Source organism: Argiope bruennichi, chromosome 8, assembly GCF_947563725.1.
Source record: "Argiope bruennichi chromosome 8, qqArgBrue1.1, whole genome shotgun sequence".
Classification (NCBI taxonomy): Eukaryota; Metazoa; Arthropoda; class Arachnida; order Araneae; family Araneidae; genus Argiope; species Argiope bruennichi.
This window is the reverse complement of record NC_079158.1, coordinates 31,515,242-31,587,330: the sequence shown is the minus strand read 5'-3', so window position 1 is coordinate 31,587,330 and position 72,089 is coordinate 31,515,242.

Here is a 72,089-nt window from a genome sequence, read left to right as displayed (position 1 = left end):
GTGTTAGCTCAGATGTTGTCTTCGTCGTCTGACCATGGCTCAAAATTACAAAGCCCATCACAAAATCGCACTAGTATTCTCTAAAACGGAACGTTAAACCAAACTTGTCTACCTAGCATATAATCATTTCAGATAATTTTGTTAACAGAATTGGATATATGATTTGTTTTTAATACATTTTTATCAATATGTGTTAATATATTTGCATCAATATATTATCAATAATTTTAAATGCATTTTGAGAGGGATAAATATTTCCCTCATTAGTTCACGAAAAAAAAAGGATATATATTTGAAATAAAATTTAATAAAATTTGATGACATGTGCCCTTTGAAGTTATAATAGATGACAAATTTTGAGATAGATTCAAATATTCATGTTTTACAATTACTTTCAGTTCCAAACATATAGTAATTTAAAAAAATTCACTAATGATAAATTTAAACTCTTATAAAGCTTTTACTTATTAAAATAATTTTATCTTGAAATCTATTACATTCAAGATCATTTGAGAAGTATGTATACGACACGAAAATTAAATGTGCCCATTATACTTGCTAAAAATCGCATGATAGTAAAAATGCTAAATTCACACCAAAAAGTAATATTTGGTAACCATTGTACGCCAATGCCATGTAAGGCGGTCTCTGGCATGACAAGTTTATTTGAGAATATGAGGGAAATTTTTGGATAGACTACTCCCGCTGGTCATTATAAATAAAGGTAAGACTTAATTTTAATATGCAACAGAATACAGTTTATTCTAAGAGAAATGTATCAAAGAAATTGTGTAGTAATCCATAGCAGGAACACATACGGTTGAAGATACACGAACTGCATTTGGACAACATTTTGAATGACTGTCAATTAAAACATAATCAGAAAGAGATGTATTTGCTATATTAATCTGATATGCTAGAGATATCCTTTTGAAAATAGATATGAAGTTACGATATCGAAGAAACAATTTGTGGTTCTACTTGAAAGCTTACAGAAGGAAGTACAAGAAATGGAACCGATGAATGAATTCAAAAAATTAGACCACCAAGAGTAAAGCAACAAACTGTCTTTCTCCATCTCTACATCTTTGCACCTCATCCACATCTTTGGTCTATGGATGCTCGCATTCACGGTAGATCATTTTGGATATGTATCAGAATCTTGTGATCCACGAAAGTCAATCGACTAACTAACGGATGAAACGAGAGTAAGGGAGGTTACTTATGAACGAAGTCAAAGGATGAATCTGGATCTGCCAAGCTTAAAAGATTAAATTGTACTTTTGCAGCTTAAAGCAACAAATTGACTTTCTGCTGCTCTAGATACATGTTTGGTCCACGGATGCTCGCATTCACGGTAGATCATTTTGGATATGGATCAGAAGTTAATGATCTACGAAAGTCAAAGGAATAATTCACGTCTTTAGTTGGAGACTAACAGATGGATGGTAGGGGAGATAACTTAGGAAATAATTCAAATAATGGGTTCGGATCTACCAAGCATTAAAGATTAAACTGTACTTTTGCAGCTGTAGATGAATCTTCTGTCTTTGGAAGATGACAAACGGTAATTTCATTGATACTATGTGTCTTAATAGACATGATTTGTGATCTGCCTATTGTGAATTCGATACAAATTAAGTATATGAATTTGAACACAAATTTGAATCATCTATAGCGAGAAATTCCATCAATGAAGTCTATTTTTTACGTCTTTTTAATCAATATAGTCTTTTGTTCTTATATGCAGGGTGATTATAACTAAAGTTCCATTTTAAAATGGTCATAAAAGGAAAACTATTGGACCAAATGTTATCAAACTTGGAAATAGTTTAAAGGAGGTCATGGGAATTTCTTTTCCACCAAAAAAGAAAAGTTAAAAACTCACCACCAGGGGAGAATGATGATGTATTCAATAATGTTAAACAAAATAGGACATGAAGATATCGGTTTAAAATGCGTTTAGTCGTTTCTGAAACGTGTTACTAAGCATGCTCAATGTGACGTCCCCCTTTTCTGAAAGCAAGTTAAATCGCATTACTGCATTCTTAATAGTAGCTCTTAGCATATCAGAAGGAATGTTGCTCACTTATCGTGTATCAAATCTTTGCGTATAGCACCATTTTACCCCTGGTGGTGAGTTTTTGAACTTTTTTTAGCAGAAAAGAAATTTCCATAACATCCGTTAAACTATTACCAAGTTTGATAACATTTGGTCCAGTAGTTTTCTTTTTAGGGCCGTTTCAAAGTGGAACTTTAATTATAATCACCTGTGTATCATCTTACCTTTAATTATACTTTATCTTAATTTGTCATGAGATTTCCTTTCTTTCTTTTCCTCTTCCAATATTATGGATGCATTCGAAAATTAAATTCATGTATGACGTTAAATAAGTTATTACGAAAAATTCCATTGTTACGAACACGTATTTTAAATTTCAAAATAATTTCTTTTAGTAGTTCACCATATATTAACTTTGAAAATTGAATGGCATAAATTATAAAGTCAAAATTCATGTCAGGTTTACAAATATTTTCTTAAAAAAGTAAGGGAGAATTTTATACTTAACACAAAGGATTTTCAATTAGTTCATTATTTTCAAATAAAAATTAAAAACACATTCAAAGAAGATTTCACACATTATTGAATAAAATTGTTAATGGAACATTTATTAATAACATTATGGTCAAAAACCACAATTTATTATGACACTTCATCGCACATCCTGCAACATAAATCATTATTTATTCCTTCTTTCCTCAACTATAATATTTATTTTATGCTCTGAAACCATTTCTAATTGCCGCTGAATCTAAGCAATGGGCGCGCTGATAAATGATTCTTAATAACTCTCTAATTAAAATGAAAAACAACGCAACGCCTTTGCGCCCCATTTCTATAACAATAACATTTAATTCTCCGTCGATTATTTTAAAGTGATTGCCTTGGGGAAACATGCATTTGCCCGTTGAGAAGTTGCACGCCAGACGGCAAAAATAATCATTAAGATCTCATTTAATTATCTTCCTGCAATCATGCGGAAGATGCAACAGAAGAATTAATAAATATTTAATGAATCAGGAGGATTGTTTGACTACAACTGATCTTAGATATTAATTATTTAATTTCGTAAAAATAATGAGTACTTTATTTGTTCAAAATGTATCAGTAGAAACGATTGCAACAAATTATGTTTATTGAAAAATGGAAACTTCGTTCATTCGGAAAGCCCCACTATAAAAGGAATTAGATTGTTGCAACACATTTTGAAAATACTTCAATGGTAAAATATTTATTATATTAATTGGAAGATTTCCTCAGAAATCTATTAAAGTAATTATACTTACTGAAAAAAACGAGCTAATTGTTCTTTGAAAAAGAACTATAGTAAAAATTATTAAGCTTTTTATATCACCTTTTACAAACACCTCGTTGTTAAAATACTTATTGCTTTGATAAGAGATTTCACAGAAATCTATTTAAAAGATCTGGATAAATTATGCTTTTTTGAAAAATGAGTCCTCTTTTATCAAAAAGCACCAATATAAAAAAAAATCTGTTGTTTCATCAACTTTTACAAACACCTCATTGGTAAAAATACTCATTGCATTGATGGTGGAATCCTTAGAAAAGTATTGAAAAGATCGGACTAAATTATATTTATTGAAAATCGAGGATTTCGTTAATTCAAAAAGTATCATCATAAGAAAACAAGTATTTTATAGTTATCTCAGACAAATACATATTTAAAAAATATCTTTAGTAAGTTCATTCCATTCATGAAATAAGAGAAGGGATTACTCATTATTGAAATGATTCAATGATATTCTTTTGCTGAACTACAGAATAAAATATATTTTATTTGCCTATAAAATGTAAATCTTTGATGATTTCATTGGAGATAAATATGCTCTGATTTGTGACAGATAATTACAATAGTCTATTGATGATGAAAGATAATAGCTTCAAACGATTACAGTAAATGTAGAAAATATAAAGGCAATTGATGTAAAAGCTGTTAATTTGAGTGCAATAATTTTTCACTTACATTTTAAATGTTTAAATTCTTAATAGAATTTTCATATTTAAGTAAACATTGATTATAAATTTTACTGTCTATTTTTACAAATTACTTCTTCTGTGAATGGAATAGGATATTTAGACAGTAAAATGACTTCAATTCATTTAACACAACAGTCACGTGACAAGCATAATTTTGTAATAAAATCTACATTAAATTGTGCACCAGTTTAAACATTTTAGGATGTAACATCCTATTTTCTCCAGAGAAATGTCCGATGAAACCCAAACTTATGGATGCACCATATTTGTTAAGAATATAAGCAGAGTTTATTTTTTAGTAATTCTCTATCAAGTTTTTTTCCTATTGGCAGAAATTTAAAATTATTGGACAAATGTTTCCTTTATTTTGCCTAATATTTAACAAAGAAATATATGTTCTGCACTACAATCTTTCTAATATTATTGATGAAAATGAATTTTCTATTCATACGGAATTTAAGTAAATCTGAATTCAATCGTTTTAAGCAGAAAATGTTAAATTAGTGCACATAACAGTTTTAGCTTTTGAGTAAATTATAGTCCAAAATTACCTTTTTAAATCAAAATTTGAAGAAGGAAGATAAAAGAGTTTTACCTGCTTTCAAACCACTAAGTGGTAAAATCTGTAGTGGCGTTCAATCTTCTCCGGGATTTATGATTCTTACGTTCTCTTGTTAAAAATAAAATCTAATACACAACGAGAGAAATAATATAGTGCACAAAATATCTCAGCAGAATAATTAGAGACATACCGATTAAACTTCATTCAAAACTGTCAACTTTAAAGAGAGCCAGTTCAACCCTTTGGTTGTAGGAGAAGGACAATCCAAAAAGAAAGAAGTCAGATAGCTTAAAATATATATTATAAGTAATAAAACAGGGATGATAAATTTTGAAATGCTTAAGGTGTAACAGATTTTAAATATAGAAAAATAAAATACGTACATCAAATATAATAATACAGCATGTAATAAATGTTTAGAAATAACAATAGAAGTTAAAAAATACTGGTTGAATTTAATAAGAATTTTGATAGTGTGGAAGTGGCCAAAATAAAGATGACTAAATATTGCAACAAGGGGAACAATTCCAATTAAAATATACCAAATATTCTGAAAAACAAAAACACGTTAAAAGACAAAATTAAACAAATCAAATAGTAAAAATTAGAACAAAAAAATTTATAGAATTTATAGAAAAATTTTTTATAGAATTTATAGAAAATTTTTTTATAGAATTTATAGAAATTTTTTTTATAGAAGTAACATGGTGGACAATGAAAGAAAAATAATCACATTTTCTACTATACAAATATTGCCTTGGGTATTAAAATCCAAACGTTTTATTGATACAGTATCTTTATGTGATACACGTATCTCTATGCGCATATCTGTTGTCATGAAAATACTGAGGCAAAGAAAAGTAGCGTATGAATATTATGTTCACTTTTTCTACTATTAAATGATATACCAACATATTTATTGTGAACTATTTAAACCCAACAATATTAATTATTTTTTTTTATCTTTCTTATTTATCAAATATAATGTTTCATCTACAGAATTTCGTTTTTGAAATAACTTTTACAGTTATACAAAGAAATAAAATTGTTCATCTAGATAATTTGGTCGGTGAAGACACAACATCACTTTACTTTCTTGTATGCGAAATATATAAAGAAAACAAAATTAGAGATTCTTCATTTCAAATTTCCCAAGGGAAGACCAAAAAACATAATATCAGAATTATATTCATCAATCTCTCCCGTTGCTCGTCTGGAGCAAGTGATAATTCAAAAACATTTGAAGCTAAATAAACGAAATTTGACATATACAATTTACAACAAATTTGCAGATTTCTATTAAATTTTGAACGGAATCCACTGAGAAGAAATTCTACTTTCTGAATACGATATCTGCGAAACGAATAAAATTAAATAAATAGAATTTAAAAGATTTAAAATCTCAATTGTGGATCCGTATCCAATTAGGGACCAAATCCGTCAGGGGCTGACCATTTATTGGTTTATTATTTCGCTTGTACGTAAGCGCGATAACTTTTTTTTTTTTGTTCTCTATGTATAAACTCCTTGTGTGCCAACAAGTATACCACAAGGCTTACAGATGTAAGTCAGTACGCAATTGACAGTAAAATAAATTTCAAATATAAGGTCGCAGGCACAAATGCAAAAAAAGAAGGAAGAAAAATAGGGGAAAACAAGTAGATACACAAACAAAAGCAAAAATGAAACAAAATTGCTCACATAGAAACATACAGTAAATGATATAAACAATTGAATAAGCATGATCAAATAAAATATACAAAATACAAAAGAAATTTGGTATGTGATCGTATGACAACAATTATAGCTGACTATCGAATTTTGATTTCAATTTATTTGAAATATATAGTCTCTGTTTTCTAGTTACTTGCGTATTCACCCCATTCCCAGTGATTATTGTCCAGGATTGTACGCTGATGAGTTGTTTCATAATTATTGATCGCCAATGGCATGCAGTTAATAATACAAAAGCTTCGGTTTTCTTTCAGTACTAGGAAGTACGTAACTCTCAGGTAGGAGACGATGAAAATAAATATCTAAGCACTCATGGCGTTCATAGCCTTGACAAAATACACAATTTTATATGGGAGTGAGAAAATCAATAACATATTTATCAGAGAGATGCGTATATTCTCGTTGATTGTTATTACTTAAATGTTTTTCACTTGACTTATTTGAAGTTTTAACTATAAAAAAAAATTTGTAATCAAACATTTTAAACAAACATTTATTTATCTCGTGATTTCTAATAAACTAGAGTTATATTAACGAGCCGTTCTGAAGCAACACTAGGATTATTCTGGGGCAGATATTTTAATTCTGATCCTCTGGCAGATGAAAAGGACGATTCCTGAGCTGACACCCCCTCTTCCCCCTTTCCCTAGCTTCTGCACTGACCAGCTGGAAGTCATTTGGTCCCGATGGATTTAACTGTTACCAGAACCGTTTACACGGCGGTTCTTTGGTCGAATCGGGTCTCAAATCTAAAACTCTCTGGTCTTGAAACCTTACCATTAAGCCACCGCAGCCTATAATATGCTAGAAATTTCAAATTTTGCTTATTGACATATTTTCTAAAACCACCAATGATTATTAAAATTTTTGGAACATAACTATTTGATGATTGATTAATTTAATTAAGTTTTGTTTCCACATAAATGTAGCAGACCTCTCAAACATTTGGCATTACCACTGATCTTTCTAGAAAGTGGACTATTTTCTTATGTGATTAAGTCGAAGCTTATGAGTGTTTTGTGTGCACACATAGGCTTATTTATACTAGAGCAATCATGAGTTGAAAAAAGACCCACTGGTCATATTTAATCGAACCAACGTCAGTATATATTTGTCCTGATCACCTGTTTTCTAGGTTCTACTAAATTCATACTGGATCCCTGATGAAATTTTGGGCCCATGAATTCGTCATACTTTAGCACTGCTATCATCTGTAACATTTTTGATAAATATGTCAATTGTATACTTAATAATAAATTTACATGGTCTTGCTTATTTCCAAGTTCCATATTTCATTTAATTATTCCATATTTCATTATTAATAATTCCATATTTCATTTAATTATTCCATATTTCATTATTAATAATTCCATATTTCATTAGAGTTGTATCGCTTCAGTTAATATTTAACTATTATTTCCTTCAATCATTTGAACATTATTTCTTTTCTTTCATATTTCTGAATATATGGATGAATTTTGTTCTAAACTATAATACTATATTTATTTGATAAATAATAATTTTTTTATTAAATATTAAATGTCATGAATTATCTGCAACAACTGATCAGAATCATTTGAATCGAGTTCTATGTTTGCCCATCACTTTTACATGTGCGTTCATCTAGTGGTAAATTTGAGGGGAAAATAATGTATTCCTGCAAATGTAGTATTCCTTAATAATTATTAATTTAAAATCAATAGTAGAAGATTATGTCAAAAATTCTATTTTTAAATGGTCCAAGAAAAGTTCTTAAAACTGTTTTTATTAAATTTATTTTTATTAAATTTCCCTCTTTCTAAAGTGTTTCTTATTTTTCTTGTTTTTGATAGTTGATGTGCATTTTGCTATAAAAAAATTAATAAGTTGTATAAAAAAGGAAAATTCTTACTGTAATAATTAATGTTTTATGCGAAGAAATGGAAATTTTAGAATAGTAAAGAAAAAAAAATGCTATTTTTTCTCACCTTTCCTCTGAAAGCTAATGCAATCTAAATTTTTTTCTGCATCGCTAAGATAAAAGAAAAACGCACTGATAAAAATAATTAAACATGAGAAAAACTCCTGTGAAGTTTCTTTTATAAAACAGGAGAAGTAAACCTTCTCTTTACACCCACTTCTTTGTGGAAAAAAAAGAAAAAAGAAAGAAAAAAACTTATGTTACAACCTGCAAACATACATCTTTTCTCCTCCAATTCTGTTAAAACTCTAGGGTATCCCTATCCCACGTGGGGAGGGTGGACAGAAATGATCACTTCTGGATGGAAAAGGGGGGGGGCTCAGAAAACTATCACACTTTGGTAGAAAACTCGAAATAACAGTTTGTATACCAATTTTTTTCCTTCTTTCCAGCAGAAAGAAAACATATAAGAAGAGTCTAGTCAATGTGGTGCAGGGGAGGGGAAGGGAGACGGAGAGGGGGTTAATGACTCGTAACAGGGTCTAATTGCAGCAGATCCGATCGGGATGCGCGAAGAAGCTCATCATACTTTGAGCTAACGAGATCAGAGTCACCCCTGAGAGTCATTAGGAAGGAACGGAAGGCACCTGCAACTTGCTCCAGCCTTTCCATTGTTTTGACGGAAAAGTCGCCTGCCTTCTATTCGTTTTAAGGTGTCGGTGTTTATAGTACTTCTGATTCAAAAATATATATATTTTTATCTTTAAAAAAAAGTTGAGATATTTTATAACCGAAAATAAATATGAATCGGGACAAATTCCAGATTTTTGTGTAAATTGCTGAGATAATGGTCCCCCCCCCTTTATTTCCCTTAGTTATTGCAGTCATGATTTTAGATTCCATGATTTATTTTAATCGTTTTTCACTTCAAATATGGATGAAAAGACAGCAGCTTAGTGTTAGATTTTATATAATTTTATTTAGACTTATACTGGTAATCTTTCAATTAAAGGCAAGACTATAATCTCGAATATCATCTAAATCATTTAGTGTTTCAAGAAAGAAAAAAAGAGAAAAGAAAGTAAAAAAAACCTCCCCCCCCCCACACCTACACTGATACAAAGATTGGATTTCCGTTTTTTTCCACTTACTCCTTGGGTTTTATATTAACCCTTTCTAAGGCCGTGGGAAGTATGCTTCCCACCAAATTTATTAATCTTTGTACGAAATTATGTAGGTTGGCATAAGCTCTGACAAATTTTTTTAGAAAGACAGAAACTTAGATGCTTCAGTTCTTTATCTCACACAAAATGATGTGTCTTGGTTAGTCACTTAATTATTAATTAACCAATTTAATTAATTAAACAAATGAAATTTATCTAATAAGCAAAATGAATCCCTTTTCTTATTCTAATTTTAAGCCTAAAATATTTTAACATAATATGACTAGAAAAAAAATGGCCCTTTAAAGAGTTAATATCTCGGGCCCAAGTAACCAGTAAAGCCGGTGACTACCTAAAGGCCCCAAAGTCTTTATATTTTTTCCGATATTTTCAGGGTTACTTATATTTGTGTTTTCATTTATTTACAATTGCAGATACTTGAATACTCTGAAATTAAAATCAGTTGCTTAAATTTCAGACTATTATCAGTAAAAAAAGTGCAGATTTTCAGAATTTCTTGCAATTTAATGTGTTATATTATTCTGCTATAGGTAGCCAGGAAAGCCTTGTATTTAAGGAATCAAAATATATTTAAAACTTTTTGTAATTTTTTGTATCATTTTTAAAAAATTTTTTTGCATGCAAGATACTGAAAACCAATCCTTAAGTCACCCACAATTGTATGTTTCTTTATTTAAATTTGTTGCAATAACTCTAATTTTAAAAAAAAAATCTATTATGGAAATAAAAATAGAATAAATAAAAAAGTATATAGTATTTGAAATTTGAACAAGAAAAAGGTCAATTCCCAAGACTTCCTTTGCGGAATTTAATTCTGTACTGTTTGTATTTTATATTATGTCTGATATACTTATTCATCCTTTATGCAGTATTATAATGAGATCGAGGGAATAATAGATATATGTAAGATTATTTGAAATTAAATAAATTTCAGTACAAAGCTAAAATTCGAATTACTTGTTGGTACAGGAGTTGTAACAACTCGTATACACATGATTCAAATCGCACCTTCCGTAACGGACAGTTTAGTGATTCTTCCTTCAGCGGTCAGACACAGATCATGTCTTTCTCTGGAACAGATTAGTGGTCCTTCCGTATACAGATGGTCAGAAGCATGTGGTGAGGTGTACGTTTTTCCCTTTCTCGTTTCCGAAATGTTTTCGCCAAAAAAGTGAGCTTGATATTTTGATTAAATCCCATATATTGGACTTCCTTGAGTCCGAAAACTGTATTTTTGGAACTACACCTGTAAACACGATTATTCAAAATTAAAACAAGACACAAACATGAAACATAATATATGATTTTTCACATCAAAATTGTGAATTTCTACAAAATTTTAAGCGAAATTCGTATGAACTATTAATAATAATATGAATACAATTGCTCAAAAATGCAAATATTTAAACAAATGAAAATTGGAATATATATTTATAATCAGAAGCCTAGATATGCATCAAAATTTGCTCCCAATCCTCCCTTGCGTTGAGTATTATTTTTTATTCATGTATATGTTAACAATGATGCTCAAAAATACAATTAGTTTGATCTATGTATTTCATAAGTTATTGAGGTCAACGTATACTTAAAAGACAAGACATTACCATTATAAAAATATTTGATTTGAAAGTTGGATAGTGCTTCTTAACATTATATATAATTTTATCTGTGATATGTGTGAATGTGCCCCCCTGTAAAAAGGGGTTGTGCAAGCGAATGTAATGCGTGAGTAGCTAAGACGTACTCTTGGCCCTTGTTGGCGCTACTAAAAACAAGAGACGCTCCCTTGGCTTAAAATCCTTGACTTCGTCAGCAAGCTTGTCCATGACAAGTGCCATTATAAACAACAACAACAATATATAATTTTTATTCATTGTGACGATTTTTACGACATAAATGTCTCCCACAAGAATAATACAATACATGCTATTATAACTTTATATATTATGTATAATACATTATGTTATACAAAAGTATATATTCTATATAATAAATTATTATATTTATAACATCATTGGACGATTGTTACTGCATAATTCTCTCTCACAAGAATGTTATAATAACATTTGTTAAAATTCTTGAAGACTCTATCCCTAGTAGTACACTATATTGTATAATATTGAAAAATTTAAAAAAAAGCACACAATATTGTACAATATTGGAGCAATGTAAAATTTAAGAATTTCTTTATACAATATAGTTTTACCAATATTGTACAATATAGTTTTCCTATATTGCATATATATGCAATTCGGCAGCTAATAACTATCTATGTAGTATGAGCCCCTATGCTGCTCTCTTTGTCCCTCGTCTGCAGATGGCAGTAATGTTGCGACTAGACGAGGAAGCATACAAGTGAGGCAAACAGGAGGAAGCAGGCGCTTGGAGCGGAAAGTGTGAGACGCCAAAGTTGAAGGAGCATGTGTTAATCAGGAACTTTATTCTCGACACCTTGTGATAATAGCCATTCCATGTCCGCATAAAGAGCAACCAGCTCTATACTTTTATTCTTTTCTTCATGTTCGTGTAGACCTGTGTCCGTCCATTAAAATGTAAGAAAGACAAACGTGTAGTCTTCTTTTGATTGAGAACACACCACGGAACATGAACCCACGTCTTTAGTTATCATTATGAAGTTATATGCTCTGATATAGATTTACTTTAAATTTTGACAAAAAAAAAATGGTAATGTCGTTTGTTCGAATTTTACTATGTAAAACATGCAAGGCTGTTTGCTCCAATTATAATAAATGTGGTCTAAAAAGCAGGTATTTTAACAATTTCTTAAAATGTCATAATGCCAAATGATGATATAAAAAAATTTATGACATCATCGGGAAGAGTTTAGCTGTAAAATTTACTCCCATAATAATTAACCCTCTGCTAAAATTCCTCAAAGGCTCGATATGCAATTCAGCAGGCCAGACAGCTTGTTCTAATTTATAGTTATCACAATAAAGGGAACCTATTCCCAAAAGGAGAATTCCCTTGGCACAACTCCACGGCGGATTTCCACGTGAGAAGCGTATTTGCGCACGCCAACCTCATTTCAGAATTAGGAATTAGGAATTTCCAGCTACAGCTCTGCAGCTGGATTATTAATATCTTCCTCAGCTTGTCAGGAGAGAAGCGAGGATTCGCTTTAAATGTTTTAAAACGCGCCGCTTTAATTTAAAGCGTCTTCACGTGGAGTCCAAGCTGCAAACAAAAGGCTGCGGCACAGCGTCCGCTAATTACAAGCGGGAGGTCAAAAGCATTTAATTCGGATTGAGGGGAGGGGTGCTGCATTGATTCATATATAATTGAGGGGGGTCCTTTGTCTATAGAATGGCTTTTAAGTAATCTTTCACTCCCATATTTGAGTCTTAATTCAGAGTTTGGAGATAAATATTTAAATGATGTCAAACTGAGAGAGAAAGATTGTTCCAGACATGCTTCCGACGCAGTAAGGCTAGAAATCTATAGAAATTAAAATAATAAAAAATATCAGGAATTAAATTTTATTTCTAAAGGCTATTATATCACCAATTTCATAGTTTTTTATTTACTCTAAAATTTAAATAAAAACTTTTTTTTTATTTTTGCATAAAAGAAACCATGATTAAATAATTTTATGATAATGTCAATGTATGCTAAAGAGTTTAACTTTGCGTGTGTTGAAATAAGATTCAAAGATTTCGAATGAAAAATAATGAAATTTAAAATCTAAAAACCAACTTTTCTTAAATTTCAAAATATTAAATTTTAAATAAAAAATATTTTATTATTATGTGGTTTCCTTTTTGATATCCAGCAATATTCTATTAAAAAATATTGAACGCAAAATGATATGATTTTATCATTTTTTAATTGACAAAATAATGATATTCTGATTTATTCTATTTTTTACTAAATGTTTAGCGAATTCTTGTCATGACGTCATCAATTATTGATGGAAAACAGATATTATTTTATAACTCGGACATAAAATTTTAATATATAACGAAAATAATTAAATTAAATTTAAGCTATCAATTAAAGCGACATACCGGGTGTCCCATAAATTTGTAAATGCTTAAAAATTCATAAAAATTGAAGGACTGGGTATATTTGAATGCGGTTTGCAAAACTATTATTCTCATGAAGGGGGATTTTTTTTTTTTGATACAGAAAAAAAATAATTCAAAAATTTGTCAATAGAGGGCGCTGCACACAAGCAAATCAGTGGAAATATGCAAATTAAAGTCTTATGAAAGGCAGAGTGAGCGATTGACACATCATTTCTAAAGGTTTGCATAAGGTTTGTATTAAGATGTTGACACTGGTGGATAAAGCACTATTGGTAAAGTTGTTTTATGTCAGCAACGAATCGGCGGCTGAAGCCATTATTGTAGGCCCTTTTTTCTTTGAAAAGCCCTGTAAAAAGGAGGATGGAAGACATGTTCAGTTAATGGAACAAGTTACTTGGAAATGTTACAGAAGGAAGTGATACCATCCTTATTGGAACAGTAACATTCATGCAAGACGGGGCACCTCATCACATCGACACCGAAGTGAAGGCATTTTTGAGAAGAACTTTTACTGAAGAACGGATAATCAGCCTTAACTTTACACATTTTTTTACTTTTTCTTATTTATCGAAATAGTGAATGGTATACTGTAATGCTCTAATGAATAACAATCACAGAATAAAATTCCTCTAAAATAAATAAAACATTTTAACCTAAACTTTTTTATTTTTTTTAATTTTTTTTATAAAAGATAAATTTTGAGGTAAACTAAATTTGAAAAAAAAATTAATAAAAGTTTGTTGATTGGTCTTCATCAAATAGAATGACAAGAATGATTACTACAATCTAGTGTTAGCCGGTGTCGTTTGCATATCATCTGCAAAATTATTCATGTTATTGAATATTTTCTTTAAAATAAAATTATTTTGATGATTTAAAAAAAATTCCAGTTAACGTATGTAATAAAGATTCTAGCACTTTTGGATGATTGTACTTATTATGCTTTCAAATTCACCTTATTGCTGAATCTAAGATCATATCAAATATTCACCTTATTGCTGACTCTAAATTTCCTCTTCCCATTATCTCTCTTTCCTATGTTTTGATGAAATAAACACCTCTTTGCCCATTCGCAAAAGCGCAGAGAGTTTCTGAATCCGAGAGTGAACAGTAGCAATTTTTTTTTCTTAAACCGGTGAAATCACAATGATGAATTGATCAGATTTGTTATTAAAGGATATACATTTTCGATGTATCGCAAATATTTTCATGTACTTGTAAATCATTTTAGTGAAATGATACAAAAATCATCTAAATGAGATACGTTATTGCACAGAATCAAGTTTTGTTAAAATATATGGCGGTCTTTTAAGGAGATAATGTACATAGTGGTTATAATTAAAGTTGCATTTTGAAATGGTCATAAAAGGAAAACTACGAGGCTAAATGTTACCAAATTTGGTAATAGTTTAAAGAAAACAATGAAAATTTCTTATCGGTCCAAAAAAAAATTTCAAAAACTCACCACCAGGGGATAATGATAATGTATTCAATAATGTTAAACAAAATAGAACATGAAGACACTAGTTTAAAATATATTTAATCGATTTTGAAACGTGATACAAAGCATGTTCAATGTGACATCCACCATTTTCTGAAAGCAAATTAAATCGCTTCTCAACAGTAGTTCTTCGCAGATCAGGAGGAATGATATTCACATGTCGGTATATCGCATCTTTCAGTTTCACCAAATTGTTTATATTCTCACCATTAACAGTATTTTTGAGATAACACATATTGAATATTCTTTGCAACGTGCTTCAGAAATGATTAAACACATTTTAAACCGGTGTCTTCATATCCTATTTGGCTTAACAATAGTGATACAGCGCCATTTTACCCCTCCTGGAAAGTTTTTGAACATTTTTTTGGAAGAAAAGAAATTTCCATGACCTCCTTTAAACTATTACCAAGTTTGATAACACTTGGTTCAGTAGTTCTTCTTTTATGACCATTTCAAAATGGAACTTTCATTATAAACACCCTGTATATTAAATCGTGGGAAACAAATGGAAATTTACAAAGATCTAACCTACCCTAAAAAATGCAAGGCCAAAATAATACCGGTGGGATGGATAATTACCCCATTAGCACGCCACATTCGTCCCAGGTACGTCAGTCAATCTGAACAAAAAGAGAATGAACTGAAACCAGTAACTAACCGTACGAGTAGATCCATCATTCCAAAAAAACCAACATTCGTCATTGTTTGAATTTATATTTATCACGTATTATAGTATTAAATAATAGTGAAAAGATTGGCAATTTTCATGACCAATCTGGAAATTTGACTGAAATCTTCACCAACAATCGAAAAAAAATTCCTAAAATTCTCGAATTTCGAATGTGTGACAAATTACTCTGGAATTCGGCGTTGCAATATTTCTAGAGCTTATATCAAACTTGATTGAAAACCTCAAAAACAAAATATGAAAGCTCGAGTTATAAAGTTGTTATATTCTTTTATTTACTAAAGTATTTAAATGCATGTTAAACTAATTATGATAGTTAAACTAATTTATATTATATTACGATATTAATGCACTGGAGATAGAGCCTAAATTGGAGTGTCTTTCATTTGACCGACGGAAAGTGCTATGCTGATGTTTTATTCAATTTAAGAGAAGCTTCGAAATATACTATTTTTAATTTCATTTCGTAATGGCTTTAGACTCTGGATATATATATATATAATATTAGTTGGTTGTTTCAGACATGATATTATTATTAATTATTTAGTTATGTCAACCACTTCATGAATTACAATTGTAATATTTAATTCTTAATTAGCTAAAATCCATAATCCTTGCAAAAAGGGCCAATTAACATAATGAAAAATTCATTTAAAAAGCAGTGATAGAAAAGCTATTAGTGTTTGAATTAAATTATGTTATAAAACGGAACGCAAATGTACTAACTATTACGAAGAAAACTATATTTTGAAAATTAGTTTTAATTTTTTAATTTTGTTTGGGTTGATTGTTAAAATTTTATGGTACAAAACCCAAGTTTGGTCATTCCAAATGTTAATTTTCAATCATATTATTGAATATAAATTATAAAGGAATGAACAAAAATTGGAAATTTAACATTTACTTAATTTCAGAATTCTATATAAATTATACGTTCGTCAATTAGTTCCCATTTTCTTAGAGTTATAGCTTATTGCATCTGTTAGCCGTATTGAAAACTCTTCTAATTTCAAAAATAATGGCATTTAATGAAGAATTCTTTGATTCAATAGGTAATTAGCCATATATTACGCCTTTTAAAAGTCGCAGTTTATAAATAGAATTTACAGAAGTTTCTGTTAAGTAAACATTATAAATAAAATATACAACTGTGCCAAAAATTTAATCACCGTAAAAAATTTCATTTCTATCTACGGTGTTCATTACTGATTACACAGAAAACGATATGCTAGTCCGAGCATCTAAGAAAATTCAATTTTATTTTTTGCTGATTGGAAATGTTTCGATAGAATTAAAATAACTTTAAAGTTAAATTAATCTTAATGAAAATATGGGTTAAATCTGTTAGGCGTTAATAGGTTAGGTTAACATTAAATTATAAAATAAACAGTTTTTTTTTATTTAAAAAAATCATTGAATATTTTTCATTTTTATGTTGTGCAAATGATCAGTATATGTTTCAATCTTATTTTCTATCAATTTCATTTAAATAAACTTTTTAATTGTAACTTTTTTCTGTGCAGTTAATAATGACTAACTCCTGAATTCCAAATTGATGTTTCCATTTTCGTTTTGACGAAAGTGGCTGATAATTCCATTCAATCGCATTCTCTTAATCATTTAGGGTTTAAGGTAAATCCTTCTCTAACCAATTGCCTTTCATCCTTAATTTGCTTCTAGACTCAATCAGCTTAAGAATGTCCTATGGCAAAAGAATTTCTTTGCGAAGTAATGCATTCCTAACATTTCCAGAAAGATTTTTTTTATTTGTTCTTTTCTCGTTTTTTGCGGAAACGGAAAGAAAAAAAAACAATTTAAGCATCCTTAAGCAATTTTTTTCTCGGTTCGTATTTCCTGTAAGATTTTCTCAACCAAGTTTTCACAAATATTGATATGAAGAATGGGAATTTGTTGTTGTTGGTTATAGCACTTGTTATAGAGAAGTCCACTGAAAAAGTCAGCGATTTTAAGCCGAGTTTTAGCGTCTCTTGTTTCAATAGCGCCATCAAGAGCCAAGAGTGCATCTTAGCTATTCATGAATCACAACCTTTTTCACGGGGTGGGCTTCATTCATACATATCATTTAAGGTCGTAATTTATACCTGAATCAGAAAACGATCATCTCTGATCCAGTACATCAATTATTATAGTAAAATTAAAGGAATATTGTGTAATATTGTTTCACAATGAAACAGTATAAAATATTTGACTTTTGATGAATGTACAGTATAATTCCCAAGACTATACAATGTAGTTTACCGGTATTATGAGACAAAGTTTTCAAAACTGCGCCTAATTAGATCATGGATAAAAAAAATATTTTTTTCCCCATATTTCGTACATTGTCTTTTGAATTGTTAATCTATAATAATCCTTTCGTTTACATTACTGTATCATTGACAACTTACATTGAAGGTGGAATCCGGTGCTTTTTGATTAGCAACTCAATATTTTATAGATTGGACTAATGAGCCTTTGAACGATGAGCAAGTAGAATGCTTTCAAAGTGTATAACTATGATGCACCTCCATACGTAATTTTAATAGTTCATTTAATTAATTCATCTTCTAGTTAGGAATAGAATTTAAAATCAAATACATTTTTTGTGAAGATTTCCGGTTTGTACTTAAATTTAAGATCTGTAGTTATCTTTTGCATTTCTTAGTCCAATCTGAATGGCTGTTCCGCAGGCCCTTTGTTTTCACATTGTTGTAGGATAATGATCATTATAAAAGCTGTACAACAGCAAAAACTTTCATTAATTTTTGGAATTGCAAGAAACTTATAAATATTTTGAGATTTCTATGAACAAAAAGGAAGCCTTATACTCGTATATATTTAATAATCAAGCTCATCATTTTTAAAGGAGCGCAAAGTGTTAAAATAAACTATAAATTCCTTAAAAATATATTAATTATACTTATATAAGGAAATAGGCATTTGAAGAATTAATTAATTAATTAGGAATTATACTGAGGTAAGGAAGAATTAATTAATTATATGCATTTATAAGCATAGATTTATTTTATTAAGCTTTAAAATATCAATTCGTTGATTTGTCAGATTGATCTATTCTAAAGCTACTAGAAAATAGCTGTGGTTTAATGTCATGATACCTTTTAACTCAGTGATTTCTACGAATACACACGAATCATTCTATTTTTGAATATGTCAATGTCAGCTTCGGTGATAATTAATTAGGAATATTTGGTATTAACTTTGATTTTCAATAATTTCAAACACGACGTGAATGAAAAAAAAATAGAATCAAATTAGGGCTCTCCTCAACAACAAAAACGAGATGTAGTGTCAATTTTACAAGATCTCTTGTGTGTTTCTTTCTCCGTCAAACGATATTTCCCTGATGTCTCCACTCAAATACTCCAAAGAGGCTTCCACCTGGAAAAAGATGAGACGAAAATGGATCATCAGATCCCGAAATAGAAGGTTTCATCAAGCTTCTCCTATTAACTCATTATAAAGCGATGCAAATATACACAAGGGAAGCACATTACCACGGTACAAAACGACGCTGTAAAAATGAGATAGCAGAAGATGGTGTGCTTTCTGGCTCTTCAACGAAGCATCAAATTATGCCCCACAGCAGCGTAGTTAATTGCGTTATATGATGAGTCTTAACCCCCACCATAGAAGAAACATTTTTCTCTTCACCCCCGCCTAATGCGTTGCCAAAACCAAGGGCAGTTTTCAATTTCCGCCAGACGATATTCTCAACTGCGTCAGCTCGGTTCGAGTGTATGCGCGTGGGCATATACGTACTCTCTCTCTCTCTCTAAGAAGGAATGGAAGGGATCACTTTCCGCAGCCGGCATTCACCATTAAGGGGGTGATCGAAAAGACCAGTAATAAGAGAGCGTCCCGTTCGATTTTAGCACAAAATGAGTCCTCCTCTTAATCCCCCACAAAAGGAAAAATCACGCGTGCCGGTAATGGCCGCCATTGTGAAGAAGATGGAAGATAATTATGAATCCACAAAAGGAAAATATCCAGAGGGAGGCGAGGAAGGAAAAGGAAGGAGTTGATATTTTTCAAGAGAAGGGACTTCAACTTCTTCTTTGTGGGAGATGTTTTCGTCTGCGAAAAACCAATTTTCGCGGTCCCCAAAGGCGGAAAAATGAAAACCGCAATTAAGGCCCCTCTCAGCCCGTGGGAAAGCGTCTCCATAACAGCAGCCCACGTTATTAAGGCACAAATGCACTAACCTAAGAAAAGCATAGCCTCCCCCTAACAACATAATCTTCATTCATCCTTTAATGATTCGAGCGGTTGAGGGTGTTAAAGTAGAGTTCTCGCGCGTCAGATTGCACAGTTTATGAGAAGTGGAATAAATGCAATGATCGTTACGCAGCCCGTCGCATGTCCCTTTCCACCTCCACCCCAGTTAAATTTTCGTCGATTAAAAAGCTGGAAAGTGCTCCCAGCTTAAGATGAATTTCAAAACACCCATTAGTTCGGGTTTCTTGTTAAGTCGAAGCGGTGGGTTCGCAGTGCACAGATCTTAAATAACTCAGCCTATTAGGCTTAAATGTATTTCGAGTTTAAAAGTCACGATTTTAATGGCTTTCTGCCTAAGTGAAAGGGCTATAATCTTGCTGTAATGTCCTGTTGTGCGTCTAAATAATGGCACCACGTGTAGACGGTATAGACGAAGCAATTACAAAGAGGAAATTTTATACTTTTTTTGGTATTCATCAATTTTATTTAATCCTTATATTAAGCAACATGTTAAACTTTAAGATTCTGACTAGATATTCTAAAGAACACTTACTCGAAATTTGTTTTATGCTACTCCTGGCTGTGACAACTTCTTTAAATTTAATACTGAGTTAATCCTTTGGCCGTCCTCTCCTGTCCGTAAAAATTCCTCCCCAGCGTTTCGCTGCAGGTAGTGTTGTTTTCTCGTACAGAATAGGATATTTCTCTGTGTACTAATTGTATTATATAAGTATATATACTCTGCATAATAATATATTAGTACAAATATCTCTGTGCATATTAGAAGCAACAAAAATAAAAACTCAAACAAGTAAACATTTACAAAGCTTTTTAAACGTTTAAAAGTTTTAAAATGTAGAAACACACTTGAAACGCGTTACGGCCGCCCTGCAGAAGTTTCACTTGAATGCGGTAGACGCGTTACGGACAACGAAGAGGTTAAACATTTTGGCCATTTCGCATCAATTTGCTAGCAAGAAAGGGTAAATTGGATGAAGCTAATTAATAAAAATGAAATAATTTTCTACTGACTTAAATTATAGAAAAATTATTCCCTACTGACTAATTAAAAAGAATTATTTTTATTATTCCCATTCTAGGCTTGAATTTTAACATCTTTAACAAAAAGAAATAATTATATAAAGCTAATTGCCAATTCAAACCACAAACGACGAATGGAAATTTCTCATATCTTTCCATAGAGTAAATATAAATTGTCTATATTTTTTGCATGATTATTGCTGATATCATTCGCTGAACCCTTATTTGATAAGCTTTATTCTGAATCATATTAAAGAATAAACATAATCACAATTCAGTGAGGAAACTAAATTTTAAAAGGATCAAATAAAACGAACAGACTTTTGCAAAAACAAAATAGTACTTATATTGAAAATAATTATTTTTTTAACTCACAAAATAGTTTTTTTCTTTTCTTAGTAATAATGGTTAGATGAAGGCAGAAATTGAAACTACAACCTTCAGAGCTCCTGTTGTTGTTGTTGTTTCTTATGGCACTTCCCATGGACAAGCCCGCTGTTACGAGGACAACGATTTTAAACCGGTGGGGGGGGGGGAGGCTTCTCTTGCTTTTGTAGTAGCACCAACTAGGGCCAAGAGGACAATTTTGCTACTCACGCATCACTCGTTCGCTTGCACAACCCCTTTTTACAGGAGGGCACATTCACACATAGAACAAACATGCCCAAACCGGGCTCTAACCCAGGATGCCCAGATTACGGGGAATCTGGGCATCCATCCCATTACGCGCTACCACTATGCCAGGACGACTGCTCGATTTCTATTTAATATTAATTGCATGCCATGAATTAATCTTCAAAACAACTCGCCAAGTATGACACGATAAATTCAGTAAAAATACTAAATTCAAGCCAAAGATCATTGTTTCTTAATAATCGTACGCCAAAATCATGCAAAGCATTCTCTGCAGTATCGAAAGTCCAAAGGTTTTGGAGGCCACTTCCATTGGTTTGAATTATTTACGTTTATCTGTTAAATTGAAGACTAAATCGTGATGAATTCGAGGAATGAATTTGATATTTCACATAAGCCGTGAATTGTTTACGAAAACTTAACATTGCAACAAGATGGATCAATGAAAGCTCCTACTGGACTCCTCCAAAGTTTCTACGAATCTTTTGTTACATTGCTCCGAATTTATTTTATTGGCTATAATACTGATATTTCACACTAGCTGTCTTAACACATACCATGTAGTGCGCATGTGCTTGGATTATTGATAACATTAATTTAATATGAAATAAAGATTTGCAAAATTAGTTCAATGTTTGTGACTGAGAAGATAGTTCTTTGTTTTGCCAATTATTTTAAAGATATATATTATGGTCACCGGCTAAGGCGGCTAGGTAAGAATAAACTGAAAAATCTAATATTTACTTTTGTTCAATACATTGCTACCACGTTGCGCATATGTGCGTGACTTCAACATTTCCGAGACAGCCTCGTCGGATACGTGTGTAATGGATATTTTCATCATAACTTGTCGCATGGGACTGAGAAACACTAAAAAATATTTTATAAGGATATCTGATATTGTGGCATGTAGGAAAACACTTTATAATCACGGTTTTTGCTGATGGAAAATAAAATAAGTGAGTGCAAGTTGCTCATATGTGAGCAAAATCAATTATAAGCTATAAACTTACAAAAGTAAAACAAGTTAACCAAATTATGCATCACATAAATGCATTTGATGCCAAATGAATATGAATTACAAATTGTAAATCATAGCACCTTGGAAAATCTTACTCACTAGATTGTAGCACGCAATGTGTTAAAACAATAATCAGTGACGCTTGCGCTCCAAGTATCTGATATCCAATCTGATACCTCGATAACAATGCAAATGTGCAGTTCAACTCATTTTATAATCATAATAAAGCTCTAAAAACTCTCTATTCACTAAATTAAGCTGAACAGTCACGAGATTGGCAGTAAAATTGCGGCTTACTTATATTTTTTTACAAATTTATCTAAAACAACATAATTTTTAAGAATCCAAAAAATTAGCATTTAAATTATACCAATTTTATCACCTTACCATTTCTTCTTTAATTGCAATAAACATTTTCCAAAATTAATTTAAAATGTATTTTGTAATAATGTTTTTTTGTAATGAAATTTATACTATTTTTATTGTTTGACCCAATGTTTCATTTACTTTCTTTTGCATCATTATTTTAAAAATACTTGCTTTGAAGATTAACTTAGATTTTTCAATATTCGCTACAATGAATTTATACAATGATGCTTGTAGGCCAGCATTTCCTCTATAAATTGTAGGACAGAAAAATCGCTAATAAAGAATGCAATGACTGATGCAAGACAGTTAAACGATAACAAATTAATCATGATACTTTATCATTATACTTGGCCTCGGTGGCTTGGTGGTAAGATTTTGACTTTCGATTTGGAGAGTTTTAGGTTCGTGACTTGATTCCACCGAAGAACCGTGATGTAAGCGGGTGCCTGTTCACGTTAAATGCACGTCAGGGCCTAATAGTTTTCTCTGATTAGTGTGGTGTGGAGAGGGGGATGCCAACTCCGGTGTCATCCTCGTCATTTGACAGCTGTTCAAAATTACGAGGTCCCAAAAAAACTCTAGTGTTGCTTTAAAAACGGGATGTTAATATAACTAAACTAAACTTACTTTTCTACATTGTTTCAGAATACAAGTTCGAATTCTTTTATTTTTTATATTAATTACTCCCCCCCCCTTTTTTTTTCTTTTCTTTTTTTCCTTAATATTTCTTAACATGTTTTAGATAACTGTCACTGAACTTTATGCCTTATCTGGCACTGGTGATTGGTTTAGTATTTTTCCTTCAGACCACATCATAACACTATGGATTGATAATGTAATTTTTGTTCGGGTTAAATTACTGGTGGCATACATCTAAAAATTATATTATAATTCAAATTTGGAGATAACAAAACAATGAAAAGGAATTCATACAATCTTTTCATAGATCACTACTTGTGAGCAAATCAAGGAAATTGGATCTTGGGGGCTGGATGGAAAGTACGAAGAAAATTTCGACGCTTAATATGTTAAATAATACTTAAGATAATGCTGAAAAAAAGATTGACCTTCATCAAAATTGTTATCAAGATTTTTCACATGCTCCAATGTAAAAAATAAATAAATAAATAAATTTCTAAGTTGTATGTTACTAGAAAAAAAAACTTTATTTAAAATGTCCCATAATTTGGATCAATACTTTAATATATCAATGCTTGATTTGCAAGTTATGAAATCGATTATCTGTTTTTAAGAGATATCTCTGTTTTTCAGAAATATATTAAACATTATTAATATACAACATTTTCCAAATGAATTTAAAGAATATATTTAAAGAGGAAAAGATTGAAAATAGAGGCTCAAAAACTGAATTCAGCTTTAAATATTGTGACATTGTTATGATATAAAGAGTCACTAATGATATATTACACAATTTAAATGGAAACTGTTTTCAGTAGATATATTTTTTTGTGTTTTTTACTACAAGTTTATAAAGTGTAAAACGATGGAAAGTTTGAATTTATTCCTTAATAGTAAATAAAATTTTTATCCAGAAAAGTTTCATCGTTTTTTGAATATTTTCATAAATAATTTATTGATTATGCAAGATAATATAAAGACGCAACAACAGCAAACAAACTGTTAGAATTTGTATTGATACGAGCATCTTCTGATTTATTTATTACTAGCCGCCTTTGGCTACCAGCCGGTTCGCCAATCTTAATGTTCGTTTAAATTTTAATAATTAAATAGATTGAACCGGAGTTTAACCCCCTTCTTCGCCAAGTTGCGATAAAGCTGGCAATCTTTATTATGCACTATAATTGAACATCTGCTCCTTTGCTTTTGAACATTTCGCAAGGCGATTTTTAAAAAAATCGCCAAGCAGGGGATTAAACTCCGGTCGTACCATTAAATATTTTACGCAATTCCAACTTTAATAGATTCTTCAGCAAAATATATTAAAACTTCAAATTTTGATAGTCATATTATTCAGTCATAATATTATAAAGGCCTTCAGTCATAACGTGATATGTATCTCTCTAATTTTCTGTTACCCCTCGTAGAATTTATGCTTTAAATTAAAGTGTAAATGATTAATCTGCGATTAATATAATAATATTTTTTACTGAAACAAAGCATTTTTTTAATAATATGATTACTGATAATAGAGTCAGTGAGCGTTTAAACTTTATGGGCACTAAAGAATATCTTTCTTAATTTATGTAAAATCTCAAGAATTTGTCAACAAAATTTTCTCAGATTCATCATGAACAGATCAATTCATTAACAATGTTTCATTTTAAATGCATCAAACACTAAGAAAATAAAATGTATCGTTTAAAATAATCGGTCGAAAACAGGTTTAAAAAAACTACTTAAAAAACGATGTACTTAAAACTATAAGCATATACAAAAAAATATATAACTAACATAAATACAATTTAATTACAAAAGCATACAACTAACCTAAAAATATTTTAAATCATCCGTTGATATGGTTGTCATGCCAACAATCAGAACACAATGCGCATGCGTGAATTTTCTTCGCCAGTTACGGTAACGCAAATGCGTGAATTTTTCTACGGAAGTTGGGGTAACGCTACTTAGATTATACATTTTTAATTTCCTTTATTCTGTGTTATTTTAATTCAAAAGCACCTCAGAATGAATCTGAAACATGGATTCATTAACAATGTTTAATTTTAAATGCATCAAACATTAAGAAAATAAACAGAATCGGTTGAAATTATCCGCTTAAAAATATTAATCCTAGCCTCATTACTGTTGGGAGAAAAAAAACTGAAGCCTTACTCATTTGGCGGTGGGGAAAATGGAAGATTTTTTTGGCGGAAAGTTAGTTTTTAATTAATAATTAAAATTCTAATTAAAATTTCAAAAAAGGGACCCCAGGTGCACATTCCCGACCTCTAAGGTATACATGTACCAAATTTGATATCTGTATGTCAAATGACCTGGCCTGTAGAGCGCCAACACACACACACACACATACACATTGAGCTTTATTATAAGTATATAGACTATCAAATCAATATATTGCCTAGTACAGTAAATATTGACACTTCTAATTAGTAGAAACAACTGTAATGTCAAGTGTTAATTCGTCTATGTATCAGCTTTTAATGGAAAACTTGTTTATGTTCCTTGCATAAAATATATTCAGATTAAAAGAATGCATTTAATATCTTTCAAAGATTCGTTATTATTTTACTTTAAGATCAACCTTATAATTACTTCTTTATTCCATCCCTGTTTCTTCTAAAAAACCTTTAAATGCTGTTTAAATAAAAGCTTTGCAAAATTCTAAGAAAATAAATCGCATTTAAAAGAAAAATTTCAAAAAATTAAATTAGGTTCTAAATTTAGACAACTAAGCGCAGGCGTTTGCATTTAGCAATTTAGTTCATATTTCAACAGTTATAGAAAAGAGCAAACAAGTGAAATAGAAGATATCTTTATCGGCTTTCATACGTTATTTGTGCGAATAAATACTAAATAAAAATTAAATAGTTCCATTTCTTTTCTTTTTAAGATCCTAGCCGCCTACATTAAAAAGATAAAAACAATAATTATTTTTGAAAATGTGAATGAAAACGAAGCAAGTTTAATTATTCTAAAAGCTGCAACTTTATATTTTAAATCTTATTTTATATCAGGATTATGTTGCATTTTATAATTAAGTTTCGAATGCAAAATCCAAACATTTTTATAATAGTTCGTTTTATACAATCCCTTTTCCTTCATTTTTTTTATTAAATCAAATAAAAATAGCATTCATAGTTTTTTTTTTGCAAAAATGATACATTAGTTAATTTTTTTTCTTCTTTTGAAAACTTAGGAATATTCTCATAAGCTATAAAAACATAAAACACATGAAATGAAATCTCCATCTGCAAACTTCAACGCCACACAAATTTTAAGATATTTGATCAAAGACAGAATTTTTAATATGTTTGAGTATTCCTGAATCTCCTGGTATTGACATCTGCTATCATCTGCTATCTAATTAGATGACCATTTATGAGCTACAATGAGGAAACAGCAAAGAATGGCTCATTTAATTCGATAGGCGATCTAAATCATAGACGTGAATCATGATCGCAAATTTGTTAAAGTAGACTAAGTTCATATTACGATAGGCACTCTGTCTACTTTTAGTTCAACAAGAGGCAGTGGCTTTTCCAAAGCTGTCTTACATACTCTCCAGTTTTTCTTTTTTTTTTTTTTTTTTTTTTTTTTAGTTATATTAACGTCCCGTTGTAAACCAACACTATGGCTATTTTGGGACGAATCTCGTAATTTTGAACCGCGGTCAGATGACGAGGACGACACCTGAGCTGGCACCCCCTCTCCACACCGCACCACACCAGCGGGAGGACGTTTGGTCCTGATAGACTTAACGTGCACGATGGTTTTTCGGTGGAATCGGGTCTCGAACCTGAAACCCTATGGCTCATGAGCCGAAACCTTTCCATCAAGCCACCGCGGCTCATTTTAAATCTGTGGGAAAAGATTTTAACAAATTCTATTTCTTTAACTTCATGATTGCAGTCTAATGAGATTATAAAAATTTTCTAATTTTCTTTCCCCCCCTCTCCACACCACACCAGCGGTAGGACGTTTGGCATGACGGATTTAACGTGCAACAGACCCCATTAAACGACGATTCTTCGGTGGAATCGGGTCTCGAACCTGAAACCCTACGGCTCACAAGCTGAGACCTTACCACCAGGCCACAGCGGCCTTAACGTTTTTGGAATTATCATGTTTATATGCTTTTGAAAATGTATACCGATAGATGGTCATTCATTTACGAATTTGATTTCAAATTTGATAAACACTTACACTTTAGATGTTTAATTTGTGTACCAAATTTTATCTTTTCTAGTTCTTTTCATTTCACGGTAATTGTATTAACTTTTTTTCAGACAGTTGGATCGACAGACTTACTCTGAATGAAATTCTTTCAAAATATTCGAAAAGAACTTTACAAATTTGAAGTAGAGATCAAATAACAAATTTCGTCCTTCTTACTCAAGCATGTTTTTATCATCTTCGCAGTCAGAGTTTCGAACTGATAGATTCTGAAAAACTCATTCCAAAAAAATGTTATTGGGAATCAGAGAAATCTGAAAGTGGAGATTCTCTGATTCCTCATAGAGTCCAGATTTTTTGAACGATTATATATTTTCTTTTTGCATACATCGTGCATAAAAAAATAATGGAATACTTTGACTGATTTAAATTGAAAATCTATCTGCTCTAGCTAAAATGTTTGTTATTGTTGTTGCTTATAATGTCACTTGCCATGCACAATCTCGCTGACTAAGTCAGCGATTTTAAGCCGAGGGAGCGTCTCTTGTTTTAGTAGCACCAACTAGGGCCAAGAGTACGTCTTAGCTACTCACACATCTCATTCGCTTTCACAACCCCTTTTTACAGGGGGGCACATTCACACATCTCACAGATAGAACGGAGGAAGAGCAACCATGCCCGTACAGGGACTCGAACCCAGGACGCCCAGAACACGGGGAAGACGCGCTACCTCTATGCCAGGACGCCGGCGTTAAAATGTTTAAGTCATATAACTATAGAAGAAATTAAATTTAATAATTAATAAGAAAAATAACACTTTAATATTTGCAATTTAATCAAAGAAACACACTTTATTTCTTTCCTTTACTTGGGAAGACAAGATTGTAAAACACTCTTCGAGAAACTTTGGGACAGTTCGGAATCAGACAGATTCCAGACAAATTCTTTTTTTTTCAGATGATTTCATCTAGATATACGTCAGTCGAATGACATAATATAATGGCATACCATTTATCCCTAGATGCCCATTTTTATAGAGTCTTATCAAAATCGTCAAATAATTAAATATTTGTTCTTAATTAACTGATTCTTTAACCATATTCTAACATTAATTAATTATCTCATTTTTTTAATTCCATAGATAGATTCTAATTCCAAGATTTTGATGATAAATAAAAATTCTTCTAGATCAGTAAAAAATCGAAGCAATGCGTCAAATAGGTTTGAAAGGTTTTTTTCAGCATAAAAAGATCCAGAAAATTAGCTTCTCAAAAAATCACTATCCAGGACTTTAAAAATCAAAATCTTTAAAAAAAAAAAAAAAGTCATCTGAAAAGAAACAAGCCAACATTTGTTTCAGTTTCCATTCCACAGTTTCTACAATTGCAAAATCTCCTATCACAGCCAACTAATGATACGATACGGAAGACTTTACTAAAAAGAAGTATATATAAATGTCAATTTCGGAACTCGGCATTTGGAGAAGAGAGTAGCTTTGCAGCTTTTCCCACATCCAATGAAAGTATTACATTGGAAATCCCATCCACCTTCTCGACAGAATGGATGGTTTCGAAAGAGTTCTCGATCGGAAAAGAGAACGAAGAAGCAAACAAAGTTTTTTGTCTTCCAGCATCTGCTACCTCTATTAAAGGACGCTCATTCATCGAGGACATGATCCCCCTTCACTCTCCCTCTCTTCTTCTTCCTTTCACCCTTTGATTAGAGGTCAACTAGCCGAAGTGAGTAACCGATCATGGTTAGGATGTATCATTTTCCCTTCAAACGTAAGATTTTGTGGCCATGTGAAGAATAATAATATTAACGTTCAAAGTACTAATTTTACTTTGAAATTACTTTTGAAGGAAATAAATAATAAAAACAATTTTATAGTTATATTTTTTTTAATATCGGTTTTTAGAAATTGTATCAGATATTTTATACTTTTTTTATTTGAAATTTTGAAATTCTGAATGTATTTATTTTAAAATCATTTAAAATTTTGTTTCGTAGTGCATTGTTTGGGAAGGTATGCTGATATGTGTGTTATTAATGCTATTTTACATCCCTAAGACTCTATTTAATACATATTTTTTTTTGGAAATATGTCATTTTTGTGGATGGAAGCAAATATGACATTTTCATATAGGATGGCTAACAAAAAGTTTAGCTGCAAAATACATCTTTACATATCAGAAATTTCTAGGTTAATACAAAATATGGAGGTGGTAACCAATTAGTCGGGGATTATATGGCAAATATTGATATGGGAACTTTATAGATGGCTCAATTACTAAATACGTATGACCTTGACGTTCTCAAGCGAAATTTACAACAAAATGCGAACAATAAGGGACATAATTCAAGACATTTTAAACTGTACCAGCATAACGATCAATGCATACTGCTAATATTATGAGTTATGGGTCTTTTACCGTTGCCCTAGTGTGTTTAAAGCCCCTGCCTAGAATCCAGACATGAGCATGTGTTAAATTACTTCCAGTAAAAGAATCAATGACTGCAATATTTCTAACAAGCAAGAGTTAAAACAGCCAATATAAATTACTCATTTTGAGCAAAATTGATTAAAATTGATTGAGATAAGTCATAAAAGGCAAGGGTGGTTCAACAAGATTATTAACTATCAAGTTCTTATTTTTTCTTAATTTATATGTTTTAATATATATTCTTTTTTCTTTATTGTACAGGGTCTCAATACTTCTTTGAGCAGATATTATGAGTAAATATCTTTTATTTTAAATTGTAATCATAATTTCATTGATATATAAATATTGCTTGAATTACTATGATTTTAATTTATTAAAATGTAATATAACTCTTATTTTTTGCTCCAATTTTATAATTAAATTTTGATAAATGCTTGTGAACTTGCACTTCCTTCCAATACTTTTTTGAATGTCTGTATACATTCTTTTTGGTAGCAAGCCTATGTTTCTACAAAAAATAAAACTTTTTGTTTTCTGATATTCGCATTCTATTAGACTTTGTTTTATATCGCCCAAAATAGTATTTGAGTTTAACACTACTGATATAAAATTACCAACAAATAAAGTTAGATAATTGAAATTCCACTCTCATTGTCGTAATTTGAAATCAAAATAAGCAATACTTACGAGAATTTTTAAAAACTAGCTGGGATTTAGAATTATTATCAGTGCATTTACTTTCCTATCCAAGAATATTAATCCAAATATCTCAGGTTTACAATCGGAAGACTTTTGATTTAGTGTATGAGTGATGTTTGCCAAAGGTTGCATTGCTTACAAGAAATCATTCTTGCTAAATACTTAGCGGCTAATATTTTCCCACTGGTATGGAATAGATATTTTGAGATATGACGATGTTGGAGTCATTAGTCTGTATATCGAACAAAAGTTCAGAAACATGAAATATTTTCATAGTAGCTGTTAGAAATGATCAATTTAGTAAATCCAGTTGATATTGGGGTTGAAAATTTAAATGCACTGCACATCAAGATATTATAAAAACCACAAGTAGCAATTTAACGATCAACTAAAGCCTGAAACATAAATTTTGGCACCAGATCTCATGTACCATCAAAAGAGATGGCAATGTGAAAGCAAACCAAACTGACTCATCTAAATTATAATCACTATAAAACTATCTTCATGTTTACTAGACATACCAGACCATTATGAGTATTTCTTTACTAAAAATGGTTAATGTAAAATCAATAAAAATAACATTCAGTGTTGCAATCTCCAAAATTTGAAATTAATTCAGTCTAAAGCTTCAATTTGTATCCACTTTTTCAAATGGGAACGTGATATTTCTTTTCTAAGTGCGTGACATTACTTTCTGGACTAACTAACAACGGGTTTAATCTCCCGACGCCCCTGCAAACAGGGCGGCTGTAAATCTCCTCCGAGATATCGGAGATACAGAAAAACTGCAACTCTCACGTCTCTTATTTATTCTCTGTTTCTTTCGCAGGGGCGCCACCAAGCTCCGCCCCACAATTTACGATCCGAGGCTCGCGTGCGGATCGTAAAAGCGTTACGTGTTCATGTCTCCTAATTTATATTTCTTCCAACCTCGTACTGGGGAGCAGGTGAGCGTGCTCCCAAAAATGCAAGGGCGGCAGAGGAGAGCGGAAAAAACTTATCGGTGTCTCAATTTAAAACTTTCAGACGATTTTTTTCTCTTCTTCTCTAAGGAGGAAAAAATTTCGGTAGAACCCTTCCTAGTGGTAAGTGGGGCTGCGATTTATTAGCAGGAACGTCCCTTTCGTGCAGTTCCAGGGTGCCTGTTGCAGCAAGGTCATTAAGCCGCGAGACAGAGGCGTCTTGAGGGATGGTGGAACACCACTCTCTTTTCAAGGGTTGGTTGTTAGGGATTTATAATGGTCGCTTGAAAAGATTCCAAGCTTTTTTTTTTTCCTTAAACAGGAAATTCTGTTCAAACTGATGAATATCACAAGGGCTAGGATTCTTACTTTTGCCAGAAGCTGCAAGTTACTTGTTTAGTTTAATTCCCAGGAAGAAAAATAACCTACTCTGGAAGATTTTGGCTAGTTTATATCAAGCGAATATAAATCCTGCTGAAATCTCACACCGAAGATTTTCAACATGAGATTTGATTTATTATGTTATGTGATTACTTAGTTTTTAAGTTGAAGAGATATTCAAACCATAAACAATGTTTCAAAAAGATAATTTTTTCAAACACATTATAAATGATATTTAAACTAATTTTTGGTTAAAAATTATTTTATGGATTTGCGTGCTAACACATATTTAATACTTTCTTGGTTAAATCATTAAAATAGTTTTATGAAAAAAATATGTTAAAAATCAATAAAAAATTGTTTTTATATTGATTTTTAACATAACTCAACATTAAAACTTTTATTGTATAAAGTTTACTTTACTAATGTCGTATAAATTGAGAAAATAAATTTTTAACCCCTTACCTGCCGAGGATAACTTGCGAGATTTGGTCCCCAGTGCCACGAATATATATACGTAGTATATAGATGCGAGGCGAATATATACGCCAGGAGCAGTTAACACATTGACTTAGGGAGACATATATATATGCCCGCGGCAGGCAAGAGGTTAAAACCAAATTTAGCTGCAGCAATTCCCGGTTATCATGTGCTATAATGAATTCTAATAGACTCATTTTTGGATGATAATGTTTGTTGCCATTTTAAGCACACTCGTTTGAAATATCCAAGAATACTTCGTTTAAAATATTAATCTTTATTTCGACATTTCAGATTAAGTGAGTATCAAGCCTATAAGAGCAATTTAAATGGAAGTTTTCTTAAATCAATTCTGAACTTAAAATAAAGCGAGATGTAAAAGCTCGGTTATAAAATAATCTGAAACAAAATCTGTGTGCATACAATTCCATCCATGGTATCGGTGCAGCTTAGTAGTCTATATTTGCTCTTGTGCCATAAAATCCCATAACAACAATAAAAACAGGTGTCTATGGGATTTCTGTTTATGTAAAAAAAAATTTGTTTTAACTTTCGTCGCCAAGCTTATTCTATATGCAGTTGTTCTAATCATTTAGTAAAAATGATAGCAGAAATCACAATTTTTTTTGATATTGTTGCCATTTTGTTTGACTTGTAATTCAATGAGTTAATTTCTCAAATAATGAAATAAATTATTATTTGGATCACAATTCTACCACAGAACACAACAGCAAAATACCAATTTGTTTGATTTGCAGCTTTCTGTTTCCTCTCTAGATGGCTAGATTATTAACATCCCTTACTGAAATCAACATTCCAAATAGCACTTCAACCAAAAATAAAATGGAATGAGATCCGGGGAACTTTAGTTTCTGCAAGAACTTTCGGGAATAGGGTGTACGTGCAACACCATCTACCATTGTGATAAATATTTCCGATTAGGATTCAAAATTTTAGTAATAAAATATAAATCCAAAATTTCATTGATGTATCTTGCTGCAGTGTTAAGTTTTCGTTAACAATTTATGGCTTATTTGAAATATCAAATTCGTTCTTTTAATTCATCGAGATTTAGTTTTCGATTTAACAGACAAACTTAAATAATTTAAACCAATGGAAATGGCCTCAAAAACGTTTGGACTTTGAGTACAGCAGAGAATGCTTTGCATGATTTTGGCGTATGATAATTAAGAAATAATGATCTTTAGCTTGAATTTAGCATTTTTACTGAATTTATCGTGTAATGGTGAGTTGTTTTGAAGATTAACTCATGGCATGCAATTAATATTACATATAATTCGAGCCGGCGTCCTGGCATAGGGGTAGCGCGTCTACCTCGTGATCTGGGCGTCTTGGGTTCGAGTCCCGGTTTGGGAATGGTTGTTCTAAATGTGAATGGGCACTCTTGTAAATAAGGGTTGTGCAAGCAAATGAGTGATGCGTGAGTAGCAACGTCGTACACTTGGTCCTAGTTGGCGCTGCTACAAAAACACGAGACACTTCCCCACTGACTTAAAATCGCTGTTTTCGTAACAGCGGGCTTGTCCATGGCAAGTGCTATAAGAAAAGACAGCAACAAACATAGATATCGAATATAATTTGATGCGTTTTATCCAATCAAAAAAATTACACAGAACTGTAACTTTAGTTTATCACAAATCTTGTACCAAATTTAATACGTTTAAATCTTTTTTATTATTATTATTTATTTATTTATCGACTTATGCATGCTTGTGAAAATACCGACTAACAATTATCAGACCTTTTTGCATATTTAGTCCAAAATATGATTCTAATCGACATGTTTATGCTAAATCTGCATACCAAATATTATACTCCTACCTCTTTTCGTTGTGTATTAATCACATTAATTTATAATAGAACTGATTATAAATTAACTGGGCGGACAGACTTCTTTTGAATTTATTTCGCTTAAAATTTTCATAGAAATCTACAAATATGGTATAAAGACTTTATACAAAATTCCATCCGCCCATTTCAAAGCAGTTTTTTTAACTATCCTATTCACGGACAGAAAGATTGATAGAAGACGGACAGGCATATAGATATAATATCAATATACTTCTTGATGATAACTAAACCTTTTCTATACTTTGTATATAAAAAAGCAAAAACGTATTTTTCAAATTCCGAATTCAGAAAAGAATTCCGAATTTTCAGAAAAGTCCGAAACAAGGAGATTCACTAGAGTCACAATATTTTCATGATACTTTGTGTAAGAAAAAGTAGAAAAAGAAATTGCTCTGACTTAGGGAGATATATGAATTGCAAAATATGCAAACCTTGATGGCAGTTATAATACACTTTCTGTGTACACTTTATTTTAGAAATGTTAAAAACCAACTGAAACGCAAGTTTAAAAACATTAAATATTCTAGAAAAAACATATTTCACGATGAGTTAAAAACAATCTCTTTTACAAAATGAGCTTTAATGATAGAAAAAAATGTACGGTGAAAGAAATTATCCAAATTATCTTGCAATAAGAAAAAGAACCCAATGTACGAACATAATTATTTTTAAAATATCGTGATAATAAACTGCTTGTTAAAGAAGAATATTTTTATTGCTCGCTAGTTCATATTTTCAAATACTTTTTAGTAAATTACAATGTTTGATTACTTTTAAAGTATTTCACTTAAAAATTTTGCGTGACGAAGTTTTATAATCTTAAAGTAGCGTGTTTTGACATGAAATTCGAAAATAATTTATTAATGTGAGATGCGATTCTTTTTCCAGGGCATATTTTTGTTTATTAATAAAATAAAGTAGATTAAATAAATAAGCCCACGAAATTCGAATATGTATTTGCAAAATTCTGTAACACATGCAGTTTCCCTTAAGCTGAGAAGTATAAGTTTTTCCGAGATATTTTTTTTTTAATTTACACGAAATAATATATTGCCTTTTAAATTTACTAAGCGAATAATATTTCCAGAATATTGGAACTCGAATATTTAAGTTTTTAGGGGAGGTTGGCTAAACGATATTTCAAGACAAACATTTAATTTATTTTGAGTTACTGGGCGAATATTTTGCTTCCAACTAAATGCATTTGAGATTGAAATTTTTTTAAGTAGTTACTCAATGTGAATGAAATTTATTTTTAAACTATCTTTTATGAAATGCAGGGAGAAAGTGTGTAATATGTAAAACAATTGATTACAGGATTTTGATGAAGGTCCATTTTTCAAATCTCTTTGAATCTGAAAAATACCTTTTTGGTACATCATTTGTTTTAACACAAAAACGCTTTGAGTTCGACGAATGATATTTGTAATTTAGAAAATACAGACCAATATTTCCATCAAATGTTGAACGAAATTCATTCACAAGAAGCTTGTCTGTCTGCATATTCAAATAAAAATAAACATAACTACAAAACGCAACAAGCTAGAAGGATTACATTCGGATTCTCGATGTGGCTTCTCAAGCGTATATCAATATCAAAATTCCAATATAATCTGTCAACAGATTGATCATTTACATTCTCAGACATTGGAAAGTTATAATTCAAAAGCGCAATGTTTTAAATAAAGGAACTTTGGAATCAAAGTTCCAACAGAATCCGTCTACAGATTGATCATATTTACATTCTCAGGCATTGAAAAGCTATAATTCAAAAGCGCAATGTTTTAGATAAAGGAACTTTTGCAATCAAAGTTCCAACAGAATCCGTCTACAGATTGATCATATTTACATTCTCAGGCATTGACAAGCTATAATTCAAAAGCGCAATGTTTTAGATAAAGGAACTTTGGTATATGATCTTGTCAATAAAGTTACATTTCCCCCCTTTAATTCGAAATCATCCAAAAATTCAATAAATATTATTTTTATTCGATAAATTAATTAATTCGATAAATATTATTTTCAATTTTCGATTAATTTTTTAAACTTATTTCAAAGTTATTTTATAATATTACATTTTATTGTTGAAATGAAATTCAAATCCTTTTCAGTGTCATTTCCGATATTTCTCTCTTAGTATTTATTCATGGTTAGTGATCAAAATAACAAAATTCGATTGTTGTTGTTTTCATTCAGGTTAAAGATAATATTTGTTAATTTTATAATATTATATTTATATATATATATATATATATATATATATATATTAACCTCTATTATATATTATAGGTATATAATATTTAACACCCATTTGAAATTTTGTTGTTTTTACAATTAAGTTTTAACTTCAGAATCAAAAAGAACGAATACGTTTTTAAGTACTGCTGATTTTTCCTATAATATAATTTAATGTATAAACATATAAACACAAAATGTGTTAAAAGGGTTCTAAAATGGTACAACCATACCGCCATCAAAATCTGAAGTTTAAAAATATTTTGCCGAGGTAACCTGTATGACAAAGTCACACGAAATATTTAAAATAAATTTTTAGCAACCATAATGCCAGCTAATCAAATGGTCGTCAAAGACGGATAGAACGGAATACAAACAATTTTGAATCATAACCGTAATGAGCAAGAAGATAGGAAAGTGTTTAACATTTATGTTAGATGAAACGGAGGATATATATATATAAACGTCGTAACAAAACAAAAAGTGGAAGTGTACTTTTCTCAAATTTCTCATATACTACACAAAGAAACCCGTTCTTCCCATTCCTTCTTATGGAAGTCTGTAATTCCAGGATGTATTACAAAAAGAATCCTGAAACCAGAAAGTGAATCGCATACCAATATGACGCAACAGGCACAAAATACTTGTTGTCACAATATGGTGTGGTTTGACATTCATATTTCTAATGACAAGGATCGACAGACTAATTCATATATTTCATTCCCGAGTATGCTTACATGTTTCATCACAAAATCGAATAGATATTTTATTGGGCTAATTTGTTGCATTTTCAAGAAATGGCAATCACAGAAATGTGAATAGACAAATCTATAGATAACCAAACATTGTTGTCCGAAATGTGTCGCACATTTGCAATGCGATGATAAAATCATCTGATAAATTGCATCCATTTCATTCTTTTTATTTAAAAGTTATCATTCCCACAACAAAACAGATGCCAATGAATTATTTTTGAGTACACCTCTTGAGTACAGACATTATTTTTCCGCTCGAATCGAAATTGTAAGTCTTGAGTTAAGTCTATTATGGTGAATAGCTTATAAGCCAGTTAACAGCCACGCTACGCGAGCAATTGCTTTTGTATTGTGGTCATGTTACTGGGCTTCGAACCATAAGGTACCAGATTCTATCCTCCCTCATAACAGTTCGCCACACTATCTTCAAATGTTCAGAATTCCATCCATGAGGGTTTTGTACTTCCTAACATTATGAAAAAAACCCCCCACAGGAACTGCATTTTGAACGTCATTATTTCCGACCGTTGGAAAATATCAAATGTAGACACAAATCTATAATTTTGTTAACAAAATGGCAAACCAAATTTCAGTGATCAAAATCGTTGAGTTTCTGAGTTATCATTAAAAGTGTATGTAAATATACAGACCCACAAAGAGTCAACCTGTTGATGTATATGATCCAAAATATGTTACGTATCTTAACTTAACATACCAAAACTGTATACCAAATTTTATCCTCCTATCTTTTTACTAATAGTTGGAATGCCAGGCTGACAGAATTTCTATAAATGGGAGTTCGTCAAAATTTGATAGAAATTAATTAATTTTGAGTTATTTTACATGCCAAATCTCAAAGTCTTTTTGAGTTGTCTTCTTCATAAATAGATGTGCAGGCATAATACAAAATAAATTATTTTTCATAAACGTCTGAAACACTTACCTTCATCAAATTCCCGAGATCACTTTCTTATCATTATAATATCTTCTTTTTGTATTTTTCTTCATAACAGAAGTTAAAAAAAATGTGCACTAAGGAATGTATAAAAACGTGAACATTGATTAAAATCACGGGTACAGAAGTTAAAAAAAATGTGCACTAAGGAATGTATAAAAACGTGAACATTGATTAAAATCACGGTTACAGAAGTTAAAAAAAATGTGCACTAAGGAATGTATAAAAATGTGAACATTGATTAAAATCTCGTCAGAGTTTTCTTTATTTGCTATATCTCCTTTTTTTATTCTTCGTATACAAGAATAAAAAAAGTAAAATAAAAATAAGTAAAATAAAAATTTTGATGTTCTCATTTTGTATGAAATGAAACTTGCTTGATAAGTAATACTTTTATAAAAGTAATGAATTTTTGTAAAATTCCAAAGCATAATGGAGAAACTACTTCCTTTTGGCAGATTAATTAGAGAATTTGACTATGATATCAGTTTAGCTCTGGGAATGTGTTAAAAAATATTCGTCTAGATTCGTTTACCAGTCATCATGTTCACATACTAAGGGTTACAGACACAGATATGATTTTTTTTTACTCATAAGATAATAAAATGCAGAAATTAAAAATAAATTATATTAATTAACATAATTTTTAAGCATGATAATCTTTAATGTTTTTTTCTCCATAAATAGGAGCAGGAGTGCATAATTTATAACAAAAAAAATGAAAATTAAACCAGGTTTCAAACTTTTAAAATGTACTCAAAAGATAATTTAGAACTGCTAAAACAACAGCTTTTCAACAACAAACTGTTTCTATTAACTGAAAAGAAATTTGGGAGATCTCAAAGGAAAAAAAAATAGCTAAAAATCAGTTTATTCAAAAATGATCCTTTATGTTATAAGCATAGAATTCAGCATGAAAGCAAAAATTCAAATGCTACAATATCGATCTCATTTAAGTAATAGCAAAATATATTTAATTAACATAAATCCATCCAATTTCTCTTTTAAAAGTTGAAAAGCAAGAACATATATTTTAATTTAATTTAATTGAAAAACAGTTCTAAAGACTTATTTGTTTAAATAAATGATTTCATTGAACATTTTTGAGGTTGCATAATTTCATCATTTTAATTAAAATAATATATTTATAGATTAGGTAAGACAAATAAAAAGTATATCTTGGAATGATTTTATCTTTTTTTTTATTTCTATTTAAATATTCAAAATTGAAATTTGAAGTTTCTTGTTTATTTAATAAAAACTAAATGTCGTTTTTCATTGATTCATTTTTTTAAACTATAACCTTAAAAATAATTTGTTGATTTATATAATTTTAGTGAACTGTAGATGAGTTTAAATTGCTGTCCTGAAATACATTTTACCTAAAAATATTGTGTCATAATTAGCAGGTGGAGCTGCTCCAAAACTTCTCCGTTATTATATATATATATATATATATATATATATATATATATATATATATATATATATATAAACTTCGTAACAGAAAGTGGAAGTGTACTTTTCTCAAATTTCTCATATACTACACAAAGCAACCCGTTCTCCCCATTCCTTCTTATGGAAGTCTTTAATTCCAGGATGTATTACAAAAAGAATCCTGAAACCAGAAAGTGAATCGCGTACCAATATGACGCAACAGGCACAAAATACTTGTTGTCACAATATGGTGTGGTTTGACATTCATATTTCTAATGACGAGTATCGAGTTTAGATGTTTTCAAACAGATTAAGATATTTCATATATTTTATTCCCGTTTATGTTTGCATGTTTTATCACAAAATCAAATCGATGTTTTATTGGGCTAATTTGTTGCATTTTCAAGTAATGGCAATCACATAAATGTGATTAGACAAATCGATAGATACCAAACAGTGTGGTCCCAAATGTGTCGCACATTTACAATGCGATGATAAAGTCATGTGATAAATTACATCCATTTCATTCTTTTCATTTATGAGTTATCATTTTCACAACCAAACGGATACAAATGAATTATTTTTGAGTATTCCTCTTAAGTGCAGACATTATCTTTCCGCTCGAATCGAAATTGTAAGTCTTGAGTTAAGTCTATTATGGTGAATAGCTTATAAGCCAGTTAACAGCCACGCTACGCGAGCAATTGCTTTTGTATTGTGGTCATGTTACTGGGTTGCGAACCATAAGGTACCAGATTCTATCCTCCCTCATAACAGTTCGCCACACTATCTTCAAATGTTCAGAATTCCATCCATGAGGGTTTTGTACTTCCTAACATATTGAAAAAAAAACCCCACAGGAACTGCATTTTGAACGTCATTATTTCCGACCATTGGAAAATATCAAATGTAGACACAAATCTATAATTTTGTTAACAAAATGGCAAACCAAATTTCAGTGATCAAAATCGTTGAGTTTCTGAGTTATCATTAAAAGTGTATGTAAATATACAGACCCACAAAGAGTCAACCTGTTGATGTATATGATCCAAAATATGTTAAGTATCTTAACTTAACATACCAAAACTGTATACCAAATTTTATCCTCCTATCTTTTTACTAATAGTTGGAATGCCAGGCTGACAGAATTTCTATAAATGGGAGTCCGTCAAAATTTGATAGAAATTAATTAATTTTGAGTTATTTTACATGCCAAATCTCAAAGACTTTTTGAGTTGTCTTCTTCATAAATAGATGTGCAGGCATAATACAAAATAAATTATTTTTCATAAACGTCTGAAACACTTACCTTCATCAAATTCCCGAGATCACTTTCTTATCATTATAATATCTTCTTTTTGTATTTTTCTTCATAACAGAAGTTAAAAAAAATGTGCACTAAGGAATGTATAAAACGTGAACATTGATTAAAATCACGGTTACAGAAGTTAAAAAAAATGTGCACTAAGGAATGTATAAAACGTGAACATTGATTAAAATCACGGTTACAGAAGTTAAAAAAAATGTGCACTAAGGAATGTATAAAAACGTGAACATTGATTAAAATCACGGTTACAGAAGTTAAAAAAAATGTGCACTAAGGAATGTATAAAAACGTGAACATTGATTAAAATCACGGTTACAGAAGTTAAAAAAAATGTGCACTAAGGAATGTATAAAAACGTGAACATTGATTAAAATCACGGTTACAGAAGTTTAAAAAAATGTGCACTAAGGAATGTATAAAAACGTGAACATTGATTAAAATCACGGTTACAGAAGTTAAAAAAAATGTGCACTAAGGAATGTATAAAAACGTGAATATTGATTAAAATCACGGTTACAGAAGTTAAAAAAAATGTGCACTAAGGAGTGTATAAAAACGTGAACATTGATTAAAATCACGGTTACAGAAGTTAAAAAAAATGTGCACTAAGGAATGTATAAAAACGTGAACATTGATTAAAATCACGGTTACAGAAGTTAAAAAAAATGTGCACTAAGGAATGTATAAAAATGTGAACATTGATTAAAATCTCGTCAGAGTTTTCTTTATTTGCTATATCTTCTTTTTTTATTCTTCGTATACAAGAATAAAAAAAGTAAAATAAAAATAAGTAAAATAAAAATTTTGATGTTCTCATTTTGTATGAAATGAAACTTGCTTGATAAGTAATACTTTTATAAAAAAGATGAATTTTTGTAAAATTCCAAAGCATAATGGAGAAACTACTTCCTTTTGGCAGATTAATTAGAGAATTTGACTATGATATCAGTTTAGCTCTGGGAATCTGTTAAAAAATATTCGTCTAGATTCGTTTACCAGTCATCATGTTCACATACTAAGGGTTACAGACACAGATATGATATTTTTTTACTCATAAGATAATAAAATGCAGAAATTAAAAATAAATTATATTAATTAACATAATTTTTAAACATGATAATCTTTAATGTTTTTTTCTCCATAAATAGAAGCAGGAGTGCATAATTTATAACAAAAAAAATGAAAATTAAACCAGGTTTCAAACTTTTAAAATGTACTCAAAAGATAATTTAGAACTAGTAAAACAACAGCTTTTCAAGAACAAACTATTTCTATTAACTGAAAAGAAATTTGAGAGATCTCAAAGGAAAAAAAATATCTAAAAATCAGTTTATTCAAAAATGATCATTTATGTTATAAGCATAGAATTCAGCATGAAAGCAAAAATTCAAATGCTACAATATCGATCTCATTTAAGTAATAGCAAATTATATTTAATTAACATAAATCCATCCAATTTCTCTTTTAAAAGTTGAAAAGCAAGAACATATATTTTAATTTAATTTAATTGAAAAACAGTTCTTAAGACTTATTTGTTTAAATAAATGATTTCATTGAACATTTTTGAGGTTGCATAATTTCATCATTTTAATTAAAATAATATATTTATAGATTAGGTAAGACAAATAAAAAGTATATCTTGGAATGATTTTATCTTTTTTTTATTTCTATTTAAATATGCAAAATTGAAATTTGAAGTTTCTTGTTTATTTAATAAAAACTAAATGTCGTTTTTCATTTATTCATTTTTTAAAACTATAACCTTAAAAATAATCTATTGATTTATATAATTTTAGTGAACTGTAGATGAGTTTAAATTGCTGTCCTGAAATACATTTTACCAAAAAATATTGTGTCATAATTAGCAGGTGGGGCTGCTCCAAAACTTCTCCGTTATTAAATTTGAGTACTTTGAGCAATAAAATGAATTCCAGAGTGCTCAGATTTTTATTTTCAGTATTCCTCAAATGTGCGTTTCGTAAAATCGTGAAGAAAATCAAGTGTGCATTTTGGATATTTTTTTCAATCAGCTGAAACAAAAATTTAACACAAATATTTTAGTCACAAGAATACAAAGTAAATTTCATTTGTCTAAATCGTTAACGTTTATGAATTGTCAAATTTGCATGTAGAGAAATATATAAATCCTAAACCATATTTCTTTTAATTTAAAATTTGACACGAATCGATTTTTTGCAATTACAGGTTCACTGTTTGATTGGTTTAATTTTGTAGTTATTGTGTTTCCCTGTGCAGACAGATTTCTATTGAATAGATTCTATTCAAAATTTGATAGAAATCTACGAATTTTGTGTAAAGACTACGTACTAAATTTCACTGGTGTAGCTCAAATAGTATTTGAAGTGTTGAATTCATAAACAGGCTGACATAATTCCAGAAGAGATTCTATTCAAAATTTGATAGTAATCTACGAATTTTGTGTAAAGACTACATACTAAATTTCACTGGTGTATCTCAAATAGTATTTGAAGTGTTGAATTCATAAACAGGCTGACATAATTCCAGAAGAGATTCTATTCAAAATTTGATAGAAATCTACGAATTTTGTGTAAAGACTACATACTAAATTTCACTGGTGTAGCTCAAATAGTATTTGAAGTGTTGATTTCATAAACAGGCTGACATAATTCCAGAAGTGAGTTCTCCAGATTCAGCGAGATTAGAAACATAGATTCGTAAATATCTAAAGTTCGAATTCTTTGAAGATTACAAGGCTTTCTCTTGGTATATTTCGTATACTGAATTACTTGGTATATTTAGTATTAAACAGAAAATAAATTTTATCTTATTTTATGCATAGTGATAAATAAGAAATTCTATTCAGCAATACGTGGAGTTATGATTGTTTTATATTATCATTTGCTATGTAAATGAAGCGATAATAATTTTGTTTTAGCTCATTTACAAAAACATGGATTACTACCCTCCATTCATTTCTAATACATACTTTATATTGCATGAAATTAAGCATCTTCAGGTGCTCCTTATTTAGTCGGTTTTCTTTTCAGAGACAGCTTATAATTCATATATTATGACGACCGGAGCAAGAGACTAAACAATGAATATTTGACTTCCCATCGTCATATTCGAAATGACATCTGAATGTTTTTAGTAAAACTGAAAACAAACATTTAATACATTATACATTTGATACATAAATGTCTATTTTAAAGAATTTCGTTTAACAAATTAATAAGTAATATATAAAAAAAATTGAAAAGATATAAAAAATGCTTACTAAAGTTAGCAGTTAAAAAGAGGCGTATAAGTATCGGAAAATTATAGTTGCAAATTTATAAAATAAATATACAGGACAAATGATCTCTATTTCTTCATTGTTACCTTTTCCAATTAAGCTAACCCAGAATCACTCTGCCATTAGAGCTTTCTTTCTTTTTCTTTTATCCACAGTATTCCTCCTAACTGATATGTTTCAGGTCGATATAGAATAAAAATCAAATCAACACGTTAAATTTTAGCAAGAAACAAAAAAATTATCTGTTAGTGCTGAAATGACTCTTAAGCATTTAAAATAATTCCATGAAGATATCGCATGATTCGATTTAATCAATAATATTTTTTCTTCTTTCTGTTTGCAGAAATAATCAGGTAGCTTCTTTCTTTCTTTTCTTTTTTATCATTCATCCGAAGTCCAATTAGATCACGTCCAAGCAACCAAATCTTCACAGTAAGAAAACGAAGCATTCGTTCAATCCCTCTCAATTGATCTAAACCAACATAGAAGATAGTTCGTTTCGAAACGTGATGGCATTCAGGATTGTTTGAAATAGAAGAGGTTAAGAACCTATCCAAATTCTGACGATCTTCTTTTCTGATAGAGAATTCTATTTATCTCGATGGGGGGTCAAGCTGATAAGACCTGCTTTTCAATGATTTGTAAAACACATAAATTCCAATATTATGGTTTTAAAACATGCTACTTTTTAGCACAAATTTACTCTCTGTGGAAATTTGTCAGCATAATCAATCAAGTCAAGCAAAATGTAGTTTTTATTTAAATGTATCTTGTTTCATTGCTAAATCTCACACTCTGGTTTGAAAAAGTATTGAATAGGAAATAAAATCCTAGTTTATTTAAGTCATATTTAATAAAATATTCTTAAAATACCAAAATTTTTAATAATAATGTTCCACTCTATTATGAATAATATTGATACACAGTATCAAAAATTTGAATATCGACAATAATATCAATTTGAAAATCAAATTTTAGTATTTGAATATAATTGTAACAACTCGCAATTTTCGATTGTTCTGTCGACTGTCTCGAAGATAGGCCAGTTTCCTCCAGGAGTTTCTACTAAACTGATTGGTCTATAATAATGGAATTGTTGATTATTCTAAAATTATGATATTCTGCATAACTTGACTAGATTTGGTAGCAGAATATATATATATATATATATATATATATATATATATATATATATATATATATATATATATATATATATATATATATATATATATATATATATATATATATATATATATGTGTGTGTGTGTGTGTGTGTGTGTGTAGTGATATTTTAAACTCTTAATTTAATTCAAATTAATTTCCAAGATTTTATCTTAATTTAGCCAATTATAACTTCATTCTAAAATATTCTCTTATTTTGTGATCCAATTCCACTTTCGGTATAATTAATTCCTCTGTAAATATAATGCGCCATCAGTACTACGTATCAAGAGAAAGTGATATCTGCTGTTGCCCTTGAAAAGGTGTCGAAGTTCACCACGTGTATTGAATTGGAGCCTGTTATATAAAACTAGTGATCATTTGTTTGTCCCTTTTTGCCTTCTGCTTTAGTGCTGCGCTGAGCCTTCTTGTAAATAATCATGCTTGTCACTCGGAAGAGAATAAAACGAAATTAAAAATACAACGTCTCGTCTACGTCTTCAAACCTGCACTCTATTTATATCAAAAATATGTTACATAGTAATTATCCGACAGGATTCGAAAAATATTACATATTATTTATTTAACCATCACAAATATTTAGAAGATATTTATTCATTCCGATTCATGGACGTAAAAACTGTATAAAATTTAGACTTTATAATTTTTTTCAGAAGTGCAATTTGAAATTAAAATAAAACAAAATAGTATTACTGATGTCATTCAGAGCATTTACTCATCTGAAAAGTATTAATGTATCTCGAATGGCTTAGAACGTAGCAAATTAAAGCCATGATTAAGGTCATTCAGCAAAATGATAATTTGGAAAATTTAAAAAAAAAAAAAACTTTCATAAAATGGGAACCTAATTTTAAAGGGATATGAGAAATAAATTTACAAAATGAGAATGGAAAGCATAGGCTGAATGCTTCTTAGAAAAAACTATTTAATACCAATAAAAAAATTAAAATCAAGATGCAGCAACAGCATATTAATGTAAATCTAATGTGTGTTTTAAAATATTTTCCAAAGATCAATGAAGTCCCAATTAAAAAGAGTCAAGAATTTTGTTCAATCGGCATTTAAATTTGGTTTCATGAGATGAAAGGATGATTCATTTGTTCATATCTCTGCATGTATCATCAGAAAATTCCTTCTTCGAAATAATATTGATATTGCAATTTTAATGTTTTATTAACTGTTAAATTAATCATGAAATTTACGCTACAAGCTATAATTCTTGATTTATGAATCATCAATTAAATCTCTAAAAATATTAACGGCATGCCTTTGATGACAAATTGGTTCACTCAAATAAATAAATAATCACTAAACATATCTGCTAAATATTTTGTGTAACTTGATTCTGAAGGCTTTGTTTATCATTTGGTAGAAATAATTAAAATGTTGTTTTTTGCTCAAGACTAACAAAATAAACCAAATATGAGCATACATTAGTTGCATATAAATAAAACTGCGATGTTGCATGTCTTGAGTAGATTCATCAACCCAGATTATAAACAATAGCTGGAAAATAACAACGAACATTTTGAAATCTACAAAGTAACCAACATATACATATATAATTTGATTTGAATATAAATATTCCATGTAAGTTATTAATTTTTTGTGCATTTCATTTTAATTTTTAACATTCTATTGCTATTATTCACACTTAGGATTCAGATCACCTATCTGATTGACTATGAATATCTATAACTCTAATCACCTATCTAATTGACTATGAGTACTTCTAATTACCTATCTAATTGACTATGCACGCCTATGACTCTAATCACCTTTCTAATTGACTATGAGCACCTATGACTCTAATCACCTGTCTAATTGACAATGATCACCTATGACTCTAATCACCTGTCTAACTGACTATGATCACTTATGACTCTAATTGACTATGAATACCTCTAATTACCTATCTAATTGACTATGAACATATATGACTCTAATCACCTATCTAATTGACTATGGACACCTATGACTCTAATCATCTGTCTGATTGACTATGACTCTAATCACCTGTCTAATTGACTATGACTCTAATCACCTGTCTAATTGACTATGACTCTAATCACCTGTCTAATTGAAAATGATTACCCATGACTCTAATACCTATCTCATTGACTATGATCACTTATGACTCTAATCACCTATCTAATATACTATGAACATCTATGACTCTAATCAACTATCTAATTCATTACTGATCACCCAACTGACCATTGTTACCTATCTAAATGACTGGTACTCTTAACAGTAATAGAGGATATATCATATAATTAGATAGTGGCTGTAAATTAAATAGAGTGTAGTCATGCATCACAAACAAATCACCTGATAGCCAATGTATTAAGCGGTATCACCCTTTTAAAAGCATTCATTCTATAAGCAATTTGTGGCTATGCCATTTTAAGGTAACTCGGGAGAGATTCAGAGAGTGGAATTACATCATATTATAGGACAGAACCCATAAAATTTAAGAAACTTAAATTAAGAATCTTACAAAATTTCTTCTTTTATCGCTGTCAAAGGAATCCTCATCTTCGTATGTTATTATGATACAAAACGGAGTATTTACCAAATTGTACCCATTACACTCTTTCGCATAGGAGAGATGAAATATTCAATTCCTGGAGATTTTTCAATTGAAATTTTCATTTCGAAAGCAAATATATGAACGACTAAACACATCGAGAAACAAAAATCATTCACTTTGCCTAAGGAGGAAGGAGAGTGATCGATGGTCGCAGGAAGCAACATTACTCGGAGTCATTAAATTGAAATTTGATATCGGATACAAATCGGGGCCATCAAAGAAAGCTTCAGCAATAAGGTTTCATTTATACAAGACCGCGTCGCAAAGCTATAGAAAATAAATGACGGTTTTGCCCATCGCTAGCAAAAAACGAACAAACACGGGCATTGTCGTGGCTTTATCTCTCCGTTATTACTTACAACCCAAGCTGCTCTACCTTCCCTAACCCCTACGGATGGAAAAAAATCAAATAAAAACCATTCATTTTTTTTTCTTTCTTTACTACAGAAAACTGCACGTTTTTAACTTGTCAGCATCATCTGAATAGATATATTTAAGGGAAAGCATTATGCAAAACTAGGGATGACTTTTATGTGGACGAGGCTTAACACATCACGCATGCCCTACATGAAAAAGGGAACAAACTTTTCCGATAGTGGGAAGGGTAAAAGAAAAGAAAAAAAGAAAAAACATGGACAATTTTTCTTTTGCGATGAAAAAAAGAATAAGAAAAATGATGCCCAACCCATCAATAATCTTTACAACGACGTCAATAAAATCTTTTCTCTTTGCTTTATACGCTGCTAGTATATCGTCCATGATTAATGAGGCATGGACCATTTTTTTATATATTCTTTTCTTTGCGGTCGTTGCCAAATCGCATAAACAAAATAAGATCTAAATCTCGTGCAGGCGAGTCGTGGTACGGATAGAAACCTCCCTTCCATGTTCTTTTACATATATAAAACTTGATTCATGTGGTCTCACTGAATTTTTGTTCGTAAGGATGGCGAAACAAGATTGTTTGCCGTGTTTTTCTGACTTTATGCGGTTTTCTGGGGAAGAAGTCAGAGTTCTATCTGTTTGCTTTTTTATACTTCCCTTCCTTTTTTTCCCCCTTTCTCGTGTCTTTGTATATGGAAGTAAATATTTATTTCCGGTCCTTTCCTAATTGGTTACAGCGTTTCTGTCGAGGTAGCAAATAACATTCTGTTCAAACAGATGTTTTCCGTTTGGGAAATGGATAGAAGTACAAATCCGAGAAAGTAAGAAACAGAATAGCTTGTAATATATCTCTACACAGTGTATGGCATGTATTCCCTGAGGAATTGTAATTACCATTTTTTGGATAAAAGAATGAAATTTATTATTTTCAAAAGGTATTTCTTGGTAACTACTTATTCTGTAATATACATAAAGTATATTACTATTTATTAGAGTAAAAGATGAAAAACATTTTGGATGTGCAATTAACTATTTTTTTACCTTTCATATTTATACCGATGTATTATGTCATATTGATGATGTCGTGTCCGCGTTACCACGGAAAGGGGGTGCAGTAGCTTCTGAGTGTAAAAACCCCTGAACAACCGAGGGCAGAAGTCTGACTTCTAGCTCATATGAAGATGAAACTCACACATTCGCTTGCACAACCCCTTTTTACAGGGGGCACATTCTCCCACCTCACAGATAGAACACAGATGAAGAACAACTATGTTCGAACTGAGATTCAAACCCAGGACGCCCAGATCATGGGGAAGATGCGCTACCCCTACGCAAGAACGAAGGCGTTATGTCATATTATTGAGTTTTATAGAATCTCAACATTAACATGATTTAATCAATTGTATTAAAATACAAATATTATAAACATTTCGGCAATATGATACATAAAGGAATAATAGTATTCATCAAAATTCTATTGTTAATATCAATTATAACCAAGTGTAGGATCTTGTTAACTTTAAGAAATACTGTAATTGCTGTTATAACATCTATGCTTTGCTGTTTACTTAAAGCGAAGGAAATAGTAATGTTCAGGAAATGTTAATGTTAAGTAGTAATGTAAACTGTTTAAATCTATCAGTTTACATTTGTAGTGAATAGCTTATAAACCAGTTAACAGCTACGCTACCCGAGCAGTTGCTTTTGTATCGTGGTCATGTTACTGGGCTGCGAGCCACAAGGTTCCAGGTTCTATCCTCACTCATCGCAAATCCGCCACATTGGTGATCTCGGACGATGAGCTTTTAACCTTTGTACAGCTGTTGTGGCGCCATCTACCCGCAACCAAAGTCATCAGACTCACCTGACGCAACAACCCAGAGTCGTCAGACTCACTTGACGCAGCAACAGCATTAGCAACCACTCGCCCACACACGCTCGCCATAACGCTTGGCGCTACTCAAATGACTACAGGCATATTAGACTCAACAACTAATAATACATCACCATTCAATAGCCATATCGTTCGACTCACTGGAGGGAGAGTCTGTAGTGAATAGCTTATAAACCAGTTAACAGCTACGCTACCAGAGCAATTCATTTTGTATCGTGATCATGTTACTGGTCTGCAAACCACAATGTCCCAGGTTCTATCCTCGCACATCTCAATTCGCCACACATTTTCGCGAATTCAGCGTCTACTCTTAACTCGTTGTCTGTAATCATCTATAAGCATCTGCTTCAGGTAACATATCTGGAATTCAGAAGAAAGTTCGGCGCTCTGACATTTCTTTTTTAAGAGGAGGTATAATCCGACATCTCTAATAAAAACATCAACACTGCTGAACTCTCCAATATGGCGAGATATCATTCTTTTAAATGGAGATTTCTCCTCCCCACATTTTAAGTCCCTCGTCCCCTCACCCTTAATGGAATGTCTCTAAATTAAGAAATATATCTAAGTGAGATCTGATAAATGTCGGTTATACGCAGTGTAACCATTTGCATAGAATGCACCAATTTGAATTCCTTCCAAGCCAGCTTTATAGATTAAAAACATAAATTATTTATTCCATTAGCTAGGATGGTATTCTATGCATCAATTGGCTACACGAAATTTTATTTCTGCTGATAATAATCGGGCCTCGAACCTGAAACCCTCCGGTTCCGAAGCCCAGACCTTACCACTAGGCCACCGAGCCCCTTAAGACTATTCAAATTATGATTGTTGATCGATATATTAATCTCACACATTGATGAGATTTAAATTTTGTTAATCATGTAGGGAATTCTCTCAGAAAATCTTCTAGCTGATCGTTTGCTTGAACGTCGATAAAATTCCACAAATTAAAAGAGGGAGGGGGATAAAAAATAATAATCTAAAATCAGACATATCCCTCCACAGCAAAAGTAAATGAAAATCATATGTTTGAGTGGAGGGATATTGTAGTCCTTTTAGAAAATCCATTATTTCTTTACTGTAGTCACATATATATATATATCGTACTTTTAATTTCCTGTAGTTTCTAATTTAACAGTTTTCTTTAGACATAACAACCTTTTCGATTCTAGTTTCAGAGAATATTACTCATTTAAATAATGTTCATACACATAAAGGATGTAATATAAATACATAAAGAGTTCATATGCATAATTCATATACATAAAGGGTTGTAATTTCGCAAAGTTATATAGTTAAATGGTTCTGAAAATGGCATCACTTGAAATAACAACTTCCTCACACTTTATTTATACTTAGATTAAACAAATGAATATAGAGTAAAACTCCAGTTATGCAAATTATATAGGAATCGAGACGGCTCAAATATGTTGAAATTAGGGTGATTAGATTAAATTCGAAAATTAAGTAAACAAGGCGTCAGATAGAGATAAGACTTAATTTCAATTCAAGAAAGGATATTTAACACACATAAACACAGGTAATTGTAAATATTGTAAAATTTACATGAAAAAGAAATCATGAAAATTAGCTATGAAGAAGCATTATAAACATATAAGATAAATATACTAAATTCTTGTTACTAATATGGCCTTTTAATGAATAACCACTCGAGGGAATGAATTAACATTTTGAATGCTGGTACTGTACGGTATAAGCACAAAGATGATATGAAGTACAATAATTCCTTTCTCACAGATATGTTTACAGCTAAGAAGTCTCTAAACTTTTAAACGGCATTACTTGGCGCCCCCCCCCCTTGCAAATGCGACTTCACAATAAATAGCTCAAAATGGGACCGGAATTATATTTTTAGCGCGAAAAGCAGATACTCTAAATAGAAAAAACAGCAAAAATCATGGAGTTTACAAGAGTAAAAATTTCTTCTCCATTGATGTCATATTGAATACAGTTCTTTGGCTTAGAAAACGGATTACAGAATAAAATATACAAAATCTCTATAGAAAATGGAAGAAGATACAAAGGTTTGCAGGTCAAGTGTTCTGGTTAATGCCATCATCTTACGCGAAGCACTGTAATTAGAGATTACATCTTTTTTGTTTAACTAAAATAGCATGTCTCCTACAATGAAACAGTTTGATGAAAATGTAAATTTTTATTATCAAATAACGCAGTAGCATTGTGTTTCAACCGTACAGACTTTCGATTACAATGAGTCTTGTCTCACGTATTAGTCTTTCAATATTTAGTACATAAATTTGAAGAAATGTGATGCAGATGCGATCGATTTCGTCCTGGATGAACTTTCGTTCCCATTGAGCTTGTTATAGAAAGTCGTATGGTGACAGACGAAGAATGCAATTGTAGATACATGTAGAGTTTCATTCTGATGAGTGTCCAAATTCTACTCTCAACAAAATTTTTCTTTTCACTCTTCACCAAGTTGAGAATGATCAAATACTACAAGTGGATTATCAGCATCTATTGTTGGATTTTGCACTATATATATATACATTGTTACGAAAGCAAAATGAATGAAGATTCTAGAATCTTCCATTTTGTCGCAAAGTCATCAAATAGGCGCGAAGTTAGTCGCCAAGCTTGGGGCTCCGACATCTGATCAGCATCCATCATAGCTGTCCGTAAAACTGTCTTTCTTACGATGAAACTAACTGCCCTGGGGGACAACATTATAGATTTGTAATAGAATGTTAAAAAAATACATGTATCTTTACATCGATCAATTTTAAATTTCTTATATTCTATCTCTGAAAATATTTTAGGATAATCAACCCTAATTAATAATAATTAATTACCACTATAACGCTTTAATAACAATAACATTCTTAATCTGATGGTTAGGCGCATACATGTGAGTTTGCTTCGAATTTTCACCCTGTAATTTGAAAGCATACCTTTAGAAGTGAGAGAAATAGGTAGATATTTGCAACTTTAAGAGAATAGATTTTTACTTAAGAAATTAAGCCACTCTATAATTTGGCAGTATACTTTTAGAAGTGGGAGAAATAGATAGGTCATAATCTCTAGGTAGATACTGTCAACTTTAAGAGAATAGATTTTAACTTAAGAAATTAAGCCACTCTATAATTTGACAGTATACCTTGTGAAGTGGGAGAAATAGGTAGGTCATAATCTCTAGGTAGATACTGGCAACTTTAAGAAAATAGATTTTTACTTAAGAAATTAAGCCACTCTATAATTTGACAGTATAACTTGTGAAGTGGGAGAAATAAGTAGGTCATAATCTCTAGGTAGATACTGGCAACTTTAAGAGAATATATTTTAACTTAAGAAATTAAGCTTTCTAAGAAAAGGCAATCCAAAAGGTTCTTTGGTCTCATATACTTAACACTTCCTTGATTTAATAGTTGATATAAAACTACATACATACATCTTAATATCAACTATAATTAAAAACAGAATTCTAATAATTTTAAAACTTAGATAATGTTGAAATATATAATTTTCGTAGACCAATATACTCTAAAGAAATCTCAATGCTCATGGAAATATCCATATATTTTTATGGAAATATATTTGGTTTCGTATAGTTATCATAAACCAGATTCACAATCATATTTTAGGAGCCGTTCTCTTCAACTTTTTTTTAAGAGTTTAGTCAAATATTCAAATATTGTTCATTTGGATGTAAAACATACAAATAAAGGAAAACTGGAAAAGTTGTCAAAATGAAATATTATTCAATAAGCACAAGCCGAAACGCCATCATTAAAAAGATATAGGATATGACAAATGAGGAGATTAAAAATTTGAAAGCGCTTATAAATGAGACAGAATTAAGCCGATCAGCAATAATAATAATATAAATTTGAAAAGATAATATTTAAGGTTAAATTATGGAGCTCACATGCTGAAAGATACTCATGCTGTAGGATACAAACAAAAGCGAAAATGACCGAAGTAAATTTTTTTAACATTAATGAAAACAAATGAGGAATGGCTGTGATTATACAATAAAATTAAATACTGAAACAAATAAAAAGGAATTGTTACAGATTGTGCTACCAAAAGATATTAATTTGAACAAATGTGAAAAGATATTGGTTTGAAAATGGCATTATGCAAAAATATAGTCGGTTCTTCTTATAACGTGTTGTTCTTACATTTCGTTTCTAGCATTGGTTCAATTGTTAATAATTATATAAAACAAATTTATCACATAACTGATGAAATAAATGTGCTTCTACAATGGGAGCTTTACATTTAACATTTACATTGACATTTTTGTTGAACGATTTTTTTAATTACATTATATCCATTTTAAACAGCAATCATATATCTAAGATAAAACATTTGGACATTTCCTTCTCTAGCTTCTTTATATACCGACGAAATGATATTTGATCTACATCGAATACTAATTTGATCATAGAAGATAGATTCGATTTTCAGATCTGGAATCTCCCAAGCATAAAACATAATTCTTATTGATAGACCGACAAATTAACTGAACATCCAGAATAATTTTTTCTATAAATTCTTGATAATAACGAGGAAGAAATTTCAGTGTTAAAAAAAGATACATTTATTTTTTTTTATGATTGAAGCCTTTTATTATATAATAATCTATCTTTGATAACCAAACGATGCAAATAAAATAAATTATCGAATACAACATGAAAAAAATTAATCTTTTGCTGATTTTAAGCAATGCTTTTTCGCTCACATTTTTTCCCATAGTTCTTTTTCAATTGCTTCCAAATCGTATTTCCAGAAGGAAATCGTTCCAGTGATCGAATTATTCGTGTTTGGCCTCCATAAAGAGAACCATCATGGATATCAGTCGGAACACATCATGTGATAACAGAGTTTATTAGGATTCTAAAAACGCATTGCGCATTAAGGCAGATAAAGAGGCCCACTCAACTAATTGCTTTCCCAACAATTCAGATGATATTTGGAGAGCCTTTAGATTGTCTTCTTTTAGCCATACATAAAATAAATCATCGACATTATCTTCTATTGTTCTTTTTTTCCCAAAATTAGCCACTTTTTTAATACATAAACGTCAGTTTCTTTCTCTCTTTTTTTTGGAATGTTTTTTATATATGATACGCACAATTTTGTCTGCATAGTTAACAGAAATTATTGCTTATAATCGTAACAGAACCTTTTTGCTTTATCATATATAATGGTTAAAAAGAAAACGTATTGTAATCGTTGAAAAATTCGATCCCGAGATTTCGCCTAACTGCAAGTTTCGAATATTCTAGAATCCAAAAATTTATTTTTCCGAACAATGTCCATTTGTATGTAAAAATGATAACTTAAACTTTTTTTAGTTTTATAGACGAGAATTAAAGTGTGGTTGTTATATACAATTTGAAGAATTCTCTCGGATTTTTTAAAAAATTATTTATTCTGAGACATGATATAAAATTTTTTACAAAGATGTGAGAATAACATTCTATAAGTTCAGTAATTGAATAATTTTTTTCCACGAACTAACTGGAATTTCTTTTCTCATTCATGTAGTTTAGGTTCCAAAAATAAAAAAAGAGACAATTATTGGGTCTTCTTGTATATGCCAGGACAGGTCACTATGCTGGTCTAATGAAAATTTCCTTTTATTAATCAATCATAATCTCATCATCAATATGCATCTTACAGCAGAAAGATGAAGAAATAATGATTTTTTTCACTTCAATAATACAATATGATAATCTCACATTACAATGAATTTAATTAAAATAATTCTATAAAAACAGTTTTGTTAGAGTAATAAAAAGTAGATTACTTCTTTAGTTTGTATAATTTATTTTTTAAACTGTAGTTCATTTATTTATAGAGATTGTGGAATCTGGAAACTGTTTTTTTTCCTTCTTTTAATTCAATTCCAAAAGATGTTTTTATAAAATCAAAGCTTGATTGACACTAGGTTTACCATAAGTTGGCATGAGTCTATTTCTACCAAAGGTGTCAAAATTTAATTAGAAAAGAAATATTTTTATATAAAAAGATATATTTTTAAATAAAAATATACCCTGTTATTTAATTAGAAAAAATATAAATTGACCTATCTATTATGAAGTTAAAGTAGAAAAAAACTTTTATATTTTTAATATATTTGTTAAGGTGTGGTGGGATGAAAAAGCAATTCCTCTGTGATTAGTTACTAAAAAACGAGTTTATTTTCTAATCTAGGTTCAAGACTATCTATTCTTCTACCATTCATCTTCTACTAAAACATTGGCTCACACTTCTTCTTACTAACAATCTATAATAGCTTCTATTTGCTTACTTTCGGCTTCGTCTTTTTGTTTCTTATATACACACATTTTACTAACGCATACTTATTTCTGTATTTATATCTATATCTATGTACGTCTCTATAAAGCCGTTACATATTTAAACATAAATGTATGTATTCTAAACAATATTTATTCGAATGATCAAAATGACCTCTTCGGTAAAAGTAGGTATACTATATATATTTCTTCGACACTAAAAAGTGAAAAAGAAAATATTTGCGATTATATGTCTTATAAATGTACGTAAAAATTAATTAACATATTCTCAGAAAATTTTCTTAAAGAAAATAAACGAAAAGTTTTCTCATAGGGGTGTGAGGGATGTTAAATTGATCAATAAAGTAATTAAATTCTAATAGAGATAAAATATATTATATTCCAAGAGAATATGCAAGTGCACAAAATTTCAACAGTCACGAAAAAATTTGGCATTATTTGACTGTTATATAAATCTAATTTTCTGTGACTGATCTGATTTCTTTAACATAAGGAAGATTTGATCTTCATATTCTCCTCTTTTCTATTATCTCTTCTTATCTTCTTTTCTCCTATTGTTTTATTGTTTCAAATCTGTGGATTTTTAGTTCAGTTATATTAACGTCTCGTTGTAAAGCAATACTAGAGATATTTTGGAACGGACTTCGTAATTTTGAAACGCGGTCAGATGACGAGGATGACACCTGATCTGGCACCCCCCTCCCTCTCCATACTGCACCACACCCGCGGGAGGACGTTTGGTCCTGATAGACTTAACGTGCAACAGACCCCCTTGCTTGTAATTGGGTCTCGAACCTGAAACCGTATGACTCACGAGCCGAGACCTTACCACGAAGCCACCGCGGACCGTTTCAAATCTGCGGAAAAAGTTTTTAACTGGTTCTTTTCTTTAACTTCATGATTGCAGTCTAATGAGATTTTAAAATTTTATTTAGGGATCTTTCGGAGCCTTTTATTTTACCTATACTGATTGTCAAGCAGAGCCATTGCAACTTTCCTCTTAAGCTCTATCTTAATAAGTTCCTCTTTCAATTATATCTTTTAATAAACCCCATCTTATATGAAATCATATGTGGATTTCTCTCTCTGACTACTCGGACTATGAATCATGATTTTACTCTCGACTTAGATGATTCATTAACGGAACAAATTCACTTTTCATTACTTTTAGTCGAACCGAGAATTCGGCTTGAATTTTTAAGTATTTCACTCATCACTGTGATGCAATCACAATTGCACACACTTCAGGATTTATGTATATTAAATTATTATATATGCCAATTAGGAATATTTTATTTTTATTATCAGTGATATTCGGATATTAGCATATCGATATTTGGACTACAGCAATATTAGTATATCGATACTTGGACTACAGCAACAATGGGAATTTAGTATATCGATATTCGGACTACAGCAATATTGGGATATTAGTATATCGATATTTGGACAACACCAATATTGGGATATTAGTATATCGCTATTTGGGCTACAGCAATATTGCAATATTAGCATATCGATATTTGGACTACAACAATATATTGGGGTTAAATTTCCTTACGCAAAATTAACATTGAATATTTGTTCAGATCAGACAGTTCTTTCCATATTTGAAACTCGATTATTTCATTTTACTGCTGTGGTTAAAGACTAATAAATTTAACAATTTCAAAATCATACTCCAAAAATCAAGTAAACGGATCTACAAGTAATTTCTTATAGTAAAGTACTGCAAGAAATTACTTGTAGGTTTTATTTTATTTTAAATATTACTTTTAGTACACAGTGTTATTGATTACATCTGAAAGTACTAAATTAAATCTGAATATCATAACTAAAATAAATATTGAAATTGATTGCTAATAAAAATATGACACTTCCAGTAGACTGTATTGCGAAAATAGAATTGAATTGATAAGAATCATATATTGATCATTGGCGTTATTATTTATTTTATTGGCGTTATTATATATTGATCATTGGCGTTATTATTTATTTCATTGGCGTTATAATATATTGATCATTGGCGTTATTATTTTATTGGTATTTCATTGGCGTTAGAAACGGGAACGCCGTTAATATATTTGATACTTTTTCTTTTTATAAAATTGTAAAAATGAGTAGAATATAAAAACTCAATTTAAGATTTCAGAGCTTTATTAGAAAATAATATATTTTAAATTAGTTATTTAAAAAATCAGTTAATATCATTGTATACTCAAATTATTTAATTATACTGATAAAAAGTATTTGGAATAGTATTCATCTTTTTTAATTTAATGATTCGAAAATATTCAAATACAAAACTAATCCTTTTTTCAAAATTCACTCAATCTACATTTGTATGGAAGTGAAAGTTAGAAAAAAAATCAAGATTCCATTATAAAAGAAATTACGAGTTCAGAAACACGAACAGAAATGAAGTTTTGCTTTAAGTTAGTAAAGTATTATTATATTCACTCATAAAACGTTTTATAAGTAAAAAATTTTAAGATTTATTTCATCTGTCAGTTAAAAAGAGTAATTACTATTTCAATTTTATAGTTATTTTTGTATTCTTATAGAATTTCTAGTTTTTGCAAATTAAATTTGATGCTAAGCAAAGTTAGCTTTTTTTATTAACTCTCCAAACTTTCGGAAAAAAGTTAATAGTTTTGGAAAACTGTACAGTTTTTAAATACATTACGCCTTATTTGGAAGTACTCCAAAATGCCTCTGAAATCAGACATTCAACTCTTAACCTACAATTACAAAATGAAAGTCATACAGTTGAGTCAATGCTAAATATGTTATATAGAGTTTTTGCGATGAGATTATTACGAGGGTTTTATTTAAGACAACAACTCTCACCTGAAATTAATTGATATATTAGAAAGTTATTAGATATAGATATTATAGAAAAAGGTTGGAATCTGGATCTATAATACAATAATTCAGTATACCTTCAACGCCTAGAGATCCCAAAAGAAATTTTGAAAGCATTAATTTATATATATTTTTTAAATAAAAACTTAATTTTTAAAGTACTTAAAATTCTAAATTAAACAATTGATAATAGTATTAAAGTTAACTATTTTCCTATGTAAGCTGGAACACGTTAAAAGATATTTATTTACTATAGCAAATATTTTTATAAAGTTTTATCCGGTGAGCAATCCAACAAACTCGGAAAACGGACATTCAACAAGAAAAACACGAAACACAGATAACAAAACTGAATCGAAAGGTACAGTCAGACCGCACTTACAGAAATTTTCAACACACTTACAAACTACAAATCGTGACTAAACAACAGCATCAGTGTAACTAGAAATCTTACATCGCAGTCAATACTCCACATACAGATTCATTTGAATGACTTTCATAAGCTGTTTAAAGCCTCTATATAATTTATAGTGATATATTATAGACCTTTCTAGAAGAATCTCCTGTATTTCATATCCTAATAAAGATGTCACCATGATTCATATATTTTCTAGAACAATTATTTCACCAAATTTGCCACATTTATAGCCAGAAACGGGAATATTGATTTGACATGCACTCAGTTACAGTTGAAAATATGTGCAAACCCGCTTTCTAAGTATGAGACTACCTGCTCAAGGAAAATACTATTACACATTCTTAGAAATATTCACAACTGGTTAATATTACTAGAGCAATGTTTTTTTTAATTATTATTATTACAATTTCAAGTCTACCTTGACCAACGTCCGAGTTTTTCCCTGCTGATAGATCGCAAGTCAAAATAGCGATAAGTCGGATTTAAAATTTTAAACACAATTTTATTAAAATTGCATTTTAAAAATTATACATAAAATACAAAAATCCAATCTATACATATAGATGTGATTCACGTAATGAAAAAAATAAATAACATGCTTGTTATTGTATGATCCGTAAACAAGGATAAAACATAAAACTATGTTTATTTTGGAATTGGACTTTTTCCGGCTTTATATTAAGATTAAACAGATAACTTTACCAAAACTAATACCTAAAACATATAAAATAAACTATGTATGGCAGATGTAAAGGTAAATAGACTTGCAAAATCCTAGAAAATCTATTTTAGGTCCAATAAATTTTCATAAACAAACGTCAACAAGACAAAACCTTATTGAAAAAAAGATTTTCTTTCAATTTGTATTTTTGTCAAAGTGAAATTTTTATGTTATCTTTACATTCCTTTTTAGATTGTCTTATATCTAATGGTATGTGGGTTGCTTTTTTAAAATAGTAAAGAAGTTATCTGTTATTTAGAGGGGAATCTTTTCGTCAGTGAATAAAAAGATTTATCTATTGAATTCATTTACAACAAATATGTTTTGAATGAATTTAATAAATACTTTTATCACAAATAATTGAAGAAATGTGTCTATTGAATTTCATAAAAAAAATTATGCAAAATTGGTATTAATAGATATTTTACCTTAGAAATCTCTTTGTATTAAAATATCTGGGTATTTAATGTTACGAACCTGTGATGCGGCTTCCCAGCATAGCTGGTTCCATAGGAGGTCTCAGAGCTTGGCGACAAACTTGGCGACCATTTAGCGACTTGGTGACTAATTTGGCGACTTTGGTGCCAAAATAGATTATACCCGAAACATCAAGAATTTTCCCGATCCGTAAAGTAGGAACGGAGATACGCCTCGAACGTTCTTGATTGGTTGAGAGGCTTCTAGCCCCGCCTCCTGAGACCTATAAAAGGAAGCACCCGCAGTGCCCGGGCATTCATTCATTCATTTTCAGTCTCCAGCTATGGAGGGAGACGGACGCTCTGAGGACTCTAGCAGTTGCAAGAGTGTTCTTAGTGATAAGTCTTATTACAGTGGAAAAGCCAGTTGCGCTTCAGAATTTATTAAAGGCATTCAAAACCACTGCTGGCTATTGAAGAATTGGAAGAGAGAAATTAACTCAGCTGATTGTAAAGCTTATAACGTCAATAGACAGCTAAATGGAGATTGTAGCCTCTCTGAAAAGGCTGAACTTTTGAAACGTCTAGATGATTTAAACAGAATAATTGAACACAACAAAGAAAAACTAAATACCGCAAAACCATGCATCAATAAAGGATGCCGTACCCATGATGGAAATAGGAACTTATGTGCATACATTTCCACATCCCAAGAAAGAATGCTAAGACTAAACTACACTGCGTCGACTTTTATAGACACATTACAACAGATGAAGGAGAATAAACTAGAACACACAGCCCAGTATCTTGAGGACTACACCAAATTGAAGGAAATACAAGCGGATATCAGGAATATCGCAAGCGAGCTAGATGACATAACCCCCTGCCCTTTGGAAAACTGTGAAAGGCATACCCCTGACAACGTAAAGCAGCCACTTCAAACTATGGATATTGATAACACACCAGAGAAAAATAACAAGAAAAATACCAATACTGAAGAAAACTACCAAATGGTTAGCCCGAGAAAAGCCGCCAAAATAAGGAAAGTCGAGGACAAGCAAGAAGTTATGGATACATCGAATAGATTTGAAGCACTAAATAAATTGCAGGAAAACCAAGAAAAAATAATGAACAGACCAGCCACCATAAATTTAAAACTTACAAGTAACGACAACGTAATCTTACAAGAAATCCATAGAAAGTTCCCCCAAACCGAAAACAAATTGATAAGAAACATGATAGCAATTAGCCCAGCAACAGAAAATGAAAGAGCACAAATCATTGAACTGCTAACTGAAAAGAAAGAAGAATTTGTTCTATCTGAAAACCAAGACGAAAGATCTATCAAAGTCATCCTGAAAGGCCTCCCAGTTAATGCAGAAAAAGATGAAATCATAAAAGCACTAGAAGAAAGAAACTACAAGGTAAACAGAATTTCCCAGCTCAAAAACTACAATTTGCAATCCCTCTACCCAATTTTCCTCCTAGAAATTAAGAAAACTGAAAACGCCCAAAATATATTTAATGAAAAATTCCTACTACATCTCAAAATCAAATTTGAAAGCTTCCGAAGAAAAACGACTGCTACCATGTGTTATAACTGTGCTGGCTTTTTCCATGCAGCAAGAAACTGCAGAATGACTCCGAAATGCATCAGATGTGGTGGTACCCATGCAACCAGGGACTGTAACATCACGGAAAAAATTAAAGATCCAGTCTGTGTAAACTGCAAAGAAACTGGCCACACAGCTGCCTGGAAAGGATGCTCTAAATTCCCTAAACTTATAACCTCCAACGGAAGAACCTCATACGCAGAAATAACCAAGAAAAACCAACCAAGACAAGACCCAAGGCCCATCTCCCCACCCAGGAAACAGAACACGGTGCCCACTTCAATGGCTAATGAAGAAATCCCATCACTCCAAGAAACCCTGCAAATAATAAGAGAACTCAAAGAAATACTCCAGGAATTCCCCAAATTAATGGAGGCAGTGAAACTCGCAAGGAAAACTAATGACAAAGAAGAGAAAAAGCTAATCATCCTAAATGCGCTGATCGGCTAAGTCCCTTCAGAAGTCAAGACATCCCACTGCAATAACCCAGCTTTCTGATTGGTCCCCCAGGTACAATAGTTTATCCGGCTACGGACCCTCTTCAAGACCAAAGTGCTCCTACTTCACCCTCTCCTACTCCCTTGACCGTCTGCTTTGCTATTGGCTGAGACATCTCACCCTCTCTCCCTCACCTGCCATGCGACTTTTCATCAGTCGATTTTGCTTCATTTCTACTTCAACCATCACTGGAGACGTTACAGTCTATGTAAACCTATTTGAAGCTAGGCCACCTCAATCTTGCTATGTTGGAGGTAGCCCACATCGGGCGGGTACTCCACAAATCTGTGCTATTTAATGCCCGGGCAGTGGTGAATTGGATTGCGAACCAGTGGAGTCGAAGAGTAGTCGGAACCGACCTTCCAGAGATAAGCGGAGCAGCGACGGAGTGGAGTTAGTGCTGAACTAAGCTGTGTGCTACTGGCTGTAGTAGTGTCTGTTGTATGCTGCACGTCTCGGCTGAAGATAATCGTCTTCTGTGCTGTATATAGTTGTCGTCTTTGTGCTGTCTTTGTGTAAATAAAAGTCGTTGTTTTATTTTCTACTGCCGCCTGCTGATTCAGCGTTCTTCACACCATATAACCCCTGCTATCCAAACTAACCCCGGAAATTTCGTAACATTTAGTTTTTGGGGTCTTCTTCTTTATGCAATGCAATACCTTTAATATTAATTTTTTTGCGCTATAAGGTTTCTGTGTAATGCTAGAATTACATGTCCTATGATCACTTATACTGCTGTCTTAAATGAAGTCAAGCCATTTTACAGCTTACAGGAAGAACAATGGATGCAGAAATTAAATATATATTGCTGCGTGTCATTAGAATATAAAATATTGCCTTTAACTACATTAAACGATATTTAAATCAAAACGGTCAATTGTAATTTAAGCAAATCTGATGCTATAATGGGAGTTTCGAGCCATAAAATTCAACCCAGATAATTAGTTTTAGCCAAGAGTTTTTAATTTTATATATTCAACCCATAATACAAATATGACTAAATGGCTTTTAATTTTCAAATTAAGTTCTGAAATAATAAATATGAAACGATTTAAAAGTGATCTTATCAATATATTAAAAAAAGAGAAAAAAATTTTATAAAATTTAGAGGTAAGCGAAAAATCGGAAAAGCACTAGACACTCATTGAAATACACTCGAATTTTTAATTGCAAATATATTTATATTTTTTAATGGTAATTCAATATGATATTTCTTGTGATGTTATATTCTTCTTGTAATACTTTCTGTTCATTATGCCTTTTCCATTTCGGTTATGACTTTCAAACTTTTGATAGCATTTTTTTTCTGATAGGTTTAGTTTAGTTTGGTTTAGTTATATTAACGTCCCGTTTGAAGCAACACAAGGGCTATTTTGGGACGGACCTCGTAATTTTGAAACGCGGTCAGACGACGAGGACGACACCTGAGCTGGCACACCCTCTCCACACCACACCACACCACACCAGCGGGAGGACGTTTGGGCATGACGGATTTAACGTGCAACAGACCCCCTTACACGACGGTTCTTCGGTGGAATAGGGTCTCGAACCTGAAACCCTCCGGCTTAGAGCCGAGACCCTACCACCAGGCCACCGCGGCCCTTTTTTATTTCTGAAAACATTTGTAAAATCGCGTATTAAAAGGGTTTGATATTTATTATTTTTTAGCTATTAATAGTTAATATATTCAGCAGATAATAACCATCAAAAGTAATTACGCATTTCTTTACTGTGCTACCTGACAACAGAGGATGGACTTTTATAAGCATCCAAACTTTATATAGTAATCGAATCTAATTAGCTAGATTCTATTCATATTTTAAAACCTGGAGACTCTCTTGATTTGTTTGAATTTCTGTTTTCTAAACAATTATAGAAAATTTCTTATCAAAGAAATATTGCTTCTTTTAACAGACTGAATATCTAATAAGGATTATAATTCAATTATAATCTATATATTTAATTTTTTATTACAATATTAAATATTACTTTAGTATTTATTACTAAATTATGCATCAGAACAGAATTGTAAATCATGTGTTTGTAAGAGTAAAATTCTAAGTATATTTTAAATTTAATAAGTGTAAAATTATCATTCAATATTTAGGAATTTAATAGCTTATATATTCATTGTTTTTTAATTTCTTTAAATTATTGACTATAAACACATGCACAGTTTTTTACACTTCACTATATTTATAAATCTGGCTTAAAACTTTTTATTTTTTTTTTCATCCTTTTCTAATTTTTAGTCTTTAATTTTCAAATAATTCAAAATTCATCTTCACAAATATAAAGCAGATTAACCTATGTTAAAACATTTAAACTAGCTTATTTTTAATATCATACATAAAGTGACAACTTAGGATATATGATATAATATTTTGCAAGTATGAAATGTTTTCTATTTCCAATAACCAAACTCTCACTTGCCTAATAAAAGTTTAGAGTTAACATTTTAAATTCTGACTTACCGCAACACATTTAATTCATTGTATTTTTAGATTACATTGGTATTGATATTTCATCTAAGCTACAAATTACCTATTATCGATTTTATCACCAATTGTGGTAAAACCTTCTATGACTTGTGCTAATTTTCAGTAGGTATACAAGCCTCCCGCCATTTTATTCAATGTTGAATTGCCCGAAATAAATGTAAATCCTCGCCAAGTTAAAATTTTACAATTTGAACCTTACCTCACGTTTCTAAAGTATAATTTTATGTCTTGGAAATCCAATCGAGTGAGAACATTGGAAAATGAGGCGTGGTCCATTGGTATAAATGGAGCCAAGGGCTCGCCAAAACGTGCCATGCCTTCATAAACATAAATTCTCTCTCGCTCTCACATACGCTAATGGTCCATTCCTTCGTTATCCTCCCTTGTTTTAAATTTCCCTTGAAATAATCACTTTTCAGATAAAACACATTGCATCGTATTTTGGGGTTTTGTGCTTCGGGAATGGCGGACCTTCTGACATCGCATAATTTAACCAGAGTATAAAGAAATTGTTGCGACCATAAATAAATGAATTATGCCAGCTTTATCGAAACTATTTTTCTCTTTCCTCTTTCTACGGAAGAAGAATTCTAAAAAATTAATTTATACATTTCATAAAATATTCTGGCTTTCAATTCAGACTCTTAAAGCTATGCGTTTATTTTAAATTATTGTCATTCAGAAGAGCCTAGGATCACGGATCTGTGTCTTGGGTTGTTTACTGTCTTGTTTTAATTGATTCTTTATTTATGTAATTATTCTGGCACAGCTTCTATTTGTTGTTTTATGTAGGATTACAGCTATTAAACACTGTACGTTTCTGCTCATATTCTTGATTTACCTTCTAGTAATACTTTTTTTCATGTGTTTGTCATTCGAGATCTGCTTCGTATTTTCACCTTTTATTTTTGTCACCTTTGTTTCACCTTGTCATCACTTTATATAATGGGATAGATATATGATTTTAGATATTGGTACATTGTTTGATACTGCTATACGTCTTTGTCTACTATATCTACTATGTCATCCCCCCTTTGGATATTGTATATTTTTGTTGTACTTATGTGTGTTACTGCTTTCTATATGTACTTTTCAATTAAATCTCCTGAACACAGAATGGACTTGTTAAATATTTTATTTTAATCAAGTAAGCTATAGTGTGTACTCTTAGTTACCATCCATGTTCTCTCGATGACTATAAGCTTTTTAATAAATAAATAATGGTTCTCTCCCCGGTGATCTTCAAGGTCTTACACCCTTTCGGTTCGACCAAGACCAATTATTATCATTCGTTAAGAAATTTCAAATGACTTTATGACACTATAACGAAATAATGATGATTCACAAATAGATCAACTTAATTAATTAGACAATTCCTATCACGTTAGGACTTTTTATGCATTTGTAAGCGAATAAATATAGTAAAAAAGATGTATACAAGCCTCCCAATTTTAATGCTTAGTCAGACACCATGTAGAAAAATCGCAACTAGTATCTGCTTGATTTGAAATAGCATTGACTTTTTCTCTGAAAAAGAGGAAAAATTGAAATATTAAATAGAAATATTGTGCTCTGACAATGACTTTATAAATAATCAATAATAGAGATAGGCCATTATCTACGATACACTGATGATGATATTGTAATTGTATATTGTGATTAGTCTTGATTAATCTTTTTTGTTCCACAAAATTTATTAAAGGAATACAAGTCGAAAAACATTTATCATCTAGGAACTAAAACCAGCACGAGCGATCTTAAAAAAGATAAAAAATAAACATTTAATTATCTAATATAAGTATATCCATCATCTCCCCTTATCAAACTGATAATTTTATACAAGATCGTATAACTCACAAGAGTTTAGAGATATAGTTTCAGAATCACCCACATGAAAATTCTACGATTTCTAGTGTAGTAAAGAAAGCAGGTATTTATAAAAATTGCTTGACAATGATGAAAAAGAGTTATGAAATATAAATATTTGTTATTAATCTAGCGTTAACATTGATGCTGGCGTATGCTTGTTTTTGCGATTAATCGATGTCATGTGGCTAATACAAAAGCATGAGAAAATTGTTTATGTATTTGGAAATTATTTTCTCCACTTGATTGAAACCAAAAAGACTTAATCAAAAATCGCATGCTGAATTTCATTTATTCAATACTTTTGTGAACTGTTGCATTAACATGTGTGAAAGGGCAAACCGAGCAACAGCTAATCCTTTTAATAAATTTACCTCAAAATTTTATAAAGATCTACACATAAGATGCTAAAACACTGAACCAAATTTCATTTTCTTAAAGATCTAGTTTGAGGATTTTAAGGAATCTGAAAGATGCATTTTTATTTTTATTTTAATATAATTCTAATTAAAAATTATAATCAGCCAAGAAACATTATCGCCTCCATATTGAACCGACTTTTTATATTAGGATTTTATTTTATTAAAATTTTTCTTGGAATATGGAATTTGCCATTAAGTATTTTATGTTTTCATTTACTAATATGATCTTTGATGCATAAATATACCCAGTCTAAAGGCATTTATCCTATTTTGAACATAAAAGTTATAAATTTAAATATCCTCTATTAATGTGAAATCTGTCACTAAATTGTAAATAAAATTCCAATGATTCTCAAGAAATTTTACATCTAGTAACTATTTTTAGAAAAGAAAAATTTCACATTTTTCTTGGTTTTTAGTTAATTATTCTTATTTATTAAAATCTCGGAATGATTAGTGAAATTAGATATTCCTTTCCCTTATTTCTTTTTCACAAATGGATTAATTAAATAAAAAAAAATGTTATGTATATTATTTGACTTAGTATAGTATAAAAAGCAACTTTAATTAAATTTCTACTCTTCATTTCCAACTTAAAATTCACTATCATATATCTTATAAGTACTTTAAACTTCTCAAATTAATCACCAGGTTACATAAGTATTATAACACAAAAATTTGGTGTATCAATCCATTAACTGATCAGTAATATTTGGAAATAAGAAAACTTTTTTTTAGCGAAAACATAGGCATTTGCAAAATTTTAGAACGCTGGAGGATAAATTAATTATAAAATTCTATCTTTAGAAAAATGAAATATGTCAAGTTAAATAAAATTTGTAGTAAGACAAATCACGGTGTGTCAACTTTCTTTGTGACAGAATGTCTGATGAGCTATTGGCTTCCAAAATATTCTTTTTTTTTTTTTCGTTTCTACTTGCACAATTCTAACGAAGTGCCTTTTTTCCACTGTGTATAACACTGTGTGGAAAGATATGCTATAAAATAAACAATACAGTCATATATATTTAGATTTATAATTAAAGATTCCATTTTCTTTGACAACTGGTGCTTCTTTTCACAATATTTTTTTTCATTTGTTTAATTTTATAAAAATGAACGAAAACATGTTTCATTTTATGCATGACATAAGATGGTGATAGTATTTCATTGGAAATCTTCAAATGCATTATTAGAGAATATTTAGAGAATATGACACCATTACATGTAATTTATCAATGCAAACAAAATATGAAGTATTTAAAATCTTTTTCTCTTAACGTTGATATTTAATTACAAATGTTTGCCCTTAGAAGGTACCATTTGCATGGAATGAAATTCATGTTTACAGTTTTAATAACATGTTGTATTCCCTCAACTATCCGAGGAAAAATAAAAATAAAATAGATCGGTTGGTTGCGTATAAATCAACAAAAAATGGCAATCCATAAAAAAAAAATTATAAAAAAAAGACACCAGATGCAAACTGATTATTATTTTCAGAAGCTGAAGTTGGACTGGTTATGCATTAAGGAACCACCACCACCAGGGGGGCACTTTGAAATGAGGATAAGATGATTTCGGCATGATCTCGCCACCCTATAGGGTACATAAAAATGTGGGGGTCTGGCTACTCCCATTGATGACTGGACGCACTTCATTAGGGAAGTGTTATACTGTGGCCGGTGACGGACCGAACTTTAGGACTCATCCACCGTTCCTGCCAGTGTTGCTGTTGCGGTGGTCCGGTTATTCAGTATTATTTATCCGTGTGCCTTCTGGCGGGTCGGAGAGTCAGTGATATGACTTATACATTAAGGAATGAATGATTACTTCCATGATATGAAATTTTAATTAATTAATACAAAATGTAACCACATGTTAGTATTTTCCCGCTTAAAATTGAACCAATTCTAATTCTATTAACAACAATTCATTTTAATAATGCAACATATTCCTTTTTGCAACGTTTTAGAGAAATATATATCCAAATTCACGCTTCGGATTTGTTTTCCTTCATCAGAGCTGTAGGTGCTTCAATTCCACTTTAAATCCATTCTTTACCAAAAGCTTTTCTAATAATATGCGGAAATAATCGGTTAAACATGTTTGTCTTAAAGTACCTTATTTATTTAAAAATTTGATTCTGGATTTGAAATTCATATATCAGATAAACAGTTTTTGAAATGTTAATTAAAATTACACCGCTTCTTTATAAGAAATAAGATAGAACGTTTTTTTTAATTCTATGAAAGTCGATAAAATATTTTTGTGGTTTCCCTAGTCTTTTTTTTTCTTTACAATCTATTTTAATTCTGTTTTTATGCATTTCCCTGCTTACAATTTTTCATTCCAAAACAAATATCATGACATTTTCTCCGTACCTTTTATTTTGATTTATTATTTCTCCATCTACCTTTACAAATATTGACAAACATTTATCAAATTACTAATAGCTTTATGGAAAATGAATTTCGCCAATAAAATTATAAGTCTTATTTTAGAACTCTCTTTGAAACCAAATCCATCAATCGTAAGTGTCTCGAGAATATTAAACTTGTTTTTCAAAGCAACTTCGATTGTTTATTTGAATAGAAAAGTATCTATAATCTGTTTGCAAGTTATATTTGAATACAATAAGTTTACTATTTTAAATAAGTCTTTATTTTACTTTATAGAAATTGCATTAAACTTAGTGCTTCAATGACTTTTGCTGCATTATTCTTCTGCTTGTTGTCAAAGTTTATTCTTTTTATTTATTTACCAACTTAAAATTGGTTATTTAAATAAAAATGAAATGAATGTCTTTAAAAATTTTTTTTTCTGTAAAAACTCTCTTATATTTAGATTTATCGATACATAATAAAATCGTTTGTTTGTTTGTTTCTTATGGCACTTGCCACTGACAAGCCCGCTGTTACGAAGACAGCGATTTAAGCCTGAGGGGAAAGTCTCTTATTTTTTATAGCAGAGCCAACTAGGGCCAAGAGTACGACTTTGCTACTCACGCATCATTCATTCGCTTGCACAACCCCTTTTTACAGGAGGGCACATTCACACATCTCACAGATAGAACAACAGAAGAACAACCATGCCCAAAACCGGGACTCGAACCCGGGACGCCCAGATCACGGGGAAGACGCGCTACCCCTATGCCAGGACGCCGTCATAATAAAGTCCCAAATAATGGATTAAATTCGTTTACTCAGAATAGCTTCATTCATTCATTTGCTTAGATATACATTGATATTTGCTTTTCAAATCTGTTGGAAAAATGGTTTTATAGAGATTCTTAAACAGATGACCCATCAATATTCCACATTTTAGCGATCACTTAACGCCCATAGTGACGAGATTGTAGGTTTCGAAAAATGCAAAGATTTCAACTCTATCATTCATAAGAACCGAGATAAGATTATTCTTCTGGAGAATTCTCTATGACTTCAGAGATTACATGAAAGCAAACTTAAGAGCTCAGGTAAATTAATCTCTCTAGAAGTGTTCTTCGAGTGGACGGTAAGCAGTTAAACATCAAATACTATTAGTAAGGCTGTTACATTTATTTTACTTACGATTTGACGTCTGCGTATGTTGTTAATTTCTGCATGTGAACATTTCGGTTCTGTTTTTATTATCTATATTATAAATGTCTTTTGAATATATATATGTCTATATGTCGTTGAATAAAGAATTGTTTTCCATTATTCAACGACATCTATCGTACAATTGCAAAACAATTTTCGTAGCATTTA